At 43.5% G+C, this 72,089-nt stretch overlaps 1 protein-coding gene across 1 annotated transcript; it reads right to left on the bottom strand.

The window, feature by feature from the left end:
• Nucleotides 1–37,186: 37,186 nt before the first annotated feature.
• Nucleotides 37,187–53,400, bottom strand: amigo1 (adhesion molecule with Ig-like domain 1). The gene is made up of 5 exons (XM_029724333.1): nt 53,204–53,400; nt 51,382–51,962; nt 48,837–49,019; nt 38,022–38,510; nt 37,187–37,594 (listed from the first exon to the last, which is right to left on the bottom strand). Exons 2-5 carry the CDS (start codon nt 51,844–51,846, stop codon nt 37,187–37,189), a joined length of 1,545 nt encoding a protein of 514 aa, XP_029580193.1. The 5' UTR covers nt 51,847–51,962; nt 53,204–53,400.
• Between the last annotated feature and the right edge of the window lie 18,689 nt (nt 53,401–72,089).

Genomic DNA, 72,089 nt, shown 5'->3' with positions numbered 1-72,089 from the left:
GGAGGGAGGATTATTGATCTAATGGAGGGAGGATTATTGATCTAATGGAGAGAGGATTATTGATCTGATTTGAGGGAGGATTATTGATCTGATGGAGGGAGGATTATTGATCTAATGGAGGGAGGATTATTGATCTGATGCAGGGAGGATTATTGATCTGATGCAGGAGAAGATAATTGATCTGATGGAGGGAGTATTATTGATCGGTTGGCGGGAAGATTACGGATCTGAGAGAGGATTATTGATCTAATGGAGGGAGGATTATTGTTCTGATTGAGGTAGGATTTTTGATCTGATGGAGGAGAGGATAATTGATATGATGGAGGGATGGTTATTGATCAAATGGAGGGATGGTTATTGATCGGATGTTGGCAGGATTATTGATCTGATGGAGGGAGGAATAATGATCGGGTGGATGGAGGATTATTGATCGGATGGTTGGAGCATTATTGATTGGATGTAGGGAGGATTATTGATCATTTAGATTGAGGATATTGATCTGATGAAGGCATATTTATTGATCTTACGCACGGAGGATTATTGATCTAATGGAGGGAGGATAATTGATCTGATGGAGGGAGTATTATTGATCTGAAGGAGGGAGGATTTTTGATCTGATGGGTTGGCCAAAACAACAATTGTTAATGGTAATGCGATATTATCATTGACTAAATCTAGTACATATTCTCCAGATCATAGTAGTTGATACCTTACAGTGCATATATTTGGCTCTTTAATGATTTATTTCTTGCAGAAGAGTAAAAGTGAGATCAACATTTACTAAACCCCAGACTGTGGTACAGTACTATACAAACATACTATGTTTCCTCTCTTTAATTCATTATTTCACCCAGAAGGGATTTTGTTTAACATTTTTGTCACGCCCTGATCTGTTTCACCTGTCTTTGTGCTTGTCTCCACCCCCCTCTAGGTGTCGCCCATCTTCCCCATTATCCCCTGTGTACTTATACCTGTGTTTTCTGTTTGTGTGTTGCCAGTTTGTCTTGTTTGTCAAGTTTACCAGCATTTGTCCTGTCAGCTCCTGTCTTTTCCCAGCCTCTGTTTTTCTTGCCCTCCTGGTTTTTGACCCTTGCTTGTTCGGACCCTGAACCCGCCCGCCTAACCACTCTGCCTGACCTGATCCTGAGCCTGTCTACCGTCCTCTACCTTTGCCCCTGTTGCTGTAATAAACGTTGTTACTTGGACACCGTCTGCATCTGGGTCTTACCTTATCATTATGTCAGGTACAGTATATCATTGTTGAGCTTGATATTTCATAAAACACAAGAGGGTATGTAGAACTGACCAATACTGTGTAGGATGTAATAAACGACCATTACAAACAGCTAAACAAAGTCCCCTGTCATGATAGTGCCTCTCAGCCATCATCTGGATAACATGTCTAACACATTATAAATAACGTATACCATATGTCTTTGGAATAGAATGACATAGTAAAGACTTAAGGTATACTATATGGCGTATACCATAAATCTTTAGTAAGTAATTCCGTTTGTGGGATTAAATTCTGTCTACAATATATTCATCCCTCCCGATGGAATTGAAAAGGATTGTCCGTAATGTATCTACACATGATGACCTCTAACCCTAACCCTAATCTAGACATGATGACCTCTAAGCCTAATCTACATGGGATGACCTCTAACCCTAATCTACACGTGATGACCTCTAACCCTAATCTACACGTGATGACCTCTAACCCTAATCTAGACATGATGACCTCTAACCCTAATCTACACGTGATGACCTCTAACCCTAATCTACACGTGATGACCTCTAACCCTAATCTAGACATGATGACCTCTAACCCTAATCTACATGTGACGTCCTCTAACCCTAACCTTATTGTAGATGTAACGCCCTCTAACCCTAATCTAGACATTATGTCCTCTAACCCTAATCTAGACACGATGTCCTCTAATCATAACCCTAATCTAGACATGATGTCCTCTAACCCTAATCTAGACATTATGTCCTCTAACCCTAATCTAGACATGATGTCCTCTAATCATAACCCTAATCTAGACATGATGTCCTCTAATCCTAACCCTAATCTAGACACGATGTACTCTAATCCTAACCCTAATCTAGAAATGATGTCCTCTAACCCTAATCTAGACATGTCCTCTAATCCTAACCCTAATCTAGACATGATGTCCTCTAACCCTAATCTAGACATGATGTCCTCTAACCCTAATCTAGACATGTCCTCTAATCCTAACCCTAATCTAGACATGATGTCCTCAAACCTTAATTTAGACATGATGTCCTCTAATCCTAACCCTAATCTAGACATGATGTCCTCTAATCATAACCCTAATCTAGACATGATGTCCTCTAATCATAACCCTAATCTAGATGTGATGACCTCTAACCCTAATCTACACATGATGGCCTCTAACCCTAATCTACACATGATGACCTCTAACCCTAATCTACATGTGATGTCCTCTAACCCTAATCTAGACACGATGTCCTCTAATCCTAATCTAGAAATGATGTCCTCTAATCCTAATCTAGACATGATGTCCTCTAATCATAACCCTAATCTAGAAATGATGTCCTCTAACCCTAATCTAGACATGATGTCCTCTAATCATAACCCTAATCTAGACATGATGTCCTCTAATCCTAACCCTAATCTAGACATGATGTCCTCTAATCCTAACCCTAATCTAGACATGATGTCCTCTAACCCTAATCTAGACATGATGTCCTCTAACCCTAATCTAGACATGTCCTCTAATCCTAACCCTAATCTAGACATGATGTCCTCTAACCCTAATCTAGACATGATGTCCTCTAATCATTACCCTAATCTAGACATGATGTCCTCTAATCATAACCCTAATCTAGACATGATGTCCTCTAACCCTAATCTAGACATGATGTCCACTAATCCTAACCTAGACATGATGTCCTCTAACCCTAATCTAGACATGTCCTCTAATCCTAACCCTAATCTAGACATGATGTCTTCTAACCCTAAACCTATTGAGGCCAGGTCAACATGAGGCCAGTTCAACATGAGGCCAGTTCAACATGAGGCCAGGTCAACATGAGGCCAGTTCAACATGAGGCCAGGTCAACATGAGGCCAGTTCAACATGCGGCCAGTTCAACATGTGGCCAGGTCAACATGAGGCCAGGTCAACATGTGGCCAGGTCAACATGTGGCCAGTTCACCATGTGGCCAGTTCAACATGAGGCCAGTTCAACATGAGGCCAATTCAACATGAGGCCAGGTCAACATGAGGCCAGTTCAACATGAGGCCAGGTCAACATGAGGCCAGTTCAACATGAGGCCAGGTCAACATGTGGCCAGGTCAACATGAGGCCAGGTCAACATGTGGCCAGGTCAACATGTGGCCAGTTCAACATGAGGCCAGGTCAACATGAGGCCAGTTCAACATGAGGCCAGTTCAACATGAGGCCAGGTCAATATGAGGCCAGGTCAACATGAGGCCAGTTCAACAAGAGGCCAGTTCAACATGAGGCCAGGTCAACATGAGGCCAGTTCAACATGAGGGCAGTTCAACATGAGTCCAGTTCAACATGAGGCCAGTTCAACATGCGGCCAGTTCAACATGCGGCCAGTTCAACATGAGGCCAGGTCAACATGTGGCCAGGTCAACATGTGGCCAGGTCAACATGAGGCCAGGTCAACATGTGGCCAGGTCAACATGTGGCCAGTTCAACATGAGGCCAGGTCAACATGAGGCCAGTTCAACATGAGGCCAGTTCAACATGAGGCCAGGTCAATATGAGGCCAGGTCAACATGAGGCCAGTTCAACATGAGGCCAGTTCAACATGAGGCCAGGTCAACATGAGGCCAGTTCAACATGAGGCCAGTTCAACATGAGGCCAGTTCAGCATGAGGCCAGGTTAACATGCGTTCAGGTCCACATGTGGCCAGGTCAAAACAACAATTTCAGTGTGTATTGAAATAGACTTTCTCAGAATGAGATAAAGGGTCAGGTTGTTTGGTGTGTGTGTGTGTGTATGTGTGTGTGCGTGCATGCATGTGGGCGTGTGCATGTGTGTGTGTGTGTGCGTGCGTGTGTACATGTGGGGTCCTGTGACTGAGTACGTGTGTGTCCGCTGTGTCTGAGGTGACAGAAATAGCAGATTCTTGCTCACTCTAGCCGAACCAATCACAGAGGAGGAACATAGAATGATTACCATGGCAATCCGGTCCTCAGACAGACTCCCATTCGCTCTCTCACTCTCACTGCCTTCCTCTCTCTCTCTTTCTGTCTTTCTCAAATCACATGCGCCAAATACAACAGGTGTAAAACTTTAATGTGAAATGCTTACTTACAAGCGCTTTCCAATGATGCAGTTAAACAAGAAAAAGTTAAATAGTAACACAAGAGGAATAAAATACACAAGAATGATGCTATATACACCTTAGATTGTAAACTGTCATGGTCAAAACATATAGATTTAATGGGTGTAAAGATGGGTAGAGATCTGTCCGTAATAAAGAGATGTTCTGCTTTTTTGACACCACACTCCAAAAAACAAGTCCTTCAGGCTCTAGTTTTATCTTACCTTGATTATTGTTCAGTCATGTGGTCAAGTGCTGCAAGGAAAGACCTAAACTCAGCAAAAAAATAAACGTCCTTTTTTCAGGACCCTGTCTTTCAAAGATAATTCGTAAAAATCCAAATAACTTCACAGATCTTCATTGTAAAGGGTTTAAACACTGGTTCTCCATGCTTGTTCAATGAACCATAAACAATTAATGAACATGCACCTGTGGAACGGTCAATAAGAATCAGCTTACAGACGGTCGGCAATTAAGGTCACAGTTATGACACTAAAGAGGCCTTTCTACTGACTCTGAAAAACACCAAAAGAAAGATTCCCAGGGTCCCTGCTCATCTGCGTGAACGTGCCATAGGCATGCTGCAAGGAGGCATGAGGACTGCAGATGTGGCCAGGGCAATAAATAGCAATGTCCGTACTGTGAGACGCCTAAGACAGCGCTACAGGGAGACAGGATGGACAGCTGATCGTCCTCGCAGTGGCAGACCATGTATAACAACACCTGCACAGGATCGGTACATCCGAACATAACACCTGTGGGACAGGTACAGGATGGCAACAACTGCCCGAGTTACACCAGGAACGCACAATCCCTCTATCAGTGCTCAGACTGTCCGCAATAGGCTGAGAGAGGCTGGACTGAGGGCTTGTAGGCCTGTTGTAAGGCAGGTCCTCACCAGACATCACTGGCAACAATGTCGCCTATGGGCACAAACCCACAGTCGCTGGACCAGACAGGACTGGCAAAAAGTGCTCTTCACTGACGAGTCGCGGTTTTGATTTGCGTTTATTGTCGAAGGAATGAGCGTTACACCGAGGCCTGTACTCTGGAGCGGGATCGGTTTGGAGGTGGAGAGTCTGTCATGGTCTGGGGCGGTGTGTCACAGCATCATCAGACTGAGCTTGTTGTCATTGCAGGCAATCTCAACGCTGTGTGTTACAGGGAAGACATCCTCCTTCCTCATGTGGTACCCTTCCTGCAGGCTCATCCTGACATGACGCTCCAGCATGACAATGCCACCAGCCATACTGCTTGTTCTGTGTGTGATTTCCTGCAAGACAGGAATGTCCGTGTTCTGCCATGGCCAGCGAAGAGCCCCGATCTCAATCCCATTGAGCACGTCTGAGACTTGTTGGATCGGAGAGTGAGGGCTAGGATCATTCCCCCCAGAAATGTCCGGGAACTTGCAGGTGCCTTGGTGGAAGAGTGGGGTAACATCTAACAGCAAGAACCGGCAAATCTTTTGAAGTCCATGAGGAGATGCACTGCAGTACTTAATGCAGCTGGTGGCCACACCAGATACTGGCTGTTACTTTTGACCCCCCCCTTTGTTCAGGGACACATAATTCAATTTCTGTTAGTCACATGTCAGTGGAACTTGTTCAGTTTATGTCTCAGTTGTTGAATCTTGTTATGTTCATATAAATATTTACACATGTTAAGTTTTCTGAAAATAAATGCAGTTGACAGTGAGAGGACGTTTCTTCTTTTGCTGAGTTTAGTTAAGCTGCAGCTGGTCCAGAACAGAGTGGCACGTCTTGCTCTTCATTGTAATCAGAGGGCTAATATAAATACTATGCATGCCAGTCTCTCTTGGCTAAGAGTTGAGGAGAGACTGACCACATCACTTCTTCTTTTTATAAGAAACATTAATGTGTTGGAAGATCCAAATTGTTTGCATAGTCAACTTACACACAGGTCTGACACACACACTTAGCCCACCAGACATGCCACCAGGGGTCTTTTCACAGTCCCCAAATCCAGAACAAATTCAAGAAAGTGAACAGTATTATATAGAACCATTGTTGCATGGAACTTCCTTCCATCTCATATTGCTGAAATGAACAGCAAACCTGGTTTTAAAAAAACGATAAAGCAACACCTCACGTCACAACGCCTCTCCTGTATTTAACCTAGATATTTTGTGTGTACTGTTGTGTTCATAAGTAGGTTATTTGTTCATTTTATAAATTGATATAGTTCTGTCCTTGAGCTGTTCTTGTCTATTAATTTTCTGTATTATGTCATTGTGTTTCATGTTTTGTGTGGACCCCAGGAAGAGTAGCTGCTGCTTTCGCAAACAGCTAATGGGGATCCTGTTAAAATACCAGATACCAAATAACAAAGTAGTGCAGCCTCCTCAGTGTTGGAAAGTCGTGGAGGGAGACACAGATGATGTCACAGAGCCGATTGAGATCCACTTGTAAACATAGAAAATACAGTATAGAGAGATGCATATACAGAACCAGTCAAAAGTTTGGACACACCTACTCATTGAAGGGTTTTTCTTTATTTTTACTATTTTCTACATTGTAGAATAATAGTGAAAGACATCAAAACAATGAAATGTATTTTTTATTTAACTAGGCAAGTCAGTTAAAAATAAATTCTTCTTTTCAATGACGGCCTAGGAACCGTGGTTTAACTACCTTGTTCGGGGGCCTGAACGACAGATTTTTACCTTGTCAGCTCGGGGATTCGATCTTGCAACCTTGCGGTTGCTAGTCCAACGCTCTAACCTCTAGGCTACCTGCTGCCCCATGGAATCATGTAGTAACCAAAAAAGTGTTAAAAAATCAAAATATATTTTACATTTGAGATTCTTCAAATTCCTCTTTGCCTTGACAACAGCTTTCCACACTCTTGGCATTCTCTCAACCAGCTTCACCTGGAATGCTTTCCCAACAGTCTTGAAGGAGTTCCCACATACGCTGAGCACTTGTTGGCTGCTTTTCCTTCACTCTGCAGTCCACCTCATCCCAAACCATCTCAATATGGTTGAGGTCGGGTGATTGTGGAGGCCAGGTCATCTGATGCAGCACTCCATCCCTCTCCTTCTTGGTCAAATAGCCCTTACACAGCCTCGAGGTGTGTAGGGTCATTGTCCTGTTGAAAAACAAATGATAGTCCCACTAAGCTCAAACCAGAATTCTAAATAAATCACAGACAGTGTCACAAGCAAAGCACCCCCACACAATCACACCTCCTCCTCCATGTTTCATGGTGGGAACCACACAATCAAAGATAATCCGTTCACCTACTCTGCGTCTTACAAATACACAGCGGTTGGAAACAAAAACATCAAATTTGGACTCATCAGACTAAAGGACAGATTTCCATCGGTCTAATGTCCATTGCTCGTGTTTCTTGGCCCAAGCAAGTCTCTTCTTGTTATTTGTTGTCCTTTAGCAGTGGTTCCTTTTCTGCAATTTGACAATGAAGGCCTGTCTGCTCTGAACAGTTGATGTTGAGATGTGACGTGGTAAGGTTGGACCCAGGTGCAGAGAAGAGACCAGACAAGGAATCAGTGGTTAAGAATAAACATAATACTTTAGTGAGAAAAGGTAGCCTGAGGATCACAATACACATGAAAAAACAACAAACACTAAGTCTCGAAAACTCACTCAGGAAACGAACGCACACGGTGAACAATTCAAGCTTCCGCATAGGACAACAGAAAACACAATGAGTAAATTGGACACACCTGAATGTAGTTAATGTCTCTAAGACAGTCTCTGCCGCCCTCTGGTGACAGGTGGAACCATGACAGTACCCCCCCTTCTAGGAGTGTCTCCAGGCGCGGAGCCAGGGCGACCACCAAGTAGTTGGTTGAAGTCCTGGATCCAGGATGTCCCGGGCAGCCACCCACGCCAGCTCCTCTGGGCCATACCCCTCCCAGTCCACCAGGTACTGCATGGTGCCTCGGATCCGATGAGCCTCCAACAGATGCTGGACAGTGTAGGCCAGGCGACCATCAACAAGTCGAGGGGGCGGAGGGGCAGGTGTGGGGAGAGGGAAGGGACTGGTCCTTACCAGCTTGAGACGGGAGACATGGAAGGATGGACAGACCCTCATAGACCTGGGAAGCTGGAGACGATAGGTGGCCCGGGTTGATGCGAGTCAGGATCTTGAATGGTCCTACGTAGCGTGGAGCGAGCTTCCGTGAGTCCACCTTTAAGAGAAGATCACGGGTGGACAGCCACACCCGTTGTCCTGGTCAGAGGAGCCGAAGAGGCCTTCGATGCCGGTTTGCCTGGTGTTGGTGTCGGGCAGAGGAGCGGAGCAAGGAGGATTGCACTCTGATCCAGGTGGGGTGACATCGTTGAATGAATGCCTCGGCTGATGGCACCCCCGCTTCGGCCTCTTGTTCAGCAGAAAGAGGGGGGAGGGCAAACAGACACTCGAACGTTGACAGTCCAGTGGACGAGTTCGGCAGTGTGTTGTGATCATACTCCGCCCACACGAGGAACTTGCTCCAGTTGCTGGCCTGGGTGGAGACGAAATAGCAGAGGAACTTCTCCAGATCAGCTGGTTGGCCCGCTCAGTTTCCCCATTCGACTGTGGGTGGAACCCCGAGGAGAGATTCACCGATGCCCCTAACAGGGAGCAGAAGGCTTTCCAATACCGTGCGACAAACTGGGGCCCACGATCCGAGACAATGTCCTGGGGAAGTCTGTGTAGTCGAAAGACATGGGTAATCATGAGATCAGTGGTTTAATATTTTTATTTAAATGCATTCCAGGTGACTACCTCATGAAGCTGGTTGAGAGAATGCCAAGAGCGTACAAAGCTGTCATCAAGGCAATGGGTGGCTACTTTGAAGAATCTCAAATATAATATATATTTTGATTTGTTTAGCACTTTATTTGGCTACTACATTATTCGATATGTGTTCTTTCATAGTTTTGATGTCTTCACTATTATTCTACAATGTAGAAAATAGTAAAAATAAAGAAAAACACTTTTGACTGGTACTGTGTATAAAATACCAGTCATTAAAGGGACAGAGACATATAAAGATCAATCAAATCTACAGTATATAGCTCCTTATTAAAGGAATAGTCCACCACTATTTCTGCATTGAACTACTGTTGCCATAGTTGTAAAACAGCTAATATTAGTATTGACCATCGGGAGACTTTGCTCTGATTAGATTCTTTGTCATCAACAACCCCTTGGTACAGTACTATAGTATGACCAAATGCCTATTTGATTTTGTGAGAGCCACTGTAAAACCATGGCTTACCAGTAGATGGTGGTGTTAGATCTCTGAATGAGTGACAAAACCCTGGCAGAGAGAGCAAATGGGAGAGAAGAGGAGAGAAAGAACAGAGCAGTATTGGGAGAGAAGAGGAGACAGAGAACAGAGCAGTATTGGGAGAGAAGGGGAGACAGAGAACAGAGAACAGAGCAGTATTGGGAGAGAAGGGGAGACAGAGAACAGAGAACAGAGCAGTATTGGGAGAGAAGAGGAGACAGAGAACATAGCAGTATTAGGAGAGAAGGGGAGACAGAGAACACAGCAGTATTGGGAGAGAAGAGGAGACAGAGAACAGAGAACAGAGCAGTATTGGGAGAGAAGAGGAGACAGAGAACAGAGCAGTATTGTCGATTAAGGCAGCCCTCCGCACCACTCTGATTCACATTTCAGTTGAATGCATTCAGTTGTACAACTGACTAGGTATCCCCCTTTCCCTTTCCCATTGGAAGAGAAGAGGAGACAGAGAGCACAGAGCAACATTGGGAAAGAAGAGGAGAGAGAGCTGAGAACGTTGTAGGCAATAACTGGCAAATCCAACTCCTAACCAATTTTCAATCTGTCTTTGGCCGAGTCTATAATACCTACATGTTTTAAGCAGACCACCATAGTCTCTGTGCCCAAGAACACTAAGGTAACCTGCCTAAATGACCACCAACCCGTAGCACTCACGTCTGTAGCCATGAAGTGCTTTGAAAGGCTGGTCATGGCTCACATCAACACCATCATCCCAGAAACACAATACCCACTCCAATTTGCATACCGCCCCAAAAGATCCACAGATGACGCGGTCCCTATTGCACTCAACACTGCCCTTTCCCACCTGGACAAAAGGAACTCCTACAGTACGTTAATGTACTGTTCATTGACTACAGCTCAGCGTTCAACCCCATAGTGCCCTCAAAGCTCATCACTAAGCTAAAGGACCCTGGGACTAAACACCTCCCTCTGCATCTGGATCCTGGACTTCCTGACGGGCCGCCCCCAGGTGGTGAGGGTAGGGAACAACACATCTGCCACGCTGATGCTCAACACGGGGGCCCCTCAGGGGTGTGTGCTTAGTCCCCTCCTGTACTCTCTGTTCACCCACGACTGCGTGGCCAAACACGACTCCAACACAACGGTGGTAGGCCTGATCACCGACAACGATGAGACAGCCTATAGGGAGGAGGTCAGAGACCTGACAGTGTGGTGCCAGGACAACAACTTCTCCCTCAACGTGATCAAGACAAAGGAGATGATCGTGGACTTCTCACCGACGGGGCTGTAGTGGATCAGGTTGAGAGCTTCAAGTTCCTTTGTGTCCACATCACCAGCAAACTATCATGGTCCAAACACACCAAGACAGTCGTGAAGAGGGCACGACAATGCCTATTCCCCCTCAGGAGACTGAAAAGATTTGCAATGGGTCCTCAGATCCTCAAAAAGTTCTACATCTGCACCATCGAGAGCATCCTGACTGGTTGCATCAACGCCTGGTATGGCAACTGCTCGGCTTCCGACCACAAGGTGCAACAGAGGGTAGTGCGTACGGCCCAGTACATCACCGGGTTCAAGCTTCCTGCCATCCAGGACCTCTATACCAGGCGGTGTCAGAGGAAGGCCCTAAAAATTGCCAAAGACTCCAGCCACCCAAGGCATAGACTGTTCTCTCTGCTACTGCACAGCAAGCGGTACTGGAGTGCCAAGACAGATTCTACCCCCAAGCCATAAGACAGCTGAACAACAAATCAAATGACTACCCAGACTATTTGCATTGACCCCCCCCCCCCCCTTTTTTTACACTGCTGCTCCTCACTGTTTATTATCTAAGCATAGTCACTTACTGTTATAGGAATTTTCTATCCTAATGATAATAATTAACAATCAATAAGCCTTGACTAATTCCCAAGGTTTGTAAGACAATGGGTTAATAATTAGGCAAGGACTCAGCTTTCTGCAAAAGGTTCGTACGGTTTATTCAGAGAACGTTCTGCCCAACATGAATAAAGAAGTTCATTTTATCCTCTCTCTCCGCTTACGCACACACCTCCACACCAAAAGTAGATAACCTACGCACACACATACACACAAACAGCAGGTGAACAGTATCTCTCCCTTGACTTCCCACCACTGTTAATCACTATCCAGCGCAGCCTGTTCCTTTCCCCAGAGATTAGGAGAACCTTGAAGGCTACTCCCATATTTCCTCCAAAGCCTCTCAAAGCTGCTAGGTCAGGTAGAACAAATGTCTACTGTTCTCTTAGGTCCTCTAATACGCACACACATTTCTCTCCCTCTCCAGCCTCAACTAGACCTTTATGGGACTTACGTTCAGTACTTTAATTATTCATTACACATTCTACATCAACTACTAATTACTAATTAGATAAGTTTCAGAGTGGATTCTTTACTCATTTACCAATAATCATTTATTTCACTTATCACTTACCCCTACCACATGTACATATTACTTCAATTACCTTGATTAACCTGTACCCCGCACATTGACTTGGTACCGGTACCCTTGTATATAGCCTCGTTATTGTTATTTTGTTGTGTTACTTTTTTAAACTTTCGTTTATTTAGTAAATATTTTCTTAACTCAAATGTTTCTTAAAACTGCATTCATAAATCATCAATCTAGCATCAATCTATCATCAATCGATCATCAATTGATCATCAATCAATCATCAATCAATCATCAATCTATCATCAATCAATCATCAATCAATCATCAATCAATCCTCAATCATCAATCTATCATCAATCAATCATTCACCAATCAATCATCAATCGATCATCAATCAATCATCAATCTATCATCAATCTATCATCAATCAATCATCAATCATCAATCATCAATCAATCATCAATCAATCCTCAATCATCAATTTATCATCAATCAATCATTCACCAATCACTCATCAATCGATCATCAATCAATCATCAATCAATCATCAATCTATCATCAATCAATCATCAATATATCATCAATCATTCACCAATCAATCATCAATCATTCACCAATCAATCATCAATCTATCATCAATCTATCATCAGTCAATCATCAATCAATCATCAATCAATCATCAATCAATCATCAATCAATCATCAATCTATCATCAATCAATCATCAATATATCATCAATCTACTGTCAATCAATCAATCATCAATCAATCATCAATCGATCATCAATCGATCATCAATCAATCATCAATCAATCAATCAATCATCAATCAATCATCAATCTATCCTCAATCATCAATCTATCATCAATCAATCATCAATCAATCATCAATCGATCATGAATCAATCATCAATCAATCATCAATCAATCATCAATCTATCATGAATCAATCATGAATCAATCATCAATATATCATCAATCATTCACCAATCAATCATCAATCATTCACCAATCAATCATCAATCTATCATCAATCTATCATCAGTCAATCATCAATCTATCATCAGTCAATCATCAATCTATCATCAGTCAATCATCAATCTATCATCAGTCAATCATCAATCAATCATCAATCATCAATCTATCATCAATCTATCATCAATCTATTATCAATCAATGCATGACATGATGTAGTAGAGTGTCAAGTATATTTATCTGTTGTTCAATTCATTATCTGTTATCCTCTTGTAGTTGGATTCTGGATATGATCAACTGCTGTTAAAATGTTTAAACAGTACAACAGCAGAACTCAAAAAGCAGGAAGAGCGAGAAAATGTCAAACATTTCTTACTTTTTATTGAGTCGAAAGGTTATACTCTACAGTTTTTAATCTATTCTCTCATGTTACATTTTTGTTCTGCAGTCAGATTCAGATACACTGGACTTTTTTAAACAAACCATTCAAAGCCCTTTAACTTTATTCACAAGATCCTTCTAACAGAACCAGCAGGTTCATTACTGATACAGTGGGTACTCCATTAACTCACTGTGTACAATGTACCGTGTAGTAGTCTTAGAGCAGAAGCCATTAAAAAAAGCTTTCATCAATTGTTTTCTCTTCCCCAACGGCTGAATCACATGAGGTTGGTGGAACTATTATTGGGGACCACATGCTCGTGGTAATAGCTGGAGCGGAATTGGTGGAATGGTATCAAATACATCAAGCACATGGTGTCCAGGTGTTTAATGCCATTCCATTTACTCAATTCCAGCCATTATTATGAGACGTCCTCCCCTCAGCAGCCTCAGGCAGGATGTTCCCCAACACCTCAATAGACTGTTCTCTCTAGGAGGCAGCATGTTCCCCAACACCTCAATAGACTATTCTCTCTAGGAGGCAGCATGTTCCCCAACACCTCAATAGACTGTTCTCTCTAGGAGGCAGCATGTTGCCCAACACCTCAATAGACTATTCTCTCTAGGAGGCAGCATGTTGCCCAACACCTCAATAGACTATTCTCTCTAGGAGGCAGCATGTTCCCCAACACCTCAATAGACTATTCTCTCTAGGAGGCAGCATGTTCCCCAGCACCTCAATAGACTATTCTCTCTAGGAGACAGCATGTTCCCCAACACCTCAATAGACTATTCTCTCTAGGAGGCAGCATGTTCCCCAACACCTGAATAGACTGTTCTCTCTAGGAGGCAGCATGTTGCCCAACACCTGAATAGACTGTTCTCTCTAGGAGACAGCATGTTCCCCAACACCTCAATAGACTATTCTCTCTAGGAGGCAGCATGTTCCCCAACACCTGAATAGACTGCTCTCTCTAGGAGGCAGCATGTTCCCCAACACCTCAATAGACTATTCTCTCTAGGAGGCAGCATGTTCCCCAACACCTCAACAGACAATTCTCTCTAGGAGGCAGCATGTTCCCCAACACCTCAATAGACTATTCTCTCTAGGAGGCAGCATGTTCCCCAACACCTCAATAGACTATTCTCTCTAACAGGCAGCATGTTCCCCAACACCTGAATAGACTATTCTCTCTTGGAGGCAGCATGTTCCCCAACACCTCAATTGACTATTCTCTCTAGGAGGCAGCATGTTCCCCAACACCTGAATAGACTATTCTCTCTAGGAGGCAGCATGTTCCCCAACACCTGAATAGACTATTCTCTCTAGGAGGCAGCATGTTCCCCAACACCTCAATAGACTGTTCTCTCTAGGAGGCAGCATGTTCCCCAACACCTCAATAGACTATTCTCTCTAGGAGGCAGCAAGTTCCCCAACACCTCAATAGACTATTCTCTCTAGGAGGCAGCATGTTCCCCAACACCTCAATAGACTATTCTCTCTAGGAGGCAGCATGTTCCCCAACACCTCAATAGACTATTCTCTCTAGGAGGCAGCATGTTCCCCAACACCTCAATAGACTTTCTCTCTAGGCGGCAGCATGTTCCCCAACACCTCAATAGACTACTCTCTCTAGGAGGCAGCATGTTCCCCAACACCTCAATAGACTATTTTCTCTAGGAGGCAGCATGTTCCCCAACACCTCAATAGACTATTCTCTCTAGGAGGCAGCATGTTCCCCAACACCTCAATAGACTATTCTTTCTAGGAGGCAGCATGTTCCCCAACACCTCAATTGACTATTCTCTCTAGGAGGCAGCATGTTCCCCAACACCTCAATAGACTGTTCTCTCTAGGAGGCAGCATGTTCCCCAACACCTCAATAGACTATTCTCTCTAGGAGGCAGCATGTTCCCCAACACCTGAATAGACTATTCTCTCTAGGAGGCAGCATGTTCCCCAACACCTCAATAGACTATTCTCTCTAGGAGGCAGCATGTTCCCCAACACCTCAATAGACTATTCTCTCTAGGAGGCAGCATGTTCCCCAACACCTCAATAGACTATTCTCTCTAGGAGGCAGCATGTTCCCCAACACCTGAATAGACTATTCTCTCTAACAGGCAGCATGTTCCCCAACACCTGAATAGACTATTCTCTCTAGGAGGCAGCATGTTCCCCAACACCTGAATAGACTATTCTCTCTAACAGGCAGCATGTTCCCCAACACCTGAATAGACTATTCTCTCTAGGAGGCAGCATGTTCCCCAACACCTCAATAGACTATTCTCTCTAGGAGGCAGCATGTTCCCCAACACCTCAATAGACTATTCTCTCTAGGAGGCAGCATGTTCCCCAACACCTGAATAGACTGTTCTCTCTAGGAGGCAGCATGTTCCCCAACACCTGAATAGACTATTCTCTCTAGGAGGCAGCATGTTCCCCAACACCTGAATAGACTATTCTCTCTAGGAGGCAGCATGTTCCCCAACACCTGAATAGACTATTCTCTCTAGGAGGCAGCATGTTCCCCAACACCTGAATAGACTATTCTCTCTAGGAGGCAGCATGTTCCCCAACACCTCAATAGACTATTCTCTCTAGGAGGCAGCATGTTCCCCAACACCTCAATAGACTATTCTCTCTAGGAGGCAGCATGTTCCCCAACACCTCAATAGACTATTCTCTCTAGGAGGCAGCATGTTCCCCAACACCTCAATAGACTATTCTCTCTAGGAGGCAGCAAGTTCCCCAACACCTCAATAGACTATTCTCTCTAGGAGGCAGCATGTTCCCCAACACCTCAATAGACTATTCTCTCTAGGAGGCAGCATGTTCCCCAACACCTCAATAGACTATTCTCTCTAGGAGGCAGCATGTGACAGCATGTTCCCCAACACCTCAATAGACTATTCTCTCTAGGAGGCAGCATGTTCCCCAACACCTGAATAGACTGTTCTCTCTAGGAGGCAGCATGTTCCCCAACACCTCAATAGACTGTTCTCTCTAGGAGGCAGCATGTTCCCCAACACCTCAATAGACTATTCTCTCTAGGAGGCAGCATGTTCCCCAACACCTCAATAGACTGTTCTCTCTAACAGGCAGCATGTTGCCCAACACCTGAATAGACTATTCTCTCTAGGAGGCAGCATGTTCCCCAACACCTGAATAGACTGTTCTCTCTAGGAGGCAGCATGTTCCACAACACCTCAATAGACTTTTCTGTTAGTCACCAAGAGGCCTTGGCTTGCTGTGTCTTTTACCTTCATGCTTATTTCTGACGGCTTTGTGTAAAAATTCCAGTGCAAAAAGAAAAAGAAAAAAGAAGAACATTATTCTCTAACATTCGTAACTCTTAATGGCCATACAAACTCCTCCTCAAAGCAAAGACCTTGACGACCAACACCAACAGCAATCCTTTTGATAAAATGACAAAACTGGCAACACTTCATTCCAATAACATTTAATGTATTCCTCTTCACATCGGCGAGGTGAGCTTCTACCTTTCACTAGCTCTATAGGTTTCAGTAGCTATTAAACACTCTTTTCTTTCAATATGAAACTGGCTCTATACTCAGATAAACACATTATTTCAACACTGAAGACATTAGACTGAAACAAAAGCCTGACTGAAGAACAGACGGGAACAGACTGACTGAAGAACAGACGGGAACAGACAAAATTCTGAATGATCCGTCAATAACATCGGGTAATAATACAAGAATACTGTTATTAGCACATTGGTAAAACATAGCAATATACTACCCGACAATATTTAACAGAACATTTTCAGAAAACTAGCAGTGAGAGTAAAACATTTGAATGGGAACTGGAAGCCACCTGGGACTGAACCCTTTCCCCGACAATGAGAGCCCAGGGTGATACAGAGTAATACAGAGACAGTCACTACCATAGATATTACACTATAGTCAGTCAGTACCATAGATATTAGACTATAGTCAGTCAGTACCATAGATATTAGACTATAGTCAGTCAGTACCATAGATATTAGACTATAGTCAGTCAGTACCATAGATATTATAGTCAGTCAGTACCATAGATATTAAACTATACTCAGTCAGTACCATAGATATTACACTATATATAGTCAGTACCATAGATACTAAACTATAGTAGGTCAGTCAGTACCATAGATATTAGACTATAGTCAGTCAGTACCATAGATATTAGACTATATATAGTCAGTCAGTACCATAGATATTAAACTATAGTCAGTCACTACCATAGATATTAGACTATATATAGTCAGTCACTACCATAGATATTACACTATAGTCAGTCAGTACCATAGATATTATAGTCAGTCAGTACCATAGATATTAAACTATACTCAGTCAGTACCATAGATATTAGACTATAGTCAGTCAGTACCATAGATATTACACTATATATAGTCAGTACCATAGATACTAAACTATAGTAGGTCAGTCAGTACCATAGATATTAGACTATATATAGTCAGTCAGTACCATAGATATTAGACTATAGTCAGTCAGTACCATAGATATTAGACTATATATAGTCAGTCAGTACCATAGATATTAAACTATATATAGTCAGTCAGTACCATAGATATTAGACTATAGTCAGTCAGTACCATAGATATTAGACTATATATAGTCAGTCAGTACCATAGACATTAAACTATAGTCAGTCAGTACCATACAAATTAGACTATATATAGTCAGTCAGTACCATAGATATTAGACTATATATAGTCAGTCAGTACCATAGACATTAAACTATAGTCAGTCAGTACCATAGACATTAAACTATAGTCAGTCAGTACCATAGTTATTAGACTATAGTCAGTCAGTACCATAGATATTAGACTATACATAGTCAGTACCATAGATATTAGACTATAGTCAGTCAGTACCATAGATATTAGACTATAGTCTGTCAGTACCATAGATATTAGACTATATATAGTCAGTACCATAGATATTAGACTATAGTCAGTCAGTACCATAGATATTAGACTATATATAGTCAGTCAGTATCATAGATATTAGACTATAGTCAGTCAGTACCATAGATATTAGACTATAGTCAGTCAGTACCATAGATATTAGACTATAGTCAGTCAGTACCATAGATATTAGACTATAGTCAGTCAGTACCATAGATATTAGACTATATATAGTCAGTCAGTACCATAGATATTAGACTATAGTCAGTCAGTACCATATACATTAGACTATACATAGTCAGTCAGTACCATAGATATTAGACTATATATAGTCAGTACCATAGATATTAGACTATAGTCAGTCAGTACCATAGATATTAGACTATAGTCAGTCAGTACCATAGACATTAGACTATACATAGTCAGTCAGTACCATAGATATTAGACTATAGTCAGTCAGTACCATAGACATTAGACTATACATAGTCAGTCAGTACCATAGATATTAGACTATAGTCAGTCAGTACCATAGATATTAGACTATATATAGTCAGTACCATAGATATTAGACTATAGTCAGTCAGTACCATAGATATTAGACTATATATAGTCAGTACCATAGATATTAGACTATAGTCAGTCAGTACCATAGATATTAGACTATATATAGTCAGTCAGTACCATAGATATTAGACTATAGTCAGTCAGTACCATAGACATTAGACTATACATAGTCAGTCAGTACCATAGATATTAGACTATAGTCAGTCAGTACCATAGATATTAGACTATATATAGTCAGTACCATAGATATTAGACTATAGTCAGTCAGTACCATAGATATTAGACTATATATAGTCAGTACCATAGATATTAGACTATAGTCAGTCAGTACCATAGATATTAGACTATATATAGTCAGTCAGTACCATAGATATTAGACTATAGTCAGTCAGTACCATAGATATTAGACTATATATAGTCAGTCAGTACCATAGATATTAGACTATAGTCAGTCAGTACCATAGATATTAGACTATAGTCAGTCAGTACCATAGATATTAGACTATATATAGTCAGTCAGTACCATAGATATTAGACTATAGTCAGTCAGTACCATAGATATTAGACTATATATAGTCAGTCAGTACCATAGATATTAGACTATAGTCAGTCAGTACCATAGATATTAGACTATAGTCAGTCAGTACCATAGATATTAGACTATATATATTCAGTCAGTACCATAGATACTAGACTATAGTCAGTCAGTACCATACACATTAGACTATACATAGTCAGTCAGTACCATAGATATTAGACTATAGTCAGTCAGTACCATAGATATTAGACTATAGTCAGTCAGTACCATAGATATTAGACTATATATAGTCAGTCAGTACCATAGATATTAGACTATAGTCAGTCAGTACCATAGACATTAGACTATACATAGTCAGTCAGTACCATAGATATTAGACTATATATAGTCAGTACCATAGATATTAGACTATATATAGTCAGTACCATAGATATTAGACTATAGTCAGTCAGTACCATAGATATTAGACTATAGTCAGTCAGTACCATAGATATTAGACTATATATAGTCAGTCAGTATCATAGATATTATACTATAGTCAGTCAGTACCATAGATATTAGACTATAGTCAGTCAGTACCATAGATATTATACTATAGTCAGTCAGTACCATAGATATTAGACTATATATAGTCAGTCAGTACCATAGATATTAGACTATATATAGTCAGTCAGTACCATACACATTAGACTATATATAGTCAGTACCATAGATATTAGACTATATATAGTCAGTTCCATAGATATTAGACTATAGTCAGTCAGTACCATAGATATTAGACTATAGTCAGTCAGTACCATAGATATTAGACTATAGTCAGTCAGTATCATACACATTAGACTTTACATAGTCAGTCAGTACCATAGATATTAGACTATAGTCAGTCAGTACCATAGATATTAGACTATAGTCAGTCAGTATCATACACATTAGACTATACATAGTCAGTCAGTACCATAGATATTAGACTATAGTCAGTCAGTACCATAGATATTAGACTATAGTCAGTCAGTACCATAGATATTAGACTATATATAGTCAGTCAGTACCATAGACATTAAACTATAGTCAGTCAGAACCATAGATATTAGACTATATATAGTCAGTCAGTACCATAGACATTAGACTATATATAGTCAGTCAGTACCATAGACATTAGACTATATATAGTCAGTCAGTACCATAGACATTAGACTATATATAGTCAGTCAGTACCATAGATATTAGACTATATATAGTCAGTCAGTACCATAGACATTAGACTATATATAGTCAGTCAGTACCATAGACATTAGACTATATATAGTCAGTACCATAGATATTAGACTATAGTCAGTCAGTACCATAGATATTAGACTATATATAGTCAGTCAGTACCATAGATATTAGACTATATATAGTCAGTCAGTACCATAGACATTAGACTATATATAGTCAGTCAGTACCATAGATATTAGACTATAGTCAGTCAGTACCATAGACATTAGACTATAGTCAGTCAGTACCATAGATATTAGACTATATATAGTCAGTCAGTACCATAGATATTAGACTATATATAGTCAGTCAGTACCATAGATATTAGACTATATATAGTCAGTACCATAGACATTAGACTATATATAGTCAGTCAGTACCATAGACATTAGACTATATATAGTCAGTCAGTACCATAGATATTAGACTATATATAGTCAGTACCATAGATATTAGACTATATATAGTCAGTCAGTACCATAGACATTAGACTATATATAGTCAGTACCATAGACATTAGACTATATATAGTCAGTACCATAGACATTAGACTATATATAGTCAGTACCATAGACATTAGACTATATATAGTCAGTACCATAGACATTAGACTATATATAGTCAGTCAGTACCATAGACATTAGACTATATATAGTCAGTACCATAGACATTAGACTATATATAGTCAGTACCATAGATATTAGACTATACATAGTCAGTACCATAGATATTAGACTATACATAGTCAGTACCATAGATATTAGACTATATATAGTCAGTACCATAGACATTAGACTATATATAGTGTTCCATTCCATTATCCATCGTGTTTTATATCTATGTTTAGTAATTGTGTGACTATAGCCAGTCAGTACCATTGTGTGACAGGCAACTGATAAATACCATTAGCTGAAGAAGCAGACTCTATCCTGATTCATCGTGGGTAACGACATGGCTCTCTCTCACGAGAGTATAAATAGGAGGCGTGCTGCATAAAATCAATTCCTATAATGTGTTTTCAAGGTTTTACCAGCTATTAGCAATTTAGAACGTCCCACCGAAACGTCCCTCTGAACGTCCCCCTGAACGTCCCCCTGAACGTCCCACCGAAACGTCCCATCGAAACGTCCCACCGGAACATCCCACTGAACGTCCCACCGAAACGTCCCACTGAACGTCCCCCTGAACGTCCCACTGAACGTCCCACCGAAACGTCCCACTGAACGTCCCACCAAAACGTCTTCACTAAACGTCCCCACTGAACGTCCCACTGAACGTCCCACTGAACGTCCCACTGAACGTCCCACCGAAACCTCCCTTTGAACGTCCCACTGAATGTCCCCCTGAACGTTCCACCGAAACGTCCCCCTGAACGTCCCCCTGAACGTCCCCACTGAACGTCCTACTGACATTTACTGGCCTTTTTTCTGCTCCGTAAATGACAAACATTCTATTTTAATGAGCATACAACTTTGCATATAGCAATGAATTGGATGAAGCAAATACAAGCACATGATAGGAGATGAAGAACTAACTGGGCAGAACAAGGTTGCGATAATGTAGCGGAGCAGGTGATTTCTAATCACACTCTTCTGATTGATTTTACTTTGGTCCAATGGTTATTAATCCCTCCTGTTACAATTGCAATAATTGGATATGTATGCAATTGAGCAATATCCACGCTAACTAACTAACTAACTAACTAACTAACTAACTAACTAACTAACTAACTAACTAACTAACTAATGAACTAACTAACAAATTAACTAACTAACTAACTAATGAACTAACTAACTAACTAATGAACTAACTAACTAACTAACAAATTAACTAACTAACAAATTAACTAACTAATTAACTAACTAACTAACTAATGAACTAACTAACTAACTAACTAACTAACTAACTAACTAATGAACTAACTAACTAACTAACTAACTAACTAATGAACTAACTAACAAATTAACGAACTAATTAACTAACTAACTAACTAATAATAATAATAATAATAATTTTCAGTCCAACCCTCTTCCTGGAGATCTATCGTCCTGTAGGTTTTCAGTCCAACCCTCTTCCTGGAGATCTACCGTCCTGTGGGTTTTCAGTCCAACCCTCTTCCTGGAGATCTACCGTCCTGTGGGTTTTCAGTCCAACCCTCTTCCTGGAGATCTACCGTCCTGTAGGTTTTCAGTCCAACCCTCTTCCTGGAGATCTACCGTCCTGTAGGTTTTCAGTCCAACCCTCTTCCTGGAGATCTACCATCCTGTAGGTTTTCAGTCCAAACCTCTTCCTGGAGATCTACCGTCCTGTAGGTTTTCAGTCCAACCCTCTTCCTGGAGATCTACCGTCCTGTGGGTTTTCAGTCCAACCCTCTTCCTGGAGATCTACCATCCTGTGGGTTTTCAGTCCAACCCTAATTTAACACACCTGATTCTACTAATTAGCTGCTCAACAAGACCTTAACTAGCTGAATCATATATGCTAAATTAGGGTTGGACTGAAAACCTATAAGACGGTAGATCTCCAGGAAGAGGGTTGGACTGAAAACCTACAGGACGGTAGATCTCCAGGAAGAGGGTTGGGCTGAAAACCTACAGGATGGTAGATCTCCAGGAAGAGGGTTGGACTGAAAACCTACAGGATGGTAGATCTCCAGGAAGAGGGTTGGGCAGCCCTGCCCTAGACCCACTCCAATTTACATTCCACCCCAACAGGTCCACATACGACGCAATCGCCATCACACTGCACACTGCCCTATCCCATCTGGACAAGAGGAACACCTATGTAAGAATGCTGTTCATTGATTACAGCTCAGTATTTAACCCCATAGTGCCCTCCAAACTCATCATTAAGCTTGAGATCCTGGGTCTCGACCCCGCTCTGTGCAACTGGGTCCTGGACTTTCTGACAGGCCGCCCCCAGGTGGTGAAGGTAGGAAACAACATCTCCACCCCGCTGATCCTCAACACTGGGGCCCCACAAGGGTGCGTTCTCAGCCCTCTCCTGTACTCCCTGTTCACCCATGACTGCGTGGCCATGCACGCATCCAACTCAATCATCAAGTTTGCAGATGACACTACAGTGGTAGGCTTGATTACCAACAACGACGAGACAGCCTACAGGGAGAAGGTGAGGGCACTCGGAGTGTGGTGTCAGGAAAATAACCTCTCACTCAACGTCAACAAAACAAAGGAGATGATCGTGGACTTCAGGAAACAGCAGAGGGCGCACCCACCATCCACATCGACGGGACAGTAGTGGAGAAGGTGGAAAGTTTTAAGTTCCTCGGCGTACATATCACGGACAAACTGAAACGGTCCACCCACACAGACAGCGTGGTGAAGAGGGCGCAACAGCGCCTCCTCAACCTCAGGAGGCTGAAGAAATTTGGCCTGTTACCTAAAACACCCACAAACTTTTACAGATGCACAATCGAGAGCATCCTGTCGGGCTGTATCACCGCCTGGTACGGCAACTGCTCCGCCCACAACTGTAAGGCTCTCCAGAGGGTAGTGAGGTCTGCACAACGCATCACCGGGGGCAAACTACCTGCCCTCCAGGACACCTACACCACCCGATGTCACAGGAAGACCAAAAAGATCATCAAGGACAACAACCACCCGAGCCACTGCTTGTTCACCCCGCTACCATCCAGAAGGCGAGGTCAGTACAGCTTCTATCTCAAGGCCATCAGACTGTTAAACAGCCATTACTAACATAGAGCGGCTGCTGCCAACATACAGACTCAAATCTCTGGCCACTTTAATAGATTTAATAAATGTGTCACTAGTCACTTTAAATAACGCACTTTAATAATGTCTACATAGCCTACATTACTCATCTCATATGTATATACTGTATTCTATACCATCTAATGCATCTTGCCTATGCCGCACAGCCATTGTTCATCCATATATTTATACGTACATTTGTGTGTATAAGATAGTCGTTGTGAATTTGTTAAGATTACTTGTTAGATATTACTGCACTGTCGGAACTAGAAGCACAAGCATTTCGCTACACTCGCATTAACATCTGCTAACCATGTGTATGTGACCAATAAAATCTGATTTGATTTGCAATGTACACTACTTTTGACCAAAGCCCTATGGGCCTTCCTACTTGCCTTCCTATGGGCCTTCCTATGGGCCTTCCTACAGGCCCTATTGGCCTTCCTATGGGCCTTCCTACAGGCCCTATGGGCCTTCAAACTTGACTTCCTATGGGCCTTCCTACAGGCCCCAAGGGCCTTCCTATGGGGCTTCCTATGGGTCTTCCTACGGGCCTTCCTACGGGCTTTCACATTAACACCACTGGGATGAGTGAGACTTCTTTCTTCCACACTATGTAAACCTGGTACAGATATCTGGCTACAGTCAGAGACACATGGCTATGGTCACTACATATGATTCATCCATCCATTACATCACTCAGAGACGCACAGGCACAAGGTTCACATTAAAAGATGATGCATATGAAAAAGAAGGCTAGCGATTGGATCTCGCAGTTTCACCACAATGATCTGTTCCAGTGAAATACTGACGAGGTTGGAATACTGAGGAACGTGAACCTTTGCTTGGTTAAACAAGACTGTTGTTTAACAAGACTGTTGTTTAATCAGGCTAGAACAAACCATACTGAATTATGTTGTTTAACCAGGCTAGAACAAACCATACTGAATTATGTTATTTAATCAGGCTAGAATAAACCATACTGAATTATGTTGTTTAACCAGGCTAGAACAAACCATACTGAACCTGTTGTTTAATAAACCGGGCTAAAACAAACCATACTGAATTATGTTGTTTAACCAGGCTAGAATAAACCATACTGAATTGTATTGTTTAATTAACCAGGCTAGAACAAACCATACTGAATTATGTTGTTTAATTAACCAGGCTAAAACAAACCATACTGAATTATGTTGTTTAACCAGGCTAAAACAAACCATACTGAATTATGTTGTTTAACCAGGCTAAAACAAACCATACTGAATTATGTTGTTTAATTAACCAGGCTAAAACAAACCATACTGAATTATGTTGTTTAACCAGGCTAAAACAAACCATACTGAATTATGTTGTTTAATTAACCAGGCTAGAAGAAACCAAACTGAATTATGTTGTTTAATAAACCGGGCTAAAACAAATCATATTGAATTATGTAATTCAGTATGAATACAAATGTAGCTTGACTTGAGCACTCAGGGCATTTCCTTCAGATCAGCCTAATTACATACAGTGGTGTAAAGTACTTAAGTAAAAATACCTTCAAGTACTACTTAAGTAGTTTTTTGGGGGTATATGTACTTTACTTTACTATTTATATTTTTGACAACTTATTTTACTTGACTACATTCCTAAAGAAAATATATATATCCCCTGACACCCAAAAGTACTTGTTATATTTTGAATGCTTAGCAGGACAGGAAAATGGTCCAATTCACTCACTTATCAAGAGAACATCCCTGGTCTACCCTACTGCCTCTGATCTGGAGGACTCACTAAACAGAGAACATCCCTGGTCATCCCTACTGCCTCTGATCTGGTGGACTCACTAAACAGAGAACATCCCTGGTCATCCCTACTGCCTCTGATCTGGTGGACTCACTAAACAGAGAACATCCCTGGTCATCCCTACTGCCTCTGATCTGGTGGACTCACTAAACAGAGAACATCCCTGGTCATCCCTACTGCCTCTGATCTGGAGGACTCACTAAACAGAGAACATCCCTGGTCATCCCTACTGCCTCTGATCTGGTGGACTCACTAAACAGAGAACATCCCTGGTCATCCCTACTGCCTCTGATCTGGTGGACTCACTAAACAGAGAACATCCCTGGTCATCCCTACTGCCTCTGATCTGGAGGACTCACTAAACAGAGAACATCCCTGGTCATCCCTACTGCCTCTGATCTGGAGGACTCACTAAACAGAGAACATCCCTGGTCATCCCTACTGCCTCTTATCTGGAGGACTCACTAAACAGAGAACATCCCTGGTCATCCCTACTGCCTCTTATCTGGAGGACTCACTAAACAGAGAACATCCCTGGTCATCCCTACTGCCTCTGATCTGGCGGACTTGCTAAACACAAACACTTCATTTGTAAATTATGTCTGAGTGTCTGGCTATCCGTAAAGAAATAAATCAGGAAGATTGTGACGTCTGGTTTGGTTAATATATGGAATTTTAAATGATTTCTGCTTTTACTTTTGAAACTGAAGTGCATTTTACAAATGACATTAACTTTTGATACTTAAATATATTTAAAACCAAACACTTTTAGACTTTTACTGAAGTATTATTTTACTGGGTGACTTTCACTTTTACTTGAGTCATTTTCTATTAAGGTATCTTTACTTTTACTCAAGTATGACATTTGGGTACTTTTTCCACCATTGATTACACAGCACTTAAAGGGCATCACAATACCTGTTTGCCTGAGTGGCAGTGATTGCTTTCAAATCTAATTAAAGGACAACCCAATAATGACAAAATACGCAATAATATTCAAACCAATCCAGACAGAATCATAGCTGTCAGGAGGCTAAAGAAATTTGGCTTGTCACCTAAAACCTTCAAATGTTTTTACAGATTCACAATTGAGAGCATCCTGTCGGGCTGTATCACTGCCTGGTACAGCAACTGCACAGACTGCAACCACAAGGCTCTCCAGAGGGTGATGCGGTCTGCCCAACGCATCACCGGGGGCAAACTACCTGCCCTCCAGGACACATACAGCACCCGATGTCACAGGAAGGCAAAAAAGATCATCAAGGACATCAACCACCTGAGCCACTGCCTGTTCACCCCGCTATCATCCAGAAGGCGAGGTCAGTACAAGTGCATCAAAGCTGGGACCGAGAGACTGAAAAACAGCTTCTATCTCAAACAGCTTCTATCTCAGCCATCACTAGCACATTAGAGGCTGCTGCCTATAGGCATAGACTAGGAATCACTGGCCACTTTAAGGAATAGAACACTAGTCACTTTAATAATGTTTACATATCTGGCATTACTCATCTCATATGTATATCCTGTATTCTATACTATTCTACTGTATCTTAGTCGGTTCTGCTCTGACATCGCTCGTCCATATGTATAGTCTTAATTCATTCCTACTTAGAATTGTGTGTATTGGGTATATGTTGTGTAATTTGTTAGATATTACAGCACTGTTGGAGCTAGAAACACAAGCATTTCGCTACACCCGCAATAACATCTGCTAACCAACATGTATGTGACCAATAAAATTTGATTTGATTTGATATAATGGACTTGTGTTGGTGTGGTGGCATAGGAGAACACACTGGAAAAAAATGTGTCTGCACACACACAGGGAGACACACACACACACACACACAAACACGCACATGCACAGGCACGCACACGCACCCACACAGTGAGGCAGAGGGAAGTCTTATCAAACGATGTAATTAGCATTCAGACGTCAGTAGCCCTGTCGTTGTCATGACAAAGACGCTCACTATAATGTAATGACACCGTTTTGTTTCGCCAAGACATGGACGGTGGTGGACGCCTCGTCTGCTTGAAAACCTGGTTAATTTGAGCTCAACAGCCAGACGCTCTTGAAAGGCCCTGCATAAAATTTGCATTTATGAATTGGAAATTGAAGACAGAGCCAATAACGTACTGAGGAAGAGATGTGTTACCTGGATCAGCTCAGACAGCACAACAGCAATGAATAACTCTGTGTTTCCCCGGCATTACAGAGCACAGGGCCTTGTTCAGTGGGGCACACTGTAGTCAAATCTTCTGCAACAGGGAATTAAAATCTGTGTTCTTATTGGACATATTCAGGTAGCACATCCCCGTTTCACTCTGTTTCTTCCTTTTTAAACATAACCCATCTCTTTCCTGTCAGTCTGGGGCATAGCATGCTAGCTACAGCATGATGATGTATATATTAATGGGACATAGCATGCTAGCTACAGCATAATGATGTATATTAATGGGACATAGCATGCTAGCTACAGCATGATGATGTATATATTAATGGGACATAGCATGCTAGCTACAGCATGATGATGTATATAGTAATGGGACATAGCATGCTAGCTACAGCATGATGATGTATATTGTAATGACCTGACTAGATCATGAAGGAACAATTGTCCAGACAGAGGATGGAGTTAACGAATGGACGGTTTATTAACCCAACTTAACACAGGCTACTGTTTGGCCGTAGCCCACGCCAAATAAATGAAAGGTACCCTACAAATGAACCGTGACCTTCTCTTGTGAAGCCCAGACGTAAGAGAGAGAACAATGGCTAAAACCCGGTCTTAACTTCCAATGCTCCATCCCCCTGCCCAACCCCCCTCCACGCCACTCCGCCAACCACCAGGCTGCCCGGTATCTGAACATTCCAGGCATTCCCGTGATTGGCAGATAGCAGGTTGATTGGCATGACCCCGCGAACACTGGTAAGTACAACACAACCCACTAATAGCCTAACACCTAACCCACCACTGTCTGTGCAGGTCGCTACACAGCCCCCCCACCACAAAGTCCCTCGTCCCAGAGGGAACAAACAAAGTCTCTGAAGCGACCCGGAGGTCTCCTTTGCATGCGTGGCCGTGATGGTCGCAGAGTGTCCAGATGTGAAACAGGGGGCTCCATCCGTGGCAGGGGGCTGCCCCTCTGGGACCCAGGGGATGAAGGAAGGGATATGGGGGACAAGGAAGTGGGAACGGGGAATACAGTCCGTGGCACCGGGGAACCACGCGGTGACACAGGGAGGGAGACAGGGGGAGTGGGCCGTCTGGAGCCTTGTCGACGGCACCTGGGGGTGGGTGCCTGGAGAATGTCCTTGCCAGAGAGGGGAATTGTGGGGGTCCCTGGGGTTTGGGGAGAAGCGGCCCCTCTGTATGGGGCTAACCTGTCCCGGTGCAGTGCCACCTTTCTCCCCCTGGAAGGAAGCTGCACCCGGTACACAACCTCCCCTACCCTCTCCAGGATGCTGCAGGGCCCCACCCAGTGACTGTCCAACTTGGGGCATCTGCCTTTTTTCCTTAGGGGGCTGTAGACCCAGACCAGCTCCCCAGCCACAAAGTGCCTTCCTCGGGTGTGCACGTCATAGTTCCTCTTCTGCCTCACACCTGCATTCACCAGCTGCTCTCTGGCGAAGTTGTGGGCTGTCTCCAGGCGGTCCTGGAATCTCTGAGCATACTCCGGCCCCGGGGGAACATGAGGGCTATCCAGGGGACGACCAAACGCCATCTCCGCAGGGGTGCGGATCTCTCTCCCCAGCATGAGGAGGGCAGGCGTGCAGGAGGTGGAGTCTTGGACAGCGGAGCGGCATGCCATGAGGACCATAGGCAGGTGCTTGTCCCAGTCACGCTGGTGTTTGGCAGAGACGATGGCCAGCTGCTGTCCAAGCGTTTTGTTGAAGCGCTCCACAAGGCCATCACTTTGAGGATGGAGAGGAGTAGTGCGGGTCTTGTGCATACCCAGCCTCTCACACATGGTGGCGAACACACGGGACTCAAAGTTTCTGCCTTGGTCGCTGTGGATGGACTCCGCAGCTCCAAACCTGCTGAACATCCCCGCTGTCAGGGCGTCGACGATGGTCTCTGCCTCCTGGTCAGGCAGAGCATAGGCCTCAGGCCATTTTGTGAAATAGTCCATAGCCGTGAGCACCCAGCGGTTTCCACTGTCTGTGGTGGGGAACGGCCCAACTACATCCACTCCCACCCTCTCCATGGGAGCCCCCACTGGGAACTGTTGGAGCTGAGCATGAGAGCGGCCTGGGGGGCCCTTTCTCGCTGTGCAGTTGCCACAGCGGCGGCAAAAGTCCTCCACATCCCTCTTGTGCTGCCCCCAGTAAAAGCCCTGACGGAGGCGGCGGAGTGTTTTCGTGACCCCAAAGTGTCCAGTCCCCACCCCCCCATGAGTACTCTGGAGCACAGCCTCCCGCAATGCTTTTGGGACCACCACCTGCCACCTCTCCTCTCCCGTAGCTGACTCCTTCCATGCCCGCTGTAGCACGCCATCAGCCAGCCGCAGTCTCTCAAACTTTGACCACAACCCTTTGGTCGCGAGTGAGAGCGCTGTCACCTCTTCCCATGGTGGCCTCACCTGTGCCTCTACCCACTGTAGCACTGGCTGTAGGTCTGTGTCCCGTCCCTGCTGCTGCCCCCATTCAGCCACGTCGACAGTCTGCAGCTCACAGCAGACAGGGCCGCTCACCCGACACACTGTGGCACAGACCCCCTCCTCTGCACTCAGCGCTCTCTCCCGTCCCTCTCTCCGTTCACAGTGGCGGCAGCCATCTGCAGTACAGGGCCGACGGGACATGGCGTCGGCGTTGGAGTGGCGTGCCCCTGCCCTGTGCACCACTGTGAAGTCATATGGCTGAAGCTCCTCCAACCAGCGTGCCACCTGCCCCTCTGGTTCTCTGAACGACATGAGCCACTGGAGAGCAGAGTGGTCAGTCCTCACAGTAAATGGCAGGCCACCCAGGTAGTACTTGAAGTGTTTGATGGAAGCCACAACAGCCAAGAGCTCCCGCCGGGTGACACAGTAGCGGCGCTCATGTTTGTTAAATGTTCCGCTGAAGTACGCCACCACTCTCTCCCCCTCTGGCCCCACCTGGGCCAGCACCCCACCCATGCCCACATTGCTCGCGTCTGTGTCCAGGATAAAGGGCAAGGTGAGGTCAGGGGGGGCGAGCACAGGGGCCTCGATCAGTGCACATTTGAGGGTGTTGAAGGCCTCCTCACACTCCCCTGTCCAAGTGAAGGCCTTGTCCTTCGGCAGCAGGCGGTTCAGGGGAGCAGCGACGCTTGAGAAACCCCGTACAAACCTCCTGTAGTACGAGGCCAGGCCCAGGAAGCTCTTCAGCTGACGCTGGTCGGTGGGGGTGGGCCAGTCCCGGACAGCCCCCACCTTGTCCTCCATGGTGCTGATCCCCTCCTTCCCCACTCGGTGGCCCAGGAAGGACACCTCTCTCCTCATGAAGTGGCACTTCTCGGGGTGGAGCTTCAGACCTGCTGCAGCCACCCGCTCCAGCACACTCCGTAGCGCCACCAGAGCTGACTGGAAGGAGCTGCCATGGGCCAGGATGTCATCGAGGTATACCAGACACTGCTGTCGGGGGATGCCATCCAGCACCCTGTCCATCAAACGCTCAAAAGTAGCTGGAGCGTTGCACAGGCCGAAGCACAGGACCTTGAACTGCCAGTGTCCTCTGTTAGTGGAGAACGCAGTTTTGGCTCTGGCCTCTGGGGAGAGGGGCACCTGCCAGTAGCCACTGCGGAGGTCTAGTGAGGAGAACCAAGAGGACCCCCTAACCAGGTCCAGCGACTCATCGATACGTGGTATGGGGTATGAGTCCTTCCTGGTTACCTCATTCAGCCGCCTGTAGTCCGCACAGAACCTCAGCTTGCCCCCCTTCTTAGGAACCATGACAACCGGCGCCGCCCAGGGGCTGTCTGAGGGCTCGATGAAGTCTGCCCGCTGCATCTCCAACACAGCCTTGTCTGCCACCTCCTGGCGTGCCAGCGGGATACGGCGGGGATGCATCTTGATGGGTCGAGCATCACCTGTGTCGATCTCATGCTGCACCAGATGAGTCTGACCCACCTCTCCCTCACTCAGCGCAAACCTGTCTCTGAATTCAAACAGCAACTGCCACAACCGTTCCTGCTGCTCAGGGTCAAGACCACCACAGTTCCTCCCCCATATCTCCCTCACTGCAGACAGTGTCCTCTCCTCTCCCATCTGGGGTAGCTGGACTGGGGGGGTGCGGCCCGGGCTCATGGAGGGCTGTGTCGTGGGGGTAGCTGGGGGAATGTAACACACAGCCGTAGGTGACAGGGGGACTGGAGAAAAGTCACACACAGATGTGGGGGAGGGGGGGCAGCCATGAGTCTCTGCTGCTTTAACTGTTGGAGTAAAGGGTTTGTTGGGTTGAGTGTATGTGATATTAGGGGGGGCCATGGTGACTGCAGGCCCTCCCTGGAAGCTCAGTGTGCCCCCATTTAGGTCTAACTGGCAGCCTGTGCTCCTAAGAAAGTCCAACCCCAGGATACAAGGGTCCTGCACAGCCGCCACCCACACGGGATGACGCACAGTCCTGCCCCCTACTGTCAGAGTCATTATTCCCTTCCCTTTCATGGGTGCCAGCTCACCTGTGACTGTGCGGAGCTGCACAGTTGTGGGCTCACACTGAATCCAACCTGGTACAATATCTGGCCTCACCAGGGTTACTGTGGACCCAGTGTCCACCAGGGCAGAGCAGGGCACCCCCTCCACAGTGACAGGGACATGACAAAAGTCCCCAACACAGGTCCGGCCCACCACGCCAACAGGCTCCGTCCGCTTGCCCACGTCTGCTTCTGGGGGAAGTGGAGCCTTGCTTCCCAGTCTGGGCCGGTGGGCTCCTCCTGAAGAAGATGGTGGTGGTTGGGATAGAAAGCCAGGGGTCCGCACTACCCGGTCAATGCGGACCCCGAGCCGTTTCCCTGAGCTCCGGGGGACTTGGGGCAATCTCAGCGCAGATGGCCTGTCTGGCCACAACCCCAGCAGACCCGGGGACCACGGCGTGTGTTTCGTTCTACCTGTAGCGACACAGCACGAATGAGTTCTGTCATATCAGCCACACACGCAGGCTTTTCCGGCTCTGGGCTGCTCTGCCCCCCAGCTCTCCCAGAGGGTCTGCCTCCCTGCGCCCCCACCAAAGACCCAGCTGAAGCCCCAGCCCACACCAGCTCCCTCTCCAAAGCCATCTCCAAGGCTATCTGCAATGACTCAGGATGAGCCAGCTGGGTCTGTATGCGCAGCTCCGTAGGAGAAAGCGCCTGTATGAACTGGTCCCGTGCTAGCTCGCTCTGCACGTAGGGGGGCATGTGAGCATATGCCCGCCGAGAGAGGCTCTCAATGTCATTAGCTAGCACCCGTAGAGGCTCTCCAGGCTGCCTGCGTCTATTACTCAGTTCGGAGAGCAGCAGCCCGGGCTGTACACACTGTCCATAGCGCCTCCTCAGTGCTCCCACTAAGGCACCATAATCGCGTCTGTCCTCGGGGCTAATCAATAACAAACAGGCCAGAGCATCATCCGTCAGGCATAAAGCCAACTGTAGTGCCCTATCTTCATTCGACCACCCCCTAAAATGAGCTAACAGTTAAAACTGAGCATGAAAAGCTTCCCAATCCGCCTTACCGGAATACTTTGGGGTCTTAACGGATACGGACGCAGCCGGGGGCTGGGCGCCGCCATGTTTGTTTACATTCCGAGCCCCAGATTCCTCGTCCCGCCGCGTCGACGTCACCCCTTCGGTCCGCCCACCAGAATCCGCGCGAAACACGTTAGACGAAGCACTCATGCCCGCTTCAGCCGCCATCACTCTAACGTCCTCCCTCAAGCGGCCTCTGGGATCCGACGCCCTGGCGATCTCCTCAGCCAGATCCTCCGACGTCCATGCACACGCACCTCCTTGGCCATAACCGTCCCCTACCTCCACCGTCACTTTTGGATTCCCTTGAAGCATTTTCAACCCCGTTCTTCACCCACGTTAGCTAGCCACCGAAGTCAGCTAGCTGGCTAACTTCTATACACGTTTTTACTTCTGACACCAGTGTAATGACCTGACTAGATCATGAAGGAACAATTGTCCAGACAGAGGATGGAGTTAACGAATGGACGGTTTATTAACCCAACTTAACACAGGCTACTGTTTGGCCGTAGCCCACGCCAAATAAATGAAAGGTACCCTACAAACGAACCGTGACCTTCTCTTGTGAAGCCCAGACGTAAGAGAGAGAACAATGGCTAAAACCCGGTCTTAACTTCCAATGCTCCATCCCCCTGCCCAACCCCCCTCCACGCCACTCCGCCAACCACCAGGCTGCCCGGTATCTGAACATTCCAGGCATTCCCGTGATTGGCAGATAGCAGGTTGATTGGCATGACCCCGCGAACACTGGTAAGTACAACACAACCCACTAATAGCCTAACACCTAACCCACCACTGTCTGTGCGGGTCGCTACAATATATCAATAGGACATAGCATGCTAGCTACAGCATGATGATGTATATATTAATGGGACATAGCATGCTAGCTACAGCATGATGATGTATATATTAATGGGACATAGCATGCTAGCTACAGCATGATGATGTATATATTAATGGGACATAGCATGCTAGCTACAGCATGATGATGTATATATTAATGGGACATAGCATGCTAGCTACAGCATGATGATGTATATTAATGGGACATAGCATGCTAGCTACAGCATGATGATGTATATATTAATGGGACATAGCATGCTAGCTACAGCACGATGATGTATATTCATGGGACATAGCATGCTAGCTACAGCACGATGATGTATATTCATGGGACATAGCATGCTAGCTACAGCATGATGATGTATATTAATGGGACATAGCATGCTAGCTACAGCATGATGATGTATATATTAATGGGACATAGCATGCTAGCTACAGCATGATGATGTATATATTCATGGGACATAGCATGCTAGCTACAGCATGATGATGTATATTCATGAACCTGGGCTAGCAGGTGGAGACAGGTGGTTCTCTAATGAGCTATCCTAATGACTGGCTGTGTTCACCTACTATGCAGTGCATTCACTATGACAGGGAACATTACAATGAGGAACGATACTACCTGGCAGAAGCATGTCGTATGGTGCAGTATACAGACCTCTGGACATGAAATGCACTAATGTCAAAATGTCTCTTTTTTTCAGTGTGCAAGTCTTTGAAAGTATATATATTTTTTTTATCTACGATTATGAATCCATGATAAACAGTATTTCCATTAGACTGGTTTATTGTATAATAGCTAATCTCTTAGTGACTGGCTTCCTAAAACAGTAAGGCAATAGGAATGCATGGCTTAACAAGGGTGAAGTCTTCCTCATTGACCTACTGTACTAATAATTGAATCAAGCATCAAGTGAACAACAATAAAGGTGAACCACAATGAACTTTTATTATGCTATTCCGCTCTATTGCTATCTCATTATGACTAAATAAATCATCTGACCTAGCAGTCTGCCTAACTTGAGGGTGTAAAATAAGTCACACACTGTTATAAGCTACACTTCCTGGTTCCCACTCACAGGCCCACTTAGTCTGGTCTCTGGGTTGTAGTGTGATGTTTGTTTATAACATGGCTGTTCCTCTTCGGTATGAATCACTGGTTCTGACTATTCATGACCAGAGAGGTACCTAACGGCTCGATTCAATCCGTTGTAGCGCAATTTACATTTGTTACTATGTTTGGCCAACTCTGAATCTGGTGTCCATGTTGTTGCGTTTGGCCAACTCTGAATCTGGTGTCCATGTTGTTGTGTTTGGCCAACTCTGAATCTGGTGTCCATGTTGTTGCGTTTGGCCAATTCTGAATCTGGTGTCCATGTTGTTGCGTTTGGCCAATTCTGAATCTGGTGTCCATGTTGTTGTGTTTGGCCAACTCTGAATCTGGTGTCCATGTTGTTGCGTTTGGCCAATTCTGAATCTGGTGTCCATGTTGTTGTGTTTGGCCAACTCTGAATCTGGTGTCCATGTTCTTGCGTTTGGCCAACTCTGGAGCTGGTCGCCATGTTAATGCTTCAATATATAGCTCTGGTGGTACGGTCTGTCTGTCTGTCTCTCTGTCTGTCTGTCTCTCTGTGGGGGTGGAGGGGTATATGCATAGAAATATAATTATTAGAACAGACATTCCCATCCAAGTCAATGTTCTGTGATGGGTGGCCCAGTGGCCATAATGAATGTACCCATGCCAGGAAGTAATATAAAGTAATTCTATTTCTATGTGTATAGCTACCGTATGTACGGTCTGTATGTACTAAAGTCTACAGAAGACTCACGCTAGTCTACTCCTATTAGTAAATAGAAATATGAGTCAGTCTACAAGGTTCATGCTCATGACTTGACTATATATATATATATATATATATATAGTTCATACATATATATATATATATGTTCTTTTCCAAACTTATTAATCTCAATTTTTCTTTTTAAATGTTTAAAATGGCTCACAATCTCCATATTTTCTGTCCTCTGCCAATCAATGTCTTCCTGAGTACTGCTACCGTCCAACATGGTATCCACCGTTACTGTATCACAGGAAGGAACAGTGTCCTCTTACACTCCACTGGGCACAGATGTCAATTCCACGTCTAGTCCACATTGGTTCAAAGTAATTTCATTGAAATGACGTGTAAACAACGTTGATTCAACCAGTGTGTGCCCAGTGGGACTCCTCTGTCAGGCTTTCACAGTATATATATTTAAGTGCTACAGATCAAATGCTGGGGAAAGGTCCTGTTTATTGTCAGTTGTCCTTGTTAATACCAAGGCAATGTGTTAACACTCCCCTGAAGCTTCTGATTGGTCAGTTTAGTGAACTGTGATTGGCTTTCTGTCCAAGGAAGTAGTCACAGTTTCATCCAATCACACCACGTACGTCCCTGATCCATCCAATCACGTCACAGCGTACATCCATATCGACAGTCCGTACCATCTCAGACCACTATGGGGGTGTCAGAGAAGACAGAACTAATAGACTCAGCCACAGACTTCTTCCTCCTTCCCTTCCCCAGTAACCCTCCCTCCTCATCTATCTCTCCCTGGTCCCCCTCCCCATCGTTGGGGTTCACCTTCCCGTTCAGCCCCTGTCCCAGCTCCTTGGGGTCGATGAAGGCCACGTGCCTTGGGTCAGTGTTGTTGATCAGGTCCTCATGGCTGGGTGCGGCGCTGAGCATGGAGGAGTGGATGGAGTCCTCGTGGTTCTTTTTGGGGCAGCAGAAGCATCTGCAGGGGGTCAGGTACAGGTAGATGAGCACTAGGACCACGCTGGTCAGGCAGCCCACCAGGGTGGTGTAGGCCGTGTTCAGGGCTTCGCCGTTGCCGTTCTCCGTGAAGTTATGCACCTTTGGGAATTGATAGGAATGGAGTTGATTTTAATTAAATTGTTATTTACATTTTAGTCATTTTTCATTAATCCAGAGTGAATTGAATTGGTTTGAGCTGAATTTAATTGAATTGGTTTGAGCTGAATTGAATTGAATTGGTTTGAGCTGAATTTAATTGGTTTGAGCTGAATTGAATTGACTTTTATTGATCCCCAAGGGAAAATGAAGATGTCACAGGATCATTGGACATACAACATTACAACACACAACATGTATACATTATGAAACAGTATCCACATACCTTGAGCAGCACACAACATGTATCCATTATGAAACAGTATCCACATACCTTGAGCAGCACACAACATGTATCCATTATGAAACAGTATCCACATACCTTGAGCAGCACACAACATGTATACATTATGAAACAGTATCCACATACCTTGAGCAGCACGTAGAGCGTCTCGTTGAGGGCTTCGCTCACAGCGTAGCACGTATACGTCCCCGAGTCCTCCGACTTCACCGGACCTATCTGGAGACTACCGTCAGGAAGTACCTTGGCTGTCTGATTAAACCCCTCCGTCACCACTACATCACCAGGCATCACCCAGGTCTTAGACAGATCCCTGTGTTTAGTATCACAGCGCAAGACCAGCGTCTGTTCCAGCCAAGCTTCCTCGTCCGCCTCGTAGAACGTACTGCAGTTCATGTAGTCTCTGTTCAGGTCGAAGACCCCCACCCTGCTTTTCTGGGACCCGGGGAGATAGCAGCTGTACTCATCTTTAAAGTCCAGGGCTGAGTTGAGCCGGCGGATGTGCCAGTGGGCCAGGAGACTATAAAGACTACAGTCACAGATGAGAGGGTTGTTGTGAAAGTAGAGGCCGTTCTTTATCCAGGCAGGCAGCACCTGCAGCTCCTCAATGGGTGGGACCTATATTAGATTAAAATGTTTATATCCTCAATGAGTAAATTCATTTTGCAGCAATAACATAAAAACTCAATGAACATACAAAGTAATTGATAAAAACACCATTTACAATGTAAAAAACAACATATGATGCACCGTCACTAAACATTAGATTAGATTGTGCAAAAAAGACAAAGAGCCACATACAGTATGCACAAAACACAGGTAAAAGATGCTATGCACATGGGTCTTTCTATAAATAATGGGGCCAAATGTGTGACATTGGGATCAAATTTTCAAAATGGTTTGAAACAAAAACAATGCAGTTCCACATATGTATTTAGAGGAATATATGCAAATTGGCCCATAACTCCACCTATACAACAACATAAGCCTAGGATTATACACACATACAATTATCTGTAAGGTGCCTCAGTCGAGCACTGAATTTCAAACACAGATTCAACCACAAAGACCTGGGAGGTTTTCCAATGGCTCGCAAAGAAGGGCACCTATTGGTAGATGGGTAACAATATAAAAAGCAAATACTAAATATCCCTTTGAGCATGGTGAAGTTATTAATTACACTTTGGATGGTGTATCAATACACCCAGTCACTACAAAGATCCAGGAGTCCTTCCTAACTCAGTTGCCAGAGAAGAAGGAAACCACCACCAGTGGTGACTTTAAAAGAGTTACAGAGTTTAATGGCTGTGATAGGAGAAAAATGAGGATGGATCAACAACATTGTAGTTACTCCACAATATTAACATAATTGACAGAGTGAAAAGAAGGAAGTCTGTACAGAATGAAAATATTCCAAAACATGCATCCTGTTTGCAACAAGGGACTAAAGTAATATTGCAAATAATGTGAGAAAGCAATTATCTTTTCGTTCTGAATACAAAGTGTTATGTTTGAGGCAAGTCCAACACAACACATTACTGAGTACCACTCTCCATATTTTCTAGCACAATGTTGGCTGCATCATGTTATGGGTATGCTTGTAATCGTTAAGGACTGGGGAGTTTTTCAGGATAAAAAAGAAATGGAATGGAGATAAGCAGGCAAAATCCTAGAGGAAAACCTGGTTCAGTCTGCTCAGATTAATTCACTTTTCAGCAGGACAATAACCTAAAACAGATGGCCATGTCTACACTGGAGTTGCTTACCAGGAAGACAGTGAATGTTCCTGAGTGGCCGAGTTACAGTTTTGACTTAAATCTGCTTGAAAACCTATGGCAAGACCTGAAAATGGTTGTCTTGCAATGATCAACAACCAATTTGACAGAGTTTCAAGAATTTTGAAAAGAATAGTGGGCAAATATTGCACAATCCATGTGTGGAAAACTCTTAGAGACTTACCAAGAAAGGGTCACAGCTGTAATCTCTGCCAAAGGTACTCCTAGAAAGTATTTATTCAGGGGTGTGAATACTTACGTGAATTAGATATTTCTATATTTCATTTTCAATAAATTTGCAAACATTTCTAAAAACATGTTTTCCCTTTGTCATTATGGGGTATTGTGTGTAGATGGGTGAGAAAACAAATCTATTTAATCCATTTTGAATTCGCAACACAACAAAATGTGGAATAGGTCAATGGGTACGGATATTTTCTCAGGGCGCTGTACATCCTTTAAGCAGGGTTCATACAGACATTAGCAAGTCAAATTCAAGGACTTGTAGGGACATTTCAAGCACTTAGGACCTAATATAAACTAAACAACAAAAAGAAACGCAACAACAAACAATTCCAAAGATTTTACTGAGTTACAGTTCATAGATGGAAATCAATCAATTTAAATAAATGCATTAGGCCCTAATCTATGCATTTCACATGACTGGGCAGGGGCACAGCCCCACAGCCTGGGAGGGCATACCACTTGGGAGCCAGGTCCACCCACTAGGAAGCCAGGCCCAGCCAATCAGAATGAGTTTTTCCCTGCAAAGGGGCTTTATTACAGACAGAAATACTCCTCAGCAACCCCTCTCCCCCTCCTAACAGTTCCTGGAGAAGTGGGTATACTCTAACTTTGCCAAAAATGTCCAAAACGGCCCGCCCGGTGAAGGAAATGCTCCCTGTGTGAAAGTCTATGAGAAACAGTGACACACTTTGAATGACCTAAAATGATCAATGCCATATCGGTATATATTTTGTGTAGTTACCCATTAAATCAAGTGTACATGCACCTAGCACTGTTGTTTGGTTAGAGGTGTTTCTCAGTAGTGTAGTGGAGAATATACCTGATCTTCAGCGGGCATGGCGTATACTTACTTCTTAATCTCCACGATGAGTATCGAAGTAGTGTAGTGGAGGTATATGATGTACCTTATCAATTAATAAGGCTGATGGAACAGATCCGAATGTTTAGCTTAAAATGTTGATCAACTATTATTTCTTTACATTTTAGGCGCAGCAATGTGCACGCACACAGCAGTAAAGCCTACATGCGAATGTTCCAAAATGCAATTTGCGGGAAAACACCTTTCTAAAATGGGCCTCACACCTGCGGGCGGTTTCATGGACAGAGATAGAAATATCAGCTAGAAATTTTGAAAGAGGTGAGATTAAAGATGCAACAAGTATCATTGGTTACTAGGATAATGGTTACTAGGATTATGTCTTTAACGGCTGCTAGACAATGAAAGGAAGAAAACCAACAGGAGAAAGCATATGAGAAAGTCTTCACATGAGATGAGAGTTAGCAAAACAAATGGATTGATGCAAATAATAATGCTATCATTCTGCCAGGTAGACATACTGTAGGCTACTTTGTAGAAATAATAATGCTATCATTCTGCCAGGTAGACATACTGTAGGCTACTTTGTAGAAATAATCATGCTATCATTCTGCCAGGTAGACATACTGTAGGCTACTTTGTAGAAATAATCATGCTATCATTCTGCCAGGTAGACATACTGTAGGCTACTTTGTAGAAATAATCATGCTATCATTCTGCCAGGTAGACATACTGTAGGCTACTTTGTAGAAATAATCATGCTATCATTCTGCCAGGTAGACATACTGTAGGCTACTTTGTAGAAATAATCATGCTATCATTCTGCCAGGTAGCGCAACATAGCTTCAGCGTGTAAATCAGCTAGAAAGATGTGTCGGCATCGATTAATTGTCTCTGGCCCCCTCCCAGTTAGGGGGAGTGATGAGCTCTACAGCAGAGTCTCACAACTCAATCGCTGGTTGAAAACTGTGTTCTGCCCCTCCCAAAAGATAGAATTTGTAGATAATTGGCCCTCTTTCTGGGACTTACCCACAAACAGGACCAAGCCTGGCCTGTTGAGGAGTGACGGACTCCATCCTAGCTGGAGGGGTGCTCTCATCTTATCTACGAACATAGACAGGGCTCTAACTCCTCTAGCTCCACAATGAGATAGGGTGCAGGCCAGGCAGCAGGCTGTTAGCCAGCCTGCCAGCTTAGTGGAGTCTGCCACTAGCACAGTCAGCGTAGTCAGCTCAGCTTTCCCCATTGAGACCGTGTCTGTGCCTCGATCTAGGTTGGGCAAAATTAAAAATGGCGGTGTTCGCTTTAGTAATCTCACTAGTATAAAGACCTCCTCCATTCCTGCCATTATTGAAAGAGATTGTGATACTTCACATCTCAAAATTGGGTTACTTAATGTTAGATCCCTCACTTCCAAGGCAGTTATAGTCAATGAACCAATCACTGATCATAATCTTGATGTGATTGGCCTGACTGAAACATGGCTTAAGCCTGATGAATTTACTGTGTTAAATGAGGCCTCACCCCCTGGTTACACTAGTGACCATACCCCCCGTGCATCCGGCAAAGGCGGAGGTGTTACTAACATTTACGATAGCAAATTTCAATTTACAAAAAAAAAACAATGACGTTTTCGTCTTTTGAGCTTCTAGTCATGAAATCTATGCAGCCTTCTCACTCACTTTTTATAGCTACTGTTTACAGGCCTCCTGGGCCATATGCAGTGTTCCTCACTGAGTTCCCTGAATTCCTATCGGATCTTGTAGTCATAGCAGATAATATTCTAATTTTTGGTGACTTTAACATTCACATGGAAAAGTCCACAGACCCACTCCAAAAGGCTTTCGGAGTCATCATCGACTCAGTGGGTTTTGTCCAACATGTCTCTGGACCTACTCACTGCCACAGTCATACTCTGGACCTAGTTTTGTCCCATGGAATAAATGTTGTGGATCTTAATGTTTTTCCTCATAATCCTGGATTATCGGACCACCATTTTATTGCGTTTGCAATTGCAACAAATAATCTGCTCAGACCCCAACCAAGGAGCATTAAAAGTCGTGCTATAAATTCTCAGACAACCCAAAGATTCCTTGATGCCCTTCCAGACTCCCTCTGCCTACCCAAGGACATCAGAGGACAAAAATCAGTTAACCACCTAACCGAGGAACTCAATTTAACCTTGCGCAATACCCTAGATGCAGTTGCACCCCTAAAAATTAAAAACATCTGTCATAAGAAACTAGCTCCCTGGTATACAGAAAATACACGAGCTCTGAAGCAAGCTTCCAGAAAATTGGAACGGAAATGGCGCCACACCAAACTGGAAGTCTTCCGACTAGCTTGGAAAGACAGTACCGTGCAGTATCGAAGAGCCCTCACTGCTGCTCGATCATCCTATTTTTCCAACTTAATTGAGGAAAATAAGAACAATCCGAAATGTCTTTTTGATACTGTCGCAAAGCTAACTAAAAAGCAGCATTCGCAAATGGAGGATGGCTTTCACTTCAGCAGTAATAAATGTATGAACTTCTTTGAGGAAAAGATCATGATCATTAGAAAGCAAATTACGGACTTCTCTTTAAATCTGGGTATTCCTCCAAAGCTCCATTGTCCTGTCTGCACAACTCTGCCAGGACCTAGGATCAAGGGAGATACTAAAGTGTTTTAGTACTATATCTCTTGACACAATGATGAAAATAATCATGGCCTCCAAACCCTCAAGCTGCATACTGGACCCTATTCCAACTAAACTACTGAAAGAGCTGCTTCCTGTGCTTGGCCCTCCTATGTTGAACATAATAAACGGCTCTCTATCCACCGGATGTGTACCAAGCTCACTAAAAGTGGCAGTAATAAAGCCTCTCTTGAAAAAGCCGAATCTTGACCCAGAAATTATAAAAAAATATCGGCCTATATCGAATCTTCCATTACTCTCAAAAATTTTAGCAAAAGCTGTTGCACAGCAACTCACTGCCTTCCTGAAGACAAACAATGTATACGAAACGCTTCAGTCTGGTTTTAGACCCCATCATAGCACTGAGACTGCACTTGTGAAGGTGGAAAATGACCTTTTAATGACGTCAGACCGAGGCTCTGCATCTGTCCTCGTGCTCCTAGATCTTAGTGCCGCTTTTGATACCATCGATCACCACATTCTTTTGGAGAGATTGGAAACCCAAATTGGTCTACATGGACAAGTTCTGGCCTGGTTTAGATCTTATCTGTCGGAAAGATATCAGTTTGTCTCTGTGAATGGTTTGTCCTCTGACAAATCAATTGTAAATTTCGGTGTTCCTCAAGGTTCCGTTTTAGGACCACTATTGTTTTCACTATACATTTTACCTCTTGGGGATGTCATTCGAAAACATAATGTTAAATTTCACTGCTATGCGGACGACACACAGCTGTACATTTCAATGAAACATGGTGAAGCCCCAAAACTGCCCTCGCTAGAAGCCTGTGTTTCAGACATAAAGAAGTGGATGGCTGCAAACTTTCTACTTTTAAACTCGGACAAAACAAAGATGCTTGTTCTAGGTCCCAAGAAACAAAAAGATCTTCTGTTGAATCTGACAATTAATCTGGATGGTTGTACAGTCGTCTCAAATAAAACTGTGAAGGACCTCAGCGTTACTCTGGACCCTGATCTCTCTTTTGAAGAACATATCAAGACTGTTTCAAGGACAGCTTTTTTCCATCAACGTAACATTGCAAAAATCAGAAACTTTCTGTCCAGAAATGACGCAGAAAAATTAATCCATGCTTTTGTTACTTCTAGGCTGGACTACTGCAATGCTCTACTTTCCGGCTACCCGGATAAAGCACTAAACAAACTTCAGTTAGTGCTAAATACGGCTGCTAGAATCCTGACTAGAACCAAAAAATTGGATCATATTACTCCAGTGCTAGCCTCCCTACACTGGCTTCCTGTTAAGGCAAGGGCTGATTTCAAGGTTTTACTGCTAACCTACAAAGCATTACATGGGGCTTGCTCCTACCTATCTTTCCGATTTGGTCCTGCCGTACATACCTACACGTACGCTACGGTCACAAGACGCAGGCCTCCTAATTGTCCCTAGAATTTCTAAGCAAACGGCTGGAGGTAGGGCTTTCTCCTATAGAGCTCCATTTTTATGGAATGGTCTGCCTACCCATGTGAGAGACGCAGACTCAGTCTCAACCTTTAAGTCTTTACTGAAGACTTATCTCTTCAGTAGGTCCTATGATTAAGTATAGTCTGGCCCAGGAGTGTGAAGGTGAACGGAAAGGCTGGAGCAACGAACCGCCCTTGCTGTCTCTGCCTTGCCGGTTCCCCTCTTTCCACTGGGATTCTCTGCCTCTAACCCTATTACAGGGGCTGAGTCACTGGCTTACTGGTGTTCTTCCATGCCGTCCATGGGAGGGGTGCGTCACTTGAGTGGGTTGAGTCACTGACGTGGTCTTCCTGTCTGGGTTGGCGCCCCCCCTTGGGTTGTGCCATGGTGGAGATCTTTGTGGGCTATACTCGGCCTTGTCTTAGGACGGTAAGTTGGTGGTTGTAGACATCCCTCTAGTGGTGTGGGGGCTGTGCTTTGGCAAAGTGGGTGGGGTTATATCCTGCCTGTTTGGCCCTGTCCGGGGGTATCATCGGATGGGGCCACAGTGTCTTCTGATCCCTCCTGTCTCAGCCTCCAGTATTTATGCTGCAGTACTTTGTGTCGGGGGGCTAGGGTCAGTCTGTTACATCTGGAGTATTTCTCTTGTCTTATCCGGTGTCCTGTGTGAGTTTAAATATGCTCTCTCTAATTCTCTCTTTCTTTCTTTCTTTCTTTCTCTCGGAGGACCTGAGCCCTAGGACCATGCCTCAGGACTACCTGGCATGATGACTCCTTGCTGTCCCCAGTCCACCTGGCCATGCTGCTGCTCCAGTTTCAACTGTTCTGCCTGCGGCTATGGAACCCTGACCTGTTCATCGGACGTGCTTGTTGCACCCTCGACAACTACTATGATTATTATTATTTGACCATGCTGGTCATTTATGAACATTTTGACATCTTGACCATGTTCTGTTATAATATCCACCCGGCACAGCCAGAAGAGGACTGGCCACCCCTCATAGCCTGGTTCCTCTCTAGGTTTCTTCCTAGGTTTTTGGCCTTTCTAGGGAGTTTTTCCTAGGGAGTTTTTCCTAGCCACCGTGCTTCTTTCACATGCATTGCTTGCTGTTTGGGGTTTTAGGCTGGGTTTCTGTACAGCACTTTGAGATTTCAGCTGATGTACGAAGGGCTATATAAATAAATTTGATTTGATTTGATTTGATACTGTAGGCTACTTTGTATAAATAATCATGCTATCATTCTGCCAGGTAGACATACTGTAGGCTACTTTGTATAAATAATCATGCTATCATTCTGCCAGGTAGACATACTGTAGGCTACTTTGTGATTAACATTTAATAGAGAAGATTTTTGGGAAAGCCATTTCCATTAAAACATTATTTTGATGAATTTATTCATACTATTTCATCCTTCCACAATATATAGTCCAGAAACAAATCTAGGGTTGGTACCCAAGCCGGCTGGTCATTCGTTCTATTGGTTCGGTTGCCAGAGATGTGACCCAGTCATTCAGTGTATTTGTTCTGTATCTATGGACGCGACCCAGTCATTCAGTATTTATGGACGCGACCCAGTCGTTCAGTCTTTTTGTTCTGTATCTATGGATGTGACTCAGTCGTTCAGTCTTCTTGTTCTGTATCTATGGACGCGACCCAGTCGTTCAGTCTTTTTGTTCTGTATCTATGGACCCAGTCTTTCATTTTAAAATGTTCCATTGCCATACTGGCTGGCAACGTTCTTATCCCTTGCTTGCTTGCCAACTACGGCTAACTTACAGTCACATCAAACAGTGCAGACAATAACAACAGTAGCTTCATTTGTTTAAGCTGTTTTCTAGTGACATTTATTTGGATACATCCATAACAATTAGGTAATGAGGCACGATTTTGCCTGGCATAGAAAATGTGCTCTCTCGTCAGGACACTGTTGTTCAGAGGAGCTAGCCAACAACACAGCTAACACAATCACTTCAAACTAAAGCTGGAAAGACTGCAAACTAGCTGCACTTTGTTTCATTTGACCTTTTTTCCAATAGACATTTCTTTGTATGTATCCATAAAAATTATGCCTGCTGATTCATGATTTCGACCGGCTAAGAAACGCTGACTGCCTCGCTCGTCCCGACCCCGACATGTTCATTGCTATGAACAGTTGGAGATCGAATTTGAATACTGAAACAATATTTCAAATATTGGAGACAGAGAGCAAGGTTATTACAAATCTCTGCTGTTGAAAACTAAGTGTTAGTCTAAAAGAAATGTGAGATAATGTCTAGATACTTTTTATAGTGGAGATCAAGTTTATAAATTGCCTGGCTGGGCTGATGAGACAGTGGATTACGCAGTCAGATGGAACAGAGTAAATAGGCATTTTAACTTCATAGATTTAGCCTGTGGTAACTTGTGGAATAGACACCCGGTGGAATGCGTTTTTAACCAATCATCATTCAGGATTAGACCCACCCTTTGTGTAAATAGATTACTTCAAGCCCCTTGTTTTGTTTAAATTGCAAGTGTAACATGGAAACCAAACGTATTTGTCCTTTTATTTCATTACCAGATCATATTGTGTATAAATCCACTAGGATATGTCATTTGTTGTCATTATACATAGAATAATGAATAAGAATAGGGTTTGGTGTTGCGCAATAATATATCCTACACAATTAGCCACACTGTAGACTGTGTCCAACCGGAGGCACAAAAACATATGAAAACATGAGCTCATTACCTTAATGCTTTCTCTGTTAAACCTCACAAGACCCTGCTGTAAATCAAGCAGACAACAACAGATGATCAACCTCAATTTGCTAGAAATATTAGATCCAATGTGAATACAGTCACAACTGTCCTCACCGGTGTAATGAATGAGACATCAAAATATTCTGGACATTCTCGAACACCTTTTTTTCCCCCACAGCACGTGGGTTGTTGTGACATCGCAACCGCTGTTTGTCACTTGACTTGTCATTCAGAAAATTCCTTCCTGGATCAGATGATGATGTGTTGAAAATATCACGGCATTATTAAACACGCTCAAAACCAAAAGCTCATCCAACAAGTATTATGCATAATTATTGAAGAACCAGGTTAATGACAGAATCGATTTAGGTTTTAAGTTTCAAGGTAAAGGTGACTCCTTTGGTTAGAAGCATTCGATTTTGCAATCACATACATTTTTGGGGGATTTGTGTGCCCATGAAAACTCTTTTCACCTGATAACATAAGGAGACACGAAATGTTAAGTAGCTACACTGCATTTCTGAGATCTCTATACAAAAAAACTGTCCGACAGATCGATCCAGGATTCAATGTCTAATTTAACTGATTAATGCTTAATATATGATATAACAACTTACACTTCCATAAATGCAAGGACAGAAAAGTCATGTTTTATGTCACACGATTTTGGACAAATCCGCCAAGACACCAACCATGAGAAAGGGTTTAAACACAGGTTTTAAATCAATTCGTGAATTGTATTGAATATAGCTATTGTCACGCTCTGACCTAAGAGAGCTGTTTTTTCTCTGTTTAGTTAGGTCAGGGTGTGATAGGTGGGTGGGCATTCTTTGTTTTTTGTTTCTATGTTTTGGCCGGGTATGGTTTCCAATCAGAGGCAGCTGTCTATCGTTGTCTCTGATTGGAAGCCATACTTAGGCAGCCTTTTCCCACTTGGTTTTTGTGGGTAGTTGCTTTCTGTTTAGTTTGTATAACCTGACGGAACTGTTGGCTGTCATTTTGTTTATTTTGTCTAGTGTTCGTTTTCATTAAAATATATAACGATGAGCACTCAACACGCTGTGCCTTGGTCTCCTCTATATGACGTCCGTTACAGCTATGCTCCCAACTTATATCTTAATGTAACGACATGACAAAAATTGGCAGATTATTAGCAATTAATTATAAACAGCTGTAACAAGTTGTCTAGTGTAGGAAATCCTCACCCTAGTTTATAGAAAGACCCACTTGCACTTCACATTATTATTTAATATAGATTTATGAACCTTGATCCTGTTGGAGGAGATGTCCATCAGGCTGAGTTTCTCCAGGCGGGTCTTGTCTTTAACCAGTTCCAGAGGGAAGCGTGAGATCATGTTCTGGGACAGGTAGAGCTTCTGCAGGCTGTGGAGACCCTGGAAGGCTGAGCGGTCAATCTGAGATATACGGTTGTTGTACAGCAACAGCACCTGCAAATAATATGGAAATATGGATATTGTAATTATGAAATTGTACATTTTATCAAATAATTCAGCCGTTCTTTAAAAACTACAGTAGCAGTCAAAAGTTTGGATACACCTACTCATTCAAGGGATTTTCTTTATTTTTACTATTTTCTATATCGTAGAATAATAGTGAAGACATCAAAACTATGAAATAACACATATGGAATCATGTAGTAACCACAAAAGTGTTAAACAAATCAAATTATATTTTAGATTTTTTTAAAGTAGCCACCCTTTGCCTTGATCACAGCTTTGCACACTCTTGGCATTATTTCAACCAGCTTCATGAGGAATGCTTTTCCAACAGTCTTGAAGGAGTTCCCACATATGCTGAGCACTTGTTGGCTGCTTTTCCTTTCCTCTGCGGTCCAACTCATCCCAAACCATCTCAATTGGGTTGAGGTTGGGTGATTGTGGAGGCCAGGTTATCTGATTCAGCACTCCATCACTCTCCACTCTCCTTAGTCAAATAGACCTTACACAGCCTGGAGGTGTGTTTTGGGTCATTGTCCTGTTGAAAAACAAATGATAGTCCCACTAAACGCAAGCCAGAAGGGATGGCATATCACTGCAGAATGCTGTTTTAGCCATGCTGGTGCCTTGAATTCTAACTAAATCACAGACAGTGTCACCAGCAAAGCACCACCACACCATTACACCTCTTCCTCCATGCTTCATGGTCGGAACCACACATCCGGAGATCATCCGTTCACCTACTCTGCATCGTACAAAATCACTGCGGTTGGAAGCAAAAATCTCAAAGCTGGACTCATCAGACCAAAGGGCAGATTTCCACCGGTCTGGTGCTTGTGTTTCTTGACCCAAGCAAGTCTCTTCTTCTTATTGGTGTCCTTTAGTAGTGGTTTCTTTGCAACAATTAGAATTGACCTTCTGCAGCAGAGGAAACTCTGGGTCTTCCTTTCCTGTGGCTGTCCTCATGAGCGCTTGATCGTTTTTGTGACTGAACTTGAAGAAATATTAAAAGTTCTTGAAATGTTCCGCATTGACTGACCTTCATGTCTTAAAGTAATGATGGACTGTCGTTTCTCTTTGGTTATTTGAGCTGTTCTTGCCATAATATGGACTTGGTCTTTCACCAAATAGGGCTATCTTCTGTATACCACCCCTACCTTGTCACAACACAACTGATTAGCTCAAACACATTAAGAAGGAAATAAATTCGACAAATTAACTTTTAACAAGGCACACCTGTTAATTAAAATGCATTCCAGGTGACTACCTCATGAAGCTGGATGAGAATGACAAGAGTGTGCAAAGCTGTCATAAAGGCAAAGGGTGGCTATGTTAAAGAATTTCAAGTATAAAATATATTTTGATTTGTTTAACACTTCTTTGGTTACCACATGATTCCATATGCGTTATTTCATAGTTTTGATGTCTGCACTATTATTCTACAATGTAAAAAATAATACAAATAAAGAAAAATCTTTGAATGAGCAGGTGTGTCCAAACTTTTGACTTGTACTGTTTGTAAAAGTCAGAATTGTAAAAACAACTATCTCTCTCTGTCTCTCTATCGCTCTCTGTTTCCCTGTCTCTCTCTACCTCTCTCTTTGTCTCTATTCCTCTCTGTCTATCTGTCTCTCTCGCTCTCTCTCTTTGTCTGTCTCTCCCCCCGTCTCTGTCTCTCTCTCTGTCTGACTCTCTGTCTGACTCTCTCTCTATCTTTCTTTCACTGTCTCGTCTCAGTCTGTCTGTCGCTCTCTCTCTATCTGTTTCTCCTTTTCTCTCTTTCAATTCAATTGAAATGGCTTTATTGGCAACATGGGAAACATTGGAAACATGGGAAATGTGGCAAACATTGGAAACATGGGAAACATGAGAAACATTGCCAAAGCAAGTGACAAAAAAACTAAGCAACAAAGAGAACAAAACAAAACAAAGACAACAACATTAACAATAAACATTACACACACAAATAGTTCCAAAAGAATAACAATCTTTAAAATAATAATAAATTATAATTGTTCTATTAGCAATTTGAAATGTTGCATAAGTTATGTACAGTGTTGTGACAATGTGCAAATAGTAGAATGTAAGAATGACGTGGGGTAAATATTGGTTATATTACATTGGTGTTTCTGACTCACTGGTTGACCTTTTGTTGTGGCAGCAAGTCACACATTTTGATGCTGGGATTGTACACTGCTGTATTTCACCTAACAGATATGGAAGTTTGTCAGAATGTGATTTGTGTTCGAATTCTTTGTTGGTCTGTGTAATCTGAGGGAAATGTGTGTCTCTAATGATCATATATTTGGCAGAAGGTTAGGAGGTTATCTCTCTCTCTCTCTCTCTCTCTCACCTCCAGCTGCCCCAACGGTTCGAAGATGAACTCGTCCAGCTGTCGCAGGTCGTTGGAGGACAGGTCCAGGTAGCGCAGGTGTTTGACGTAGACGAAGGCCTCGGAGGAGAGGAAGTGAAGGCCGTTGTGACTGAGTAGGAGGTTGTGGAGTTTGGTGAGTTTCACCGTGGTCCACTCAGCCCTCAGCCGGGAGATGTCGTTGTAGCTGAGGTCCAGGACGGCCGTGTAGAGAGGCAGGCCAGTCGGCACCGTGGTCAGGTTCATCTTGGAACAGCTCACGATGTTACTGGCACAGATGCAGGTCTTGTGGCAGTTGAGGGTTGAGGCTACCGCCCCAGAGGGGAACCAGAGGAGGGCCAGGGAGAGGTACAAGGCCCATTGCACCTGGACCCTCCTCAGGCTGGGAGAGGGAGAGGCAGACGGAGAGGGCTTTGGCAGGGCATCTGCTCTGTGTAGAGGCAACATGCTAGTTGTTGGTGTGTTGTTGTTATTTAAGGAGCAGAACTTCCTGTATTATGGGTCTCTTCCTACACAGCATGGAGCAGCAGCTGGTGGAATCCCAGGCATCGCTTAATTGAGGTCTGAAAGAAAAGCAAACCAACTATTGTTGTTGTAAACAGAGATGGCTGTATCATTGCAGTCAAATTTTAAAGGTACAATACAGCCATTTTATATTAATATACAATCATTTATGGGTAACAATTAAGAACCTTACTGTGATTGTTTTCAATTAAAATTGTGAAAAATTAACAAAAATAGCTTCTTAGCAAAGAGCAATTTCTCAAGCTAGAATTTTATTAGGACTGTCGGGAGAAGAAAACAGAATATTAGCTGTTATTTGCAGAGGTTTGGAACACTATTTTGTATTGGTCTATTAACTCATTTACTGCCAGGCAGGTCAAATCTCCATCCCACCAAAACAGGCTGAAATCTCAGGTGGTCTTTTCAAACAGCTCTTACACTAAAAGGGCATTCTCATCATTTTCAACGTCAGTTGCCTTTAAAGGGGCAATCTGCAGTTGCTTTATCCATTCTTTGCTTCTGAATTAATTAAATGCACCTATTGATTGTTGAAGAATATAACTTATGTCTCATGAGCTTAGTTCAACTGTCGTACTCCATCAGAACCTAAAATATACGCTTTTTTTCACTCCAATGTTTGTAAACAAAGCAAATGTAAACAAACACTGTATAGCCTCAACACAGGGTTAAAACTATAATGTTGATATCATGGATGGTCAGTCCTTGTATCCATAGCTCTGTCTATCCGTTTGAGAGGGGTTACATTTCTCCAGCCCCAAATCCCTCAGCTTTTTACCGAAACAATGGTGAGGAAAAACGCTTTGATTCAAATGCTGATTGACGCTTTAACAAATCGTTTGTTAGTCATTTTATTCGTTTTTACATGCACAGTGCTGGTGAATTCAATGTTGCATTGCTCCATTCCATTTGATCCAAAACACAGCAATGGATCAATTCATGGAAATATTGATAAATTATAAATGATGTATCCTACCTTCACGTCAAATCAGATTAAGCCATTCTCTAAAATTAAATCCATCCGCTACCAAATCGGACACGTCTGTTTATAATTTGCACCTCGTCTTAGTCCCTTACAGTAATAGTCTATCCAATGTAAAGACAAGTAGCGGGATGCAGGGCGAAAAGAAGAGAGCGCTGGAGAAATCCTTCCTGGCTGTATTACCCAGATCCTGACAACACTGCTCCCGCGCCGCATCCAAAACGCGGTATAAAATTACGCAAGGATAAAATTATGTAAAAATCTAAGAACACAAGCCCTTGTTGGACCGGTGGCACTCACCCAACCTGAATGAATGACAGAGATACATTCAACGCCAGGTAGTCTGATGATGTATTATGTTCACGAGGACAAGTGGTCTGGTCAGCCAAGCGGCGGCCTTCGATTCCTTACGTCTTCTGCAGCAAATCAGTGCGTTTTCTCTTCATGAGTCGCATTGTCAGCAGCATCTCTGCGAGGTGAGGTGGTGAATCATGGGAGCGCATGAGCAGTCTAGTCTTGCCAGAAGAAATTGTTCGTTTTTTTTTCTTATTCGTAATACTCCAGTCTGTGTAGTGTCACTGCTGCCTACAGCAACTGACCGACTTTTGTAGACGTGTTTTTTCAAAACTAGACCAACAATGACTGGTGGCCTACACTCACACTGCGATTCTAGCGGTACCCACTCCATAAAATCCATATTTTAACCTACGTATTGTGATAATCGGTTGTTTGATCTATAACCTGTTAGTTCATATGCCCGGTGACCGTGATATATAGGCCTAAATTCAACCACACTTTTGTTTCATCACAAAACCGGATAGAAACCTCCGTCCAGTGAAGTCCACAAAGCATATTGCATGTACAGTAACAGACAGTTACATGACCATTTTAGGATGGCTAAACAACTATTGATTTAGAACCACAGAGTTATCGCAAGGCGTAAAGAAAAACAGGGGCTGCCTCCACTATTCCAGCAGCATTTCAACATCATCATCACCTCTGCTTAGTCTAATACAGTGACAACTAAAATATACCCAAAACAACTCAATAAGATAAATATGATGTGGCTGTCCATGGTTCTGATTTCTCTCTGTGTGTGTGTGTGTGTGTGTGTGTGTGTGTGTGTGTGTGTGTGTGTGTGTGTGTGTGTGTGTGTGTGTGTGTGTGTGTGTTTGTGCAAGTAGAAAAACATGTGGACTCACCCCACTTGTAGAGAAACACCAATGCCATCCTCCTCTCTTTCAAGTTGATGAAATGTTCTGTCACTCTGTCATACAGTACATAATTTAATTTTTTTGTTGTCCTAGGCTACCTGGCTAAAATGCTTTCTCCCTAGCCTGACTTCCATTCAACACCACAACGAGAAGCAACAATTCTAGTTTTTCTGTCAATGATGTATTGCTCTCAATGGGATTTGATAGGAGTGACGCCAAATCCAAACTGGCTTCCCTTGACACTTTTTTGTTGGTTCAACAGAACCATTCACAGTTGAGCTCACTCAGTTTAGCTCAACGCTGATTAGCAAATGTTTTATACTTTCTTTGTCAATGGAGGCCAGATGGTTCCCTTGCCTTCAGCGCTGCGGGTGGCAACACTGTCATACTCGTTCGGACCAGACAGAATCAGATACATGGCCTACTCATAGAGAGACAGAGGGGTGCTGTTTAACTCGCTCGGATGCTTTCTCCTGTGAGACACATTCAGCCTCTTGCGAATTGAAGGAAAATTATGAAACACAGAGGGAATAAGATATATATATACAGTGAGGGAAAAAACTATTTGATCCCCTGCTGATTTTGCACGTTTGCCCACTGACAAAGAAATGTAGGTTTATTTGAACAGTGAGAGACAGAATAACAAAAAAAAAATCCAGAAAAACACATGTCAAAAATGTTATAAATTGATTTGCATTTTAATGAGGGAAATAAGTATTTAACCCCCTCTCAATCAGAAAGATTTCTGGCTCCCAGGTGTCTTTTATACAGGTAACGAGCTGAGATTAGGAGCACACTCTTAAAGGGAGTGCTCCTAATCTCAGCTTGTTACCTGTATAAAAGACACCTGTCCACAGAAGCAATCAATCAATCAGATTCCAAACTCTCCACCATGGCCAAGACCAAAGAGCTCTCCAAGGATGTAAGGGACAAGATTGTAGACCTACACAAGGCTGGAATGGGCTACAGCAGCTTGGTGAATAGGTGACAACAGTTGGTGCGATTATTCGCAAATGGAAGAAACACAAAAGAACTGTCAATATCCATCGGCCTGGGGCTCCATGCAAGATCTCACCTCGTGGAGTTGCAATGATCATGAGAACGGTGAGGAATCAGCCCAGAACTACACGGGAGGATCTTGTCAATGATCTCAAGGCAGCTGGGACCATAGTCACCAAGAAAACAATTGGTAACACACTACGCCATGAAGGACTGAAATCCTGCAGCGCCCGCAAGGTCCCCCTGCTCAAGAAAGTACATATACATGCCCGTCTGAAGTTTGTCAAAGGACATCTGAATGATTCAGAGGACAACTGGGTGAAAGTGTTGTGGTCAGATGAGACCAAAATGGAGCTCTTTGGCATCAACTCAACTCGCCGTGTTTGGAGGAGGAGGAATGCTGCCTATGACCCCAAGAACAACATCCCCACCATCAAACATGGAGGTGGAAACATTATGCTTTGGGGGTGTTTTTCTGCTACGGGGACAGGACAACTTCACCGCATCAAAGGGACGATGGACGGGGCCATGTGCCGTCAAATCTTGGGTGAGAACCTCCTTCCCTCAGCCAGGGCATTGAAAATGGGTCGTGGATGGGTATTCCAGCATGACAATGACCCAAAACACACGGCCAAGGCAACAAAGGACTGGCTCAAGAAGAAGCACGTTAAGGTCCAGGAGTGGCCTAGCCAGTCTCCAGACCTTAATCCCATAGAAAATCTGTGGAGGGAGCTGAAGGTTCGAGTTGCCAAACGTCAGCCTCGAAACCTTAATGACTTGGAGAAGATCTGCAAAGAGGAGTGGGACAAAATCCCTCCTGAGATGTGTGCAAACCTGGTGGCCAACTACAAGAAACGTCTGACCTCTGTGATTGCCAACAAGGGTTTTGCCACCAAGTACTAAGTCATGTTTTGCAGAGGGGTCAAATACTTATTTCCCTCATTAAAATGCAAATCAATTTATAACATTTTTGACATGCGTTTTTCTGGATTTTTTTGTTGTTATTCTGTCTCTCACTGTTCAAATAAACCTACCATTAAAATTATAGACTGATTATTTCTTTGTCAGTGGGCAAACGTACAAAATCAGCAGGGGATAAAATACTTTTTTCCCCCACTGTATATAAAAAAAAATTTGGTGGGGGGGCTTCCCGTGGCAACCATGAATACACGCCACTGGGTACCACGACAAGCTACTCCAATACTAGGCTACAATGACTTACTACTGTATCCTAACCTCACACAGACGAAGAAGACACTCTGTCTGGTCCTCCTGTCCTGCTCTAAAGAATGGCTGATCAATTCCCTTACCATAACATGTGTCCTCCCTGGCCATGATACACTAGTAGAAATGTAATCTTTTCTCAAGATTAATGGGTGCAGAATGAGATGCATCTTCTCCGCATTGAAGAAATCAAATTAAATCACTCATTCAATGCAAAAGTATATTCCCTGAGCTCAGTCTATACAGTAGTTTATACCCTCAGCTCAGGCTATACAATAGTCTATACCCTCAGCTCAGTCTATACAATAGTCTATACCCTCAGCTCAGTTTATACAGTAGTCTATACCCTCAGCTCAGTCTATACCCTCAGCTCAGTTTATACAATAGTCTATACCCTCAGCTCAGTCTATACAATAGTCTATACCCTCAGCCCAGCCTATACAATAGTCTATACCCTCAGCTCAGTCTATACCCTCAGCTCAGTCTATACAATAGTCTATACCCTCAGCTCAGTCTATACAATAGTCTATACCCTCAGCTCAGTCTATACAATAGTCTATACCCTCAGCTCAGTCTATACCCTCAGCTCAGTCTACATTTACATGTTTTACATTTACGTCATTTAGCAGACGCTCTTATCCAGAGCGACTATCTGGCCAAGATAAAGCAAAGCATTGTGACAAAAACAACAACACAGAGTTATACATGGGATAAAGTACCCCTACTTTATAGCCTTTGATCTCAGTTAGTATTTACCCTGTGATGACTGGTCCTGTTGATCTCAGTTAGTATTTACCCTGTGATGACTGGTCCTGTTGACTGGTCCTGTTGATCTCAGTTAGGTAGGGAGACAGAGGGAGACAGATAAGGAGACAGGGAGGGAGACAGACAGACAGGGAGGGAGACAGGGAGGGAGACAGACAGGGAGGGAGACAGCGAGGGACACAGACTGGGAGACAGCGACGGTGAGGGAGGGAGGGAGACAGACAGGGAGGGAGACAGACAGGGATAGTGACAGACAGGGAGGGAGAGAGAGAGGGAGGGAGACAGACAGGGAGGCAGACAGACAGGCAGACAGGGAGACAGGGAGGGAGACAGGGATAGTAACAGACAGGGAGGGAGACAGACAGGGAGGGAGACAGACAGGGAGGCAGACAGACAGACAGGCCGACAGGAAGGGAGGCAGACAGACAGGCAGACAGGGAGGGAGGGAGACAGACAGGGAGGCAGACAGACAGGCAGACAGACAGGCAGACAGGGATGGAGACAGGGAGGGAGACAGGGAGGGAGGGAGACAGACAGGGAGGCAGACAGACAGACAGACAGGGAGGGAGGGAGACAGGGAGGGAGGGAGACAGACAGGGAGGCAGACAGACAGGCAGACAGACAGACAGGCAGACAGGGAGGGAGACAGGGAGGGAGACAGACAGGCAGACAGACAGGCAGACAGGGAGGGAGACAGGGAGGGAGGGAGACAGACAGGGAGGCAGACAGACAGACAGACAGGGAGGGAGACAGGGAGGGAGGGAGACAGACAGGGAGGCAGACAGGCAGACAGGGAGGGAGACAGACAGGCAGACAGACAGGCAGACAGGGAGGGAGACAGGAAGGATCCAAGCTAGTACACAACACAGTCACATCGAATCCACACCAAACCTGCTTACTATGCAGGCAAGGCGTGTTTACTAGGAGTGTTTACCCCCTGTGATCGATCCCATTTTGGATTGATGGATGCACAGAGCCAAGGATCAGGGAAAACTGATCATTCTAATCAGGCAGGTTGATTTGCTCACCACCAGCTTTTATGAGCTTTGGGAATTGGAAATGCTGCTATACTGGGTCTTATTTGGCAAGGCTACGGATGCCTGATTGAGTCACATCAAAAAATAAAAAGCAATTTAGTCTCTGCAGGGATGCCCCTCAGACAGTTGCTGTCCACTGCCCTGTGGTGCTGAACTTCAGAATTCTGGCGCTGTATATTTGTTTTATGGCATCAATTTAAATCAGCCTTAGTTTGTTAGGAAGAAACTTCATTCTGTCTGACTTAGAGATGTGAAGGCCGTTGAGATGTGAAGGCCGTTGAGATGTGAAGGCCGTTGAGATGTGAAGGCCGTTGAGATGTGAAGGCCGTTGAGATGTGATGACCGTTGAGATGTGAAGGAAATTGAGATGTGAAGGCCAGTGAGATGTGAAGACCGCTGAGATGTGAAGGAAATTGAGATGTGAAGGCCATTGAGATGTGAAGACCGTTGAGATGTGAAGGCCGTTGAGATGTGAAGGAAATTGAGATGTGATGACCAGTGAGATGTGAAGGCCATTGAGATGTGAAGACCGCTGAGATGTGAAGGAAATTGAGATGTGAAGGCCAGTGAGATGTGAAGGCCGTTGAGATGTGAAGGCCGTTGAGATGTGAAGGAAATTGAGATGTGATGACCAGTGAGATGTGAAGGCCATTGAGATGTGAAGGCCGTTGAGATGTGAAGGCCAGTGAGATGTGAAGACCGCTGAGATGTGAAGGAAATTGAGATGTGAAGGCCAGTGAGATGTGAAGACCGCTGAGATGTGAAGGAAATTGAGATGTGAAGGCCAGTGAGATGTGAAGGCCATTGAGATGTGAAGACCGTTGAGATGTGAAGGAAATTGAGATGTGAAGGCCATTGAGATGTGAAGGCCATTGAGATGTGAAGACCGTTGAGATGTGAAGGAAATTGAGATGTGAAGACCGTTGAGATGTGAAGGCCATTGAGATGTGAAGTAAATTGAGATGTGAAGGCCATTGAGATCTGAAGGCCGTTGAGATGTGAAGGAAATTGAGATCTGAAGACGCACAAAGTGATTAATGTTCAGTTCGACTCTTTTTCCTGCTGTGACGAGGACAGCGTTGCCTAGTAACTGACTGTACTGTAGTGGTGGCTACAGTACTCAGCCTCCACTTTACTTCCCTTTGCTCTCCATGTAACCAGATCACTTAGGGGTTCTGCTGCAGGATACCGACCCCATAACAACACAGAGAGAGAGAGAGAGAGAGAGAGAGAGAGAGAGAGGTGGGGGGACAGAAAGAGAGAGAGAGAGGGGGAGAGGGACAGAAAGAGATAAAGAAAGAGAGAGAGAGAGAGAGAGAGAGAGAGGAGGGGGGGGGGGTAATTACGGCCTTCCGATGAACGCAGGCCAGTCATGATGGTGGCCTGAACCACATTCACGGCCAGCCCTCTCATTAGGCATGATCAGGCAGCCGCCTATGGCAGCAGATTGACAAGGGTGGCATTTTCTGAGTTTAACTGACCAAGACATACCTCCAACAACAAGGAAATCTTCACATAATTATGCCAAAAAACAATGACGATTGTTCTCAACAAGTGGCATAAGGGCTTTTTAGCTGAGCGTTGATGCTGCCCTGTGATAAGCAGTGCCCACTTTGTCAAAGGCAAGGGTGCAAAATATTTAGTTTGTCCATTCCCAGCGCGCCTCTCCAGAGTGCTGTTGGAGAGACGCATCGCTGAGGCGCTAAACCAACATTCCTTCCAAAAAAATATCTAACATAAATCATACAGCAGATATAGGATATGATAGAAAGAGTATGTGGCCTTTTCTGTAGCCTACAGGCTGGAGATAAAATGTACGACAATGTAATGAGACGGACACTTTTTACATCATGAAGGTTTCTCCAATCAAATAGCCTAACATAAATGGCACACAATCCCAAAAAAAAGTGCTGTCATGTTGACAAACAACATATCCTAAAAACAGGACAGGTCAAAGTAAAATGGACAATATGGAATGGACAATCACAACTGTTTCCATTGATCATACTTGACATGTTTTCTACAACTTGATTGGAGTCCACCTGTGGTAAATTCAATTGATTGGACATTATTTGAAAAGGCACACACCTGTCTATATAAGGTTCCACAGTTGACAGTTCATGTCAGAGCAAAAACCAATCCATGAGGTTGAAGGAATTGTCCATAGACCTCCGAGACAGGATTATATCGAGGCACAGATCTGGGGAAGGGTAGCAAAACATTTCTGCAGCATTGAAGGTCCTCAAGAACACAGTGACCTTCATCATTGAAGAAGTTTGGAACCACCAAGATTCTTCCCAGAGCTGGCCGCCCTTGCCAAACTGAGCAATCGGGAGAGAAGGACCTTGGTCAGGGAGGTGACCAAAAAATCAAATCAAATCAAACCAAATTTGATTGGTCACATACACATGGTTAGCAGATGTTAATGCGAGTGTAGCGAAATGCTTGTGCTTCTAGTTCCGACTATGCAGTATATCTAAGTAATCTAACAAATTCACAACAACTACCTTATACACACAAATCTAAAGGGTTAAATGAGAATATGTACATATAAATATATGGATGAGCGATGGCCGAGCAGCATAGGCAAGATGCAGTAGATGGTTTAGAATACAGTATATACATATGAGATGAGTAATGTAGGATATGTAGACATTATTAAAGTGGCGTTATTGAAAGTGACTAGTGATACCTTTATTAAGTCTATTAAAGTGGCCAAAGATTTCAGTCTGTATGTTGGCAGCAGCCTCTCTATGTTAGTGATGGCTGTTTAACAGTCTGATGGCCTTGAGATAGAAGCTGTTTTTCAGTCTCTCGGTCCCAGGTTTGATGCACCTGTACTGACCTCGCCTTCTGGATGCTAGCGTGGTGAACAGGCAGTGGCTTGGGTGGTTGACGTCCTTGATCTTTTTGGCCTTCCTGTGACATCGGGTGCTGTAGGTGTCCTGGAGGGCAGGTAGTTTGCCCCCGGTGATGCGTGTGCAGTCCACGATCATCTCCTTTGTTTTGTTGACGTTGAGTGAGAGGTTATCTTCCTGACACCACACTCTGAGGGCCTTCACCTCCTCCCTGTAGGCCGTCTCGTCATTGTTGGTAATCAGGCCTACGACTGTAGTGTCGTCTGCAAACTTGATGATTGAGTTGGATGCGTGCATGGCCACGCAGTCATGGGTGAACAGGGAGTACAGGAGAGGGCTGAGAACACACCCTTGTGGGGCCCCAGTGTTGAGGATCAGCGGGGTGGAGATGTTGTTTCCTACCTTCACCACCTGGGGCGGCCCGTCAGAAAGTCCAGGACCCAGTTTCACAGGGCAGGGTCGAGACCCAATACATAGGTATTCCTATTGTCCAGATGGGATAGGGCAGTGTGCAGTGTGATGGCGATTGCATCATCAGTGGACCTATTGGGGCGGTAAGCAAATTGGAGTGGGTCTAGGGTATCAGGTAAGGTGATATGATCCTTGACTAGTCTCTCAAAGCACTTCATGATGACAGAAGTGAGTGCAATTGGGCGATAGTCATTTAGTTCATTTACCTTAGCTTTCTTGGGAACAGGAACAATGGTGGCCATCTTGAAGCATGTGGGGACAACAGACTGGGATAGGGATTGGTTGAATATGTCCGTAAACACACCAGCCAGCTGGTCTGCACTTGCCCTGAGGACGCGGCCGGGGATGCCGTCTGGGCCTGCAGCCTTGCGAGGGTTAACACGTTTAAATGTTTTACTCACGTTGGCCATGGAGAAGGAGAGCCCACAGGCTTTGGTAGCGAGCCGTGTTGGTGGCACTGTATTGTCCTCAAAGCGAGCAAAGAAGTTGTTTAATTTGTCTGGGAGCAAGACGTCGATGTCCGCGACGGGGCTGGTTTTCTTTTTGTAATCCGGGATTGTCTGTAGATCCTGCTGCATACGTCTCGTGTTTGAGCCGTAGAATTGCGACTCTACTTTGTCTCTATACTGATTCTTTGCTTGTTTGATTGCCTTACGGAGGGAATAGCTGCACTGTTTGTATTCGGTCATGTTTCCGGTCGTCTTGCCGTAATTAAACGCGGTGGTTCGCGCTTTCAGTTTTGCTCTAATGCTGCCATTAATCCATGGTTTCTGGTTAGGGAAGGTTTTAATAGTCACCTCGGGTACGACATCTCCGATGCACTTGCTAATAAACTTGCTCACCGAGTCAGCGTATACATCAATGTTGTTGTCTGAGGCTATCCAGAACATATCGCAGTCCACAGGATCGAAGCAATCTTGAAGTGTGGAATCCGATTGGTCAGACCAGCGTATTGACCTGAGCATGGGCGTTTCCTGTTTTAGTTTCTGTCTGTAGGCTGTGAGCAACAAAATGGATTCATGGTCAGATTTGCCGAAGGCAGGACGCGGGAGGGCTTTGTATGCATCGCGGAAGTTCGAGTAGCAATGGTCCAGAATTCTGCCAGCACGTGTCGCGCATTCGATATGCTGATAGAATTTAGAGAGTATTGATCTTAGGTTAGCTTTGTTTAAATCCCCAGCTACAATAAATGCAGCCTCAGGATGTATGGTTTCCAGTTCACATAGAGTCCAGTGAAGTTCTTTCAGGGCCGACGAGGTATCTGCTTGGGGGGATGTACACGGCTGTGACTATAATCGAAGAGAATTCTCTCGGAAGATAATGCGGTCGACATTTGATAGTAAGGAATTCTAGGTCAGGTGAACAAAAAGACTTCCTGTATGTTGTTGTGATTACACCATGAGTCATTAATCATAAGGCATACACCCCTGCCCTTCTTCTTACCAGAGAGATGTTTGTTTCTGCCGGCACGATGCATGAAGAAACCGGGTGGCTGTACCGACTCTGACAACATATCCCGAGTGAGCCATGTTTCCATGAAACAGAGAATGTTACAATCTCTGATGTCTCTCTGGAAGGCAACTTGTGCCCTAATTTCATCCACCTTGTTATCTAGAGATTGGACATTGGCGAGTAATATGCTCGGAAACGGTGGATGGTGTGCTCGCCTTCTGAGTCTGACCAGTAGGCCGCACCGTCTGTCTCTCCTGCGGCGACCGCGTTGTTTTGGGTCGGCCTCTGGGATAAGATCCCATGTCCAGGGTTGAGGTCAGAACAAAGGATCCGCTTCGGGAAAGACGTATTCCTGGTCGTAATGTTGGTAAGTTGACATCGCTTTTATATCCAATAGTTCTTCCCGGCTGTATGTAATAACACTTGAGATGTTCTGGGCTAACAATGTTAAAAATAATACATTAAAAAAACTAATAACTGCATAGTTTTCTAAGGACCTGAAGCGAGGCGACCATCTCTGTCGGTGCCATGGTCACTCTGACAGAGCTCTAGAGTTCCTCTGTGTAGATGGGAGATCCTTCTAGAACGACAACCATCTCTGCAGCACTCGACCAATCAGGCCTTTATGGTAGAGTGGCCAGACGGAAGCCACTCCTCAGTAAAAGGCACATGACAACCCGTGTGAAGTTTGCCAAAAGGCACTTAAAGACTCTCAGACCATGAGAAACACGATTCTCTGGTCTGATGAAACCAAGATTTAACTCTTTGGCCTGAATGCCAAACGTCACGTTCGCAGGAAACCTAACAACATCTCTACGGTGAAGCATGGTGGTGGCAGCATCCTGCTGTGGTGATGTTTTTCAGCAGCATAGACTGGGAGACTAGTCAGGATCGAGGGAAAGATAAACAGAGCAAAGTACAGAGAGATTCTTGATGAAAACCTGCTCCAGAGCGCTCAGGACCTCAGACTGGGGCAAAGGTTCACCTTCCAACAGGACAATGACCCTAAGCACACAGCCAAGACAACTTAGGAGTGGCTTCGGGACAATGTCTCTGAATGTCCTTAAGTGGCCCAGCCAGAGCCCGAACTTGAACCTGATCGAACATCCCTGGAGATACCTGAAAATAGCTGTGCAGCATCACTCCCCATCCGACCTGACAGAGCTTGAGAAGATCTGCAGAGAAAAATGGCAGAAACTCCCAAAATACAGGTATGCCAAGCTTGTAGTGCTGCCAAAGGTGCTTCAACAAAGTACTGAGTAAAGGGTCTGAATACTTATGTAAATGGCATATTTCACTTTTATTTTATTTTATACATTTGCAAAAAAATCATTATGGGGTATTGTGTGTAGATTAATCCGATTTAATAAAAAATGGAATAAGGCGGTAACGTAACAAAATGTGGAAAAAGTCAAGGTGTCTGAATACTTTCCGAATACACTGTACCTTTTTTTAAACGTCTTTTCAACATCATTTTGCTTACTGGGACTATTCTAGTCTCGCCTTGGGCGGCAGAATGACAAGGACCGTTCTAAAAAAGACTTTCCTATTTCATAATGCGGCAGCTCCATTTAAATATTTAAGATGTGACAGAAAGCGACAAACAAAAAACCTATTCCACAGATGAATAATTGACCTGCGTGCTGGTGACGGCGCTGTTGTCTCCTCCTGCAGTGTTTCAATGTAAAGCCTGTCTATAGCCTTCATCATCACTCACCAACCCATCTAGTCCTTTTTTTCTTATAGCTGCAGATGACTTGATGGCTGAGAACAGATTGGTGAGATCCTATTTCCCTCTACTGTATCTGTATGATGGTAGTCTGCATCCAAACACACACAGTACCAGTCAAACATGTGGACACACCTACTCCAGTGTGTCTTTATTTTTTACTATGTTCTACATTGTAAAATAATTGTGAAGACATCAACACCATGAAATAACACATGGAATCATGTAGTAACCTAAAAAGTTATTTTATATTTGAGATTCTTCAAAGTAGCCACCCTTTGCCTTGATGACAGCTTTGCACACTCTTGACATTCTCTCAACCAGCTTCATGAGGTAGTCACCCTGAATGATTTTCCAACACAAATGAAAGTTAGTTCATCTATTAATAGACTGATTGGGCTGAGAGAGGGAGATAGAGAACAATAGTAAGACCAGGTGTTAGTGTTGGTGAGGTAGAAACAATAGCAAGACCAGGTGTTAGTGTTGGTGAGGTAGAGAACAATAGCAAGGCCAGGTGTTAGTGTTGGGAGGTAGAGAACAATAGCAAGGCAAGGAGTTAGTGTTGGGAGGTAGAGAACAATAGCAAGGCAAGGAGTTAGTGTTGGGAGGTAGAGAACTATAGTCAAGTAAAGCCGGGTGTTTTATTCAGGGTTCAGGTTCCAATTTGCAGTATTTAGTTCCTCTCTCTCTCCAACAAATCTGAGACATACAGTAGCCGACCGGGATTCAAATGTAGGTCCCCGGCATGGCCACAGGACTAGCTTAGCCTGCTGAGCTTAAGCCTAGGCATTAGCTCAGGGAGCTAACTCAAATCTTAAGCAAGGTTACTCATTGATAACAACGATGACGGTGATGATGATGATACTACACAAACAACACTTATTGTAATCCCTAACACGTCCCTCCTCCCATCGCTTAGCAACAGGCTGAAGATTTGTTGTACCCATGTCAGTGTTGACAACAGAGACCACTACACCAAACCAAGTCCAGACCTCGACAGGTGTTCAGGCGATACGCTGTCAGAGTGGTACACGTCATCTGCATAAAAGAGGGATTTGCATCAACTAGGCAGACAGGTTGCTTCCCACATGAACATTTTCCAGTATACAGTGCTGTTGGCCTTGATCTGAGACAAGCATAAAGGCCTTCGCATGAGTTGTTTACATGAACTCTTCAAACCTCTCTGTAAAGCATCTTGAAGACAATATCATGATCTGTATGTTATACCTAATTTAGTTGAATGCACTAACTGTAGTCTTTCTGGATAAGAACCACGAGAGATACCATAATGAATTAATCTCTGGTGGACAGACTACGTAAACATACCATATTGTGCAACATTTTAGTTCTGGGTGAACCAAGATAAATAATGAAGGGATTATATGATCTCTATGATAGGAACATCTGATAAACGACTAAAATAGAAATATAAATGTAAATGTAAATATAAATGTAAATTTAAATATAAATCTTAAACCATGGATCTATACATATCACAGTTCTATTAAAATGAATCTCTGAGATTCTAACCAGACAGATTTATCACCTAGTCAGCTCTGAGATTCTAACCAGACAGATTTATCACCTAGTCAGCTCTGAGATTCTAACCAGACAGATTTATCACCTAGTCAGCTCTGAGATTCTAACCAGACAGATTTATCACCTAGTCAGCTCTGAGATTCTAACCAGATAGATTTATCACCTAGTCAGCTCTGAGATTCTAACCAGACAGATTTATCACCTAGTCAGCTCTGAGATTCTAACCAGACAGATTTATCACCTAGTCAGCTCTGAGATTCTAACCAGACAGATTTATCACCTAGTCAGCTCTGAGATTCTAACCAGACAGATTTATCACCTAGTCAGCTCTGAGATTCACACCAGATAGATTTATCACCTAGTCAGCTCTGAGATTCTAACCAGATAGATTTATCACCTAGTCAGCTCTGAGATTCTAACCAGACAGATTTATCACCTAGTCAGCTCTGAGATTCTAACCAGACAGATTTATCACCTAGTCAGCTCTGAGATTCCAACCAGACAGATTTATCACCTAGTCAGCTCTGAGATTCTAACCAGATAGATTTATCACCTAGTCAGCTCTGAGATTCTAACCAGACAGATTTATCACCTAGTCAGCTCTGAGATTCTAACCAGACAGATTTATCACCTAGTCAGCTCTGAGATTCTAACCAGACAGATTTATCACCTAGTCAGCTCTGAGATTCTAACCAGACAGATTTATCACCTAGTCAGCTCTGAGATTCTAACCAGACAGATTTATCACCTAGTCAGCTCTGAGATTCTAACCAGACAGATTTATCACCTAGTCAGCTCTGAGATTCTAACCAGACAGATTTATCACCTAGTCAGCTCTGAGATTCCAACCAGACAGATTTATCACCTAGTCAGCTCTGAGATTCTAACCAGACAGATTTATCACCTAGTCAGCTCTGAGATTCCAACCAGACAGATTTATCACCTAATCAGCTCTGAGATTCTAACCAGACAGATGTATCACCTAGTCAGCTCTGAGATTCTAACCAGATAGATTTATCACCTAGTCAGCTCTGAGATTCTAACCAGACAGATTTATCACCTAGTCAGCTCTGAGATTCTAACCAGACAGATTTATCACCTAGTCAGCTCTGAGATTCTAACCAGACAGATTTATCACCTAGTCAGCTCTGAGATTCTAACCAGACAGATTTATCACCTAGTCAGCTCTGAGATTCCAACCAGACAGATTTATCACCTAGTCAATTCGGAGATTTGGAGATTCTAATTTTCCACGTTGATTCCATGCCACAATACGTTGACAAATTACATTGAAACAATGTTGATTCAACCATTGTGTGCCCAATGGGTTAGTAGCGCTGAGATCCAGCAGACTAGAGACAGAAGACACAGGGAGGGAAACCAAGGCTCCAAATAACCACTCTCGTATTCTCACAAGGGACCTGTCATCCTTGTGTGTTCAGTTCAGTACAGTACTGACTCACTGGCCCTTTTTAGCCTGGTAAACTGGAGGATCATGTTGGGTTTGTATGAGAGGCACTCAGCTGCTGCAGGCCAGGCAGCCATAACACCAGGGTTGATCTCAGCTGCTGCAGGCCAGGCAGCCATAACACCAGGGTGAATCTCAGTTGCTGCAGACCAGGCAGCCATAACACCAGGGTGGATCTCAGCTGCTACAGGCCAGGCAGCCATAACACCAGGGTTGATCTCAGCTGCTGCAGGCCAGGCAGCCATAACACCAGGGTGGATCTCAGCTGCTGCAGACCAGGCAGCCATAACACCAGGGTTGATCTCAGCTGCTGCAGGCCAGGCAGCCATAACACCATGGAGGATCTCAGCTGCTGCAGGCCAGGCAGCCATAACACCATGGAGGATCTCAACTGCTGCAGGCCAGGTAGCCATAACACCAGGGTTGATCTCAGCTGCTGCAGGCCAGGCAGCCATAACACCAGTGACATTATTACCTGAACCACTCCACTGAACTAACAATATAGAGGAGAGAGAAAGAGAGAGAGAGAGAAAGATACAAAGATATAGAGAGGGAGATGGGGAGAGAGAGAGAGAGAGAGAGAGAGAGAGAGAGAGAGAGAGAGAGAGAGAGAGAGAGTGATAGAGCACGTGGTCTGGGTCCTGGCTGTTATTGTTAGTAAGTGGCTGTCTAACATGCCGGAGTTGACAGGTTGAAAGGTGCAGTGTTTGTTTACCCAGGCCTGCCCTTTTAAACATGGCATCTCTCTCTCGCTCTCTCTCTCTCTCTCTCTCTCTCTCTCTCACTCGCTCTCTCTCTTTTTCCATCTCTCTCGCTCCCTCTCAAACCAAATCAAATCAAAGTTTATTGGTACACAGTCTGACAGATGTTATTGCAGGTGCAGTGAAATATTTATGTTTCCAGTTCCAACAATACAGCAATATCTAACAATACAATAACAATACAGCAATATCTAACAATACAATAACAATACAGCAATATCTAACAATACAATAACAATACAGCAATATCTAACAATACAATAACAATACAGCAATATCTAACAATACAATAACAATACAGCAATATCTAACAATACAATAACAATACAGCAATATCTAACAATACAATAACAATACAGCAATATCTAACAATACAATAACAATACAGCAATATTTAGCAATACAATAACAATACAGCAATATTCAGCAATACAATAACAATACCACAATATCTAGCAATACAATAACCATACAACAATATCTAGCAATACAATAACAATACAGCAATATTTAGCAATACAATAACAATACCACAATATCTAACAATACAATAACAATACAGCAATATTTAGCAATACAATAACAATACAGCAATATCTAGCAATACAATAACAATACAGCAATATCTAGCAATACAATAACAATACAGCAATATCTAGCAATACAATAACAATACCGCAATATTCAGCAATACAATAACAATACAGCAATATCTAACAATACAATAACAATACAGCAATATCTAACAATACAATAACAATACAGCAATATCTAACAATACAATAACAATACAGCAATATTTAGCAATACAATAACAATACAGCAATATTCAGCAATACAATAACAATACCACAATATCTAGCAATACAATAACCATACAACAATATCTAGCAATACAATAACAATACAGCAATATTTAGCAATACAATAACAATACCACAATATCTAGCAATACAATAACAATACAGCAATATTTAGCAATACAATAACAATACAGCAATATCTAGCAATACAATAACAATACAGCAATATCTAGCAATACAATAACAATACAGCAATATCTAGCAATACAATAACAATACCGCAATATTCAGCAATACAATAACAATACAGCAATATCTAACAATACAATAACAATACAGCAATATCTAACAATACAATAACAATACAGCAATATCTAACAATACAATAACAATACAGCAATATTTAGCAATACAATAACAATACAGCAATATTCAGCAATACAATAACAATACCACAATATCTAGCAATACAATAACCATACAACAATATCTAGCAATACAATAACAATACAGCAATATTTAGCAATACAATAACAATACCACAATATCTAGCAATACAATAACAATACAGCAATATTTAGCAATACAATAACAATACAGCAATATCTAGCAATACAATAACAATACAGCAATATCTAGCAATACAATAACAATACAGCAATATCTAGCAATACAATAACAATACCGCAATATTCAGCAATACAATAACAATACAGCAATATCTAACAATACAATAACAATACAGCAATATCTAACAATACAATAACAATACAGCAATATCTAACAATACAATAACAATACAGCAATATTTAGCAATACAATAACAATACAGCAATATTCAGCAATACAATAACAATACCACAATATCTAGCAATACAATAACCATACAACAATATCTAGCAATACAATAACAATACAGCAATATTTAGCAATACAATAACAATACCACAATATCTAGCAATACAATAACAATACAGCAATATTTAGCAATACAATAACAATACAGCAATATCTAGCAATACAATAACAATACAGCAATATCTAGCAATACAATAACAATACCACAATATTTAGCAATACAATAACAATACAGCAATATCTAACAATACAATAACAATACAAACTTCACTCAAAGTAAACAAAAGAAGAAAGACAATGAAGAAATTAAGAAATATCAAAACGAGCTGAGTCGGTATCCGGAATGTAAATACATGTACAGTACGAGTCAGATGTTTGGACACACCTACTCCTTCCAAGGTTCTTCTTTATTTGTACTATTTTCTACATTTTAGAATAATAGTGTAGTAACCAAAAAAAGTGTTAAACAAATCAAAATATATTTTATATTTGAGATTCTTCAAAGTAGTCACCCTTTGCCTTGATGACAGCTTTGCACACTCTTGGCATTCTCTCAACCAGCTTCAACTGGAATGCTTTTCCAACAGTCTTGAAGGAGTTCCCACATATACTGAGCACTTGTTGGCTGCTTTTCTATTTATTAGATTTTTTCCCCCCTGAATGATTTGGTTGAGTCTAGTTGTGCTGCTGTCCTGAGGCTCTGTGGGGTCTGTTTGTGTTTTTGAAGAGAGCCCCAAGAACAGCTTGCTTAGGGGACTCTTCTCCGGGTTTGTCTCTCTCTCTCTCTCTCTCTCTCTCTCTCCTCTCTCTCTCTCTCTCTCTCTCTCTCTCTCTCTCTCTCTCTCCCTCTCCCTCTCTCTCCCTCTCTCTCCCTCTCTCTCTCCCTCTCTCTCTCTCTCTCCCTCTCCCTCTCTCTCTCTCCCTCTCTCTCTCCCTCTGTCTCTTTGCTGTAGTGGTCACTAGTTGCAGATCACGCCTGGCTGACTCTTCAGTTTAATGTCACAGTAACTATTCTCTCTGGGGGAGGGGTGTTTTTTCAATTGGCTGTGTGTTTTATTTGAAGTGGGGTATTTTGGAGAGAGAATGGCAAAGGGGGGAGGACGGGATATGGTGATGATGTTTGTTTCTCTGCTTCTACACACAGAGTACCACTGGCAAACATAATGTACAGCTTACCCTTTTACCCACAGCATAAATTAAGTTTGTTGTTTGCTTTCCAACCCCAGAACAACAGAAGACACATTACACTATAATGGCATAGGAGCCAAGGATATGATACCCATGCAGGCTGTTATAGAGTGGCTATGGCTAGCTAGATAGAGAAATCTATTTATTTAGCCTCTGGCTGTTAACGATGGAGGATACTGTAGGTGAGGAGGCTCCCTCAGCAGAGGATACAGGCTGATACAGGCTGGTAATGGGAAATCTATATGGCTTTTCACTCTTTTGTGTGTTTTGAGATAGGACATGTTTAATTATTCTTGTGGGGACCAGAAATCCTCACAAGAATAGTAAACAAACATTTGACCAACTGGGGACATTTTGTTAGTCCCCACGAGGTCAAATGCTATTTCTAGGGGCTTTAGGGTTAAGGTTAGAATTAGTGTTCGGGTTAGAATAAGGTTAAGAGTTAAGAGTTAAGAGCTAGGGTTCGTTTTAGGTTTAGGGTTAAGGTTAGGTTTTTGGGTCAAGGTTAGGGTTAGGTTTAAGGTTAGGGTAAGAGTACGGGTAAGGGTCAGTGTTAGGTTAGGAGTTAGGGAAAATAGGATTTTGAATGGGACTGAATTGTGTATCCCCACATGGTTAGCTGTACAAGACTGTGTGTGTGTGTGTGTGTGTGTGTGTGTGTGTGTGTGTGTGTGTGTGTGTGTGTGTGTGTGTGTGTGTGTGTGTGTGTGTGTGTGTGTGTGTGTGTGTGTGTGTGTGTGTGTGTGTGTGTGTGACTCAGGCAGCAGCCCAAACTAAACCCGAGAGGGTACTGATTATGTAAAGTCACATTATGGAACAC

The sequence above is a fragment of the Salmo trutta genome, chromosome 30 (genome assembly GCF_901001165.1).
Source record: "Salmo trutta chromosome 30, fSalTru1.1, whole genome shotgun sequence".
Classification (NCBI taxonomy): Eukaryota; Metazoa; Chordata; class Actinopteri; order Salmoniformes; family Salmonidae; genus Salmo; species Salmo trutta.
The sequence above is the reverse complement of the archived record's forward strand: the minus strand, read 5'-3'. Positions and strand labels throughout refer to the sequence as shown.

Excerpts from the sequence above, each read along its gene's own strand:
- amigo1 (XM_029724333.1), bottom strand. The coding sequence starts at position 51,846 with ATGTTGCCTCTACACAGAGCAGATGCCCTGCCAAAGCCCTCTCCGTCT. Across the intron at positions 49,020-51,381 it reads AACCGTTGGGGCAGCTGGAG|GTGCTGTTGCTGTACAACAA; the intron begins GTGAGAGAGAGA and ends TATTATTTGCAG. Across the intron at positions 37,595-38,021 it reads CGCTCTACGTGCTGCTCAAG|GTGCATAACTTCACGGAGAA; the intron begins GTATGTGGATAC and ends CAATTCCCAAAG.